The sequence below is a fragment of the Euprymna scolopes genome, chromosome 34 (assembly GCF_053919585.1).
Source record: "Euprymna scolopes isolate OS-2025 chromosome 34, ASM5391958v1, whole genome shotgun sequence".
Taxonomy (NCBI): domain Eukaryota; kingdom Metazoa; phylum Mollusca; class Cephalopoda; order Sepiida; family Sepiolidae; genus Euprymna; species Euprymna scolopes.
In genome coordinates, this window is record NC_136515.1 from 65,337,823 (window position 1) to 65,409,911 (window position 72,089).

Consider the following 72,089-nt stretch of genomic DNA (forward strand, 5'->3'; position numbering starts at 1 on the left):
GTGTGTATATATATATATACACGCGTCTGGAGTGTAGTAGCATACTATTGCATATATGAAGGGGTTACCACATTACAGAAGTAAAGAAAAATTCCATTATTTGTCTCTGTATGTATGTATGTGTGTGTGTATATATGCGCGGGTGTAGCAAAGTGTAGGCATTTATAAGTATATTGATATATTAATATATATAGGTGCATGTTGGGTTTAGATAACTTTCGTGATTTATGTTTATTCATATTTTGTTTGTTTATTTGTTTTTATTTTTATTTTATTTTTATTTATTTTTTGTTTATTTTTTTTACCTTGTTGTAATTTTAACTTTATTCCTGCGTTAGAGTTATTGCCTAGTTTCAGTACGTATGTTGTGAGTAAAATAAAAGCGTACAGCATAGAATCGCTTTTCAATATATGTATTAACGTGAGTGTGTGTGTGTGGCGGTGTCTGTGTATGTGTGTGGTGTGTGTGTGCTGCATGTATGTGTGTATGGATGTAGATTGAAAGGCACCGGTCAGTACTTAGTGACCATAGCTAATGTTCTTAATTTACAGACTCCAAGACAAAAAAACTAAATTCTCAACTACCTTATGTCATAAAAACCAAAAGTATGGTTGGATGCGGGAAAGGGAAATGAAAAAGATGTTTGTTCTCTTCAAAGACCTCACTTATCCTCTCACCATTTTTATGACTCCCACCTTGGTTGCATTCTAACTTGATAAACGATATAGGAAAATGTATTTGGTTGAAATATCACTTTCGACGGTAATTCTTGGCCTGAAGACGAAATCCCCCAACGTGGGTGATTACAGAAACATGTATGCACATATGCAGCCATTAATGTTTGTATAAATAAAATTAATATACCTGCTCTGTTCACTCATTGAGCACTATTTTGGTAGACACATGTTGTTTCATTGGATATACTTCTAGGAAACTAAACTCGACTGGCTATATATATATATATATATATATATATATATATATATATATATATATATATATATATATACAGTTTTATTATTTCCGCTTCGGGAGTATTTTCTTTAATCATTACAAGATTGTTTCTATAGACAGGATGAAAAAAATTATCCAGCCTATGTCATCAGACAATTTAAGCCAAAATAAATAATAAGAACATAATGTTGATGACATACTGATATTTATACACTATTTCCCATCAATCAGATATTCTTGAATCTAACTTTAATCCATAATTATAATTATATATTTACCTTAGTCTGGTTTTCCTAAATAAAATCACCCAACCTATATAAATTAAACCTCTAAGTGTTCCGAAAACTAAGTGAAAATCTCCATCTTATTATATTTCTTCTTCCCTAAACTTGACTCAAACACTATTACTACACAATAAATGCATAACTCTTTCTCTTTCATTTTATTACTCTTGATAAAAATAAATCTTTTGCTTTATAATTATGAATCTGTATATTAATTTGATGGACGCATCTTTAATAGGACGCATCTTCACTATTTTTGCCCCTTACCATTGCCATTGAGTTTTGTAAACACTTTGACCCATTTCTCACTTTGGCGACTTACCCTAGTCATCACTTGTTTTCCCTTTCAATGCTTTTTTTATGGCATGCAGAAACTATAAACTTCCGTTATTTTATGTTTTCCCTCTCTTCTTCTTATTTTGTCATCCCTCTCCTCTTTACTACTCTATCAGTTCTAACATACAACTTCTTGACATCCTACAATCTTATTTCTTTATTTCTCTCTTTTTATAATTCCAATTCTAATTTTAATTTTAATTTATGTAAATGTACTTTTTCTTTTCCACCCACCCCTTCTTCTCCTTCCTTTCACTCTCTCCTCCCACTCTCACGTCTTTCTCCATTACGTCAACTCGTGATTTCTAATATCCGTATGTAATCCAAACTCTGTTCTTATAATTTATTTTGACTTAAATTTTCTGGTGACATTGGCTGGATAATTTGTTTATCCTGTCTATAGAAGCAATCTTGTAATGATTTAAGCAATTACTCCCGAGGTTTAAATAATAAAACATATTTAAGTCTACCAATGTATCGAGCACTTTTCCCTGTTTTTTTTTTAACTGAATATACCTGTTATATATATATATATATATATATATATATATATATATATATATATATATATATATATAGTTCCTATCTTTACATCATCAACGCTCTGATCCCCATCTGGCATTGATTGAAATGCATGGCTCTCGTCTAGCGGAAGCTCCATGTTTTGATAGGCTTCTGCGCTTGACCTTTATTCCTGATCTTAAAGGGAACACGTACATCATATCTGTTTTTTTTTACACAGTGATCACCACTTATCAAGGCCCGGAAGCCACTCAGGGATAAAGGTTATTGCAAGTACATTACGTTGCCAAGGTCGCTGCTCCAGAAGATATCTCACTGCTGATTCTCTATCTATATAAAAGACAATTACGTCCAAGGATGGAGTACAGCTGCCACATCTGGACAGGAGCTGCTAAAAACAGCCTATCCTGCCTTGACAGAGTACAAAATAGGCTTTGTGGTTTAGTGGGAGATGCCCTTTTCTCTTCCCTGCAACCTCTCTCACACAGGAGAAACGTTGCGACCCTGTCTTTGTTTTATCGTTACTTCCATGGCAGGTGCTCGTCTGAGCTCCAATCTCTGGTCCCCCATCGCAAATCTTTCACGATAAACACCCGTCTCTCTGAAACCACTGCCAATTATTTATTTCACTCTTTATCTGTGCCAAAACTTAAACGTAGATACCATGAACAAAGCTTCTTTCTTAGAAGTGCACGCCTGTGGAACTCTCTTGCGTTTGCCTGTTTCTCACCTGACTACAACCTTGATGTCTTCAAGTCCAACGTTAACACATTCCTGGTGAATCGCTCACTTTAGTATGACACATTATCAAATCTCCAATACTAACGATTATTACGACACTATCCCATTGGTTACTATACACTGAATAACCCTTATCCCCGAATGGCTTTCGTGCCTTGAAAAGTGGTGACTACCTTGTAATATATATATATATATATATATATATATATATATATAATGTTTATTTACATATTTTTAAGCTTAAGCTATATAGGAAAGCCCAATCTACTGCAACTGTCCTAACTGTAATATCTGAACGTATAAGCATTTACTGAATGCGGCCTGTAACATATCAAGAATGGTATCCCTTGATATATAACAGGCTTTGGACAGGATATGATACAATGCCCTTCTTATGAAAATATTATATGGTATTACTGGACAAATACTTAACACACTCAAATCCTTCTTTAATAAGAGAAGAATCCATGTTGTCTTCGATGGTTTTACGGCAAAGCAATATTATATAAATGCGGTTGTACCTCAGTGGTCAATTCTTGGGCCTTTATTATTCCTGATATTCATAAAGTACCTCCCTGATAAACTTGTCTCTGAGATGGGTATATTTCCTGACGAGACCACGCTCTATAAAAGGTACGAGAATAAAACTAATAAACACATATCGAAGGCAATGTCGGAAACCTTAGATGAAAAGTTTTCGTCTATAGTGGAATTGGGACAAAAATGGATGGTAACGTTCAATGCTGCCAAGACTAAGAAACTTTTCTTTAATAATTAAATGAAACCTTCTCAACTACCAGTAGCTATGGCTAATGATACATTACCTGGAAATACTTCATTCAAACTCCTCGGTTTGACGTTCACAGAAAACATTAGTTGGTACAGATACACCGAGGCCATTGCTGAGGCTGCTGTGAGGAAGCCAAAATGTTACTTACGCCTGAGAGTATCCGCTACATCTACAGGGCCATCATTAGACCATGTAGGGAGTATTGTTTTCACATTTCGGCTGGTGCACAGGCTACTAGGCTTCAACCTCTGTCTCATCGCCGCAATGTTACATACCTTTACCTGTTTTACAAATAATGTAATTGTGTGTGCTCCAACGACCTAGAAGCACTTGTACCCACTCGATATTTATACCCCCGACAAACCAGAGAAGCAGCAAAATCCCACCCTTACACAGTAGAGATCTCTGAATGTCAGAAACCCTTTTACTCTAATAGATTAATCTCTAGCACTGCTATACTTGTTACTTCTTTTCCGGGTTGCTACTCTTTAACTGTGCAGATATGCAGAAGTTCAAGTGTAATGTAAACACATTTCTAGCTGATTTTTCCCAGATAGTAGCCCCTTACATCAAAGTGGTAATTTGCTAGTTTTTAGGGTGAAAATGCAAAAAAATGTGTGTTATACCTTTAGTGCTTCTTATCTGTAATGATTTTTAAAAAAATCATATTAGCTACAGTCTGAGACAGACTAAATTCTAAAGACCATTTAAATGAATCGTTGCATACTACGTTAATCTTAGGATTCAATTAAATTTCGTTATATAATAGATATAGTTGGAAGCGTGCCCGAGAAAAGAGTTTATAGTGAAGCAAATAGTGTACAATATCTGGACACCTATCTCCAGGATGAACATTTTTTGAATCCAGGGAAAATAAATTGAAGCTGACTGGACACAATGTCGGAATAAGTAGACTTTCTTACATATTAACATACTATACACATACCGTTATCCATTTAGTTTTGTCTAGACTAAAAATCGCTTAACTTTACTATATATGTCGATATGTTGCTAATAATGACAAATGTTGCTAATAATGACAAATGTTGTAAATAATGACAAATGTTTTAATAATAACAAATGTTGCTAATAATAAGAAATGTTGCTAATAATGTCAAATGTTACTAATAATGAAACATGTTTTAATAATAACAAATATTGCTAATAATAACAAATGTTGCTAATTATGTAAAATGTTGCGTATAATAACAAATGTCGCGTATTATAACAAATGTTGCTAATAATAACATTTTAATAATAACAAATTTTGTTGATGAGGACAAATGCTGCTAATAATAACAAATGCTGTTAATAATAACAACTGTTTTTAATAATAACAAATGTTGCTATTAATGCCAAATATTTCTAATTAAAATCAAATGTTACTAATAATAGCAAATGTTGTTAATAATGAAAATTGTTGCTTATAATAACAAATGTTAATAATAATTAACAATGTTGCTAATAATAAAAATGTTGCTTATAATGACAAATGTTGTTAATTATAACAAATGTTGCTAATAATAAAAATATTGCTAATAAAGACAAATGTTGCTAATAATAACAAATGTTGCTCATAATAACAAATGTTAATAATAATGGCAAATGTTGCTAATAATAACAAATTTTGCTTATAATGACAAATGCTGCTAATTATAAAAAAATGTTGCTAATAATAAAATATTATTAATAAAGACAAATGTTGATAATAATAACAAATGTTGCTAATCATAAAAATGTTGATAACAATAAAATATGTAGCTTATAATAACAAATGAGCCAAGATTAAAAAATGTTGCTAATAGTAACAAATGTTGCTAATAATGAAAAATATTTCTAATTAAAGACGGATGTTGCTAATAATAACAAAATGCTGCTCATAATGAAAATGTTGTTTATAATGACAATGTTGATAATAATTAAAAAATTGCTAATGATGTCAAATGTTGCTAATTATAACAAAAGTTGTTAATAATAACAAGTGTAGCTATTAAAGACAAATATTACTAATAATAACAAATGTTGCTAATAAACCAAATGTTGCTAATAAAGAAATGTCACTAATAATAACAAATCTTACTAATAATAACAAATGTTGCTAATAAACACAAATGTTGTTAATAATAACACATGTTGATAATAAACAAAAATGTTGCTAACAATAAAAATGTTGTTGATAATAAAAATGATGTTAATAAAGACAAATTTTGTTAATAATAGTAAATGTTGATAATAAACACAAATGTTGCTAATAATAAAAAAATGTTGCTAACAATAAAAATGTTGTTAATAAAGACACTTTTTGTTGATAATAATAAATGTTGCTAATAATAACAACTGAATATTAGATAGTAAAAGGAGAGCTTACATAATCAGTCAGAACAGTTATAACGGGCCAGATTTTATCCAAGTTACAAACCGATCTTTTGCCTTACAATGGCCTTCTTGGAAGCAACACTAGATGGTATCATATAAATTATCCTCATCCTTGTATTACAATTTTCGAAAAATAAAGATTTTATTTGTTTGCAGATTTTTAGACATGAGTTAGACGACTCCTATCAGGTTCTATTTATAACAAGTTAGGAAAGCATTTAATCAAAGGCATGAAAATTGTTAAACAATATGTTCTTACTATAGGCTTTAAAAATAAATGGACAGATTCAATTTGAAATTTATTTATCTTCAAAGTGCACTTTAATAAATTTTACAAAGTAAGGTATAAAAATTTAATTCAAATTGAATCAAAAAATTACCTGGGATTTATTTTATGTAATGTACATTCTGTTGCACTTTTTAAAAAATCATTGAACATTTTATATCTATATCATTAATTGCTAGATGAAAAATATTTTTTAAAAAGTACAACAAAATTTACATTACATAAAATAAATTCAAGGTAATTTTTTTATTCAATTTAAACTACATTTTTATACCTTACTTTGTAAAATTTATAAAAGTTCACTCTGAAGATAAATACATTTCAAATTGAATATTGCACCTTTATTTCCAAAGCCTATAGTAAAACATTTTGTTTAACAATTTTCATGCATTGGATGAAATGCTTTTCTAACTTGTATCTTATCTTTTTAAGATTATATTTTATTTAATTTATTAATTCGGATTTTTTTTTAAATGAGTGTGGTTTGCATGTATGTAACAAGTTGAACATTTTTTTTTCAATATTCTACTCAGTGGAAAAAGAAAAGTTATTTTTTAAGTATTAGCATCTGATTTAAAACATTAAAAAAAAGCAAAATACAGAAGCAATACACATGAAAAAATTGAAATAGCTTAACATATTTAAATATTGGTATCTATAGAAAGAGCTTGATGAGCTAAGAAATAATATTTTTTAATTTTTTAAATCCAATTAAAATTAAGGAAGGTATGACTATTTTTGTGTTTCGCATGTTTGGATAATTCCCCCTCTATAAGACCATATGCGTTTAGTCACATTTTTTACACTACCTTTTCAGTAAAAATGTCATATCTTTGTTACAACAGAAGATTAAGCAATGTAATTTATCATATAAGTGATATTTCGTGCTAGGAATTAGAATATGCTACTGAAAATCTCCAAAAATTAACAGTTTCTAAATAATCTGCAGTAAATTCACATAAATATGCTGCAATTCCTAACAATGATATGTATCCATTAAAAGAAAAGAAGTTAAAGAACTCAAAGCTGAATTGTAATGCATTATGTGTACAAACAACTAAAATCGAAATCTAGAACGGTGTAAAAATGAATATATTGCAATATTTCTTTGGTATTATTGTAGATTAATACCTTCCGTTAACCCCTTCCCATCTGATCACCTCTCCAAAATATGCTATTTCACCTTTGTAAGCATACGTGTGAATACCTTTAAAAAACTTTAATGAAAGATAAACAAGTTTTATTTTATAATTTAATGTAAAACGATTCACTATTTTGAGCCATTCTAGAGTTTTAGGGCAGTTAACCATTTTTTTTTATCAGAGATAAATCCTGTGCGTTTTTTTTTCTAAAGACGATTATGTTTAGTTTTAGAAGGTTTTTTTCTGCAATTAGGAGAGGGTGGGGAGGTTGCCACTCTGATTTGGGTTAATTATAGAGCTAAGGAAAATTATGTGTCAACACCCTGAAAACGTGATAGAGACAAAACAAAAACAATTTTAGAATTTAGAGTGAGGGTTAGTTTAACATGAACTTAATGTAAAATAATTCACCATTTCGAGACCATTCTAGCGTTTTAGGACAGTTGACTTAATTTATTTTTTTATGAATGATAAGGTGCACTTTTCTTTAAGAAAGAACTTTTTTAGATACTTATATGTAGCTTGCCAAGGAACTTTGTTTGGTGAGGAGTTTTCCACTTAGACTTAGCGTTATTGTAATAGCTAAAAAAGGTTTTAAGAGGAAGAGGATTGCCACTTGTACCTAGGGTTAGAGGTAGGATTAAGGGAGTTTTTTTTTTTTTTAAAGGCGTTTGGCCCCCATATTTACGGTTAGTGGCTCATAATTATTGGTGTTTGAAAATGTTGTGCCTTAGATTTTGGACATCAAATTACTTTTAAATAGGAAATTGATTTTTGTTTGTTTGTCGTAATTCTTAATGGGTGTGAAACTTTACAAGAATGACGGCAAATAGATAAAAATGAATTTCATTCAGAACTAGGGACGCCACTAACAGAAAACGTTATGTTTGGAAAACGTATTCAGCATTTTTGCCCACTTATTTAAATATCAAAAAAACATTTTTTTTTTGCTAAATCTTACAAATCCTTCACAAATTTTTGATAAATTTGGTTTTTACTTTCAATTACTTTTTTTGTCCGAGTGACGCATCATTTCGTAAAACTTTCCAGTTCAAGACGTTTTTTTTTATTTCTCTACCTGGACTTCAGGCCAAGATCACAGTGTAGTATTCTGATGTTACACTTCGCCTTTTCTGTCTTATGTTAGTGAATGAAAAATCCTTAATGACTGAGACAATTTTTATGTTTGTTTTTATCAAGATTGACATTTTTGGGGACGCTAGATTTTCCTCACATTGACTGAACTTGTGTCTAACTGTCCTCGTGGCGAGGCAAGTAAATAGGAACTGAGCACCTCTTATTAACATATTGATTTTTGTCCATTCGATTTTTAAAAAATATTGGGATAGGGTGAACCGTTCGCACGCGTGAAGCTAAAAAAATTATATTTCACATTTTTGTTTAAACACTGTTTAATTAACCGTTAAAAACTAATGTAATGGATAGAAGTGCACGCGTTACATATTTGTTTTTCAACTATATTTTTAAAATTTGACCAAAAATAACGCCGGATTGCTTAAAAATTATATATTCTGATAACCGAAGCTTCAACTAAATATGTAAGAACATTTGTCTTTTATTCATATTTTCATTTTTTTAAATGTTTAATTCGTTCTGAAATGATAAAAACAAAAAAAAACAGTTTGTTTACAGTAAAGTAACATCAGCGCTATATTACTGTCAGTAATACGATCTGTTTAATCCCTCCAACTCCACTCTCTCTATCTTACCCAATTGTGTGTGTGCTTTCGCCACCCCCTTCTCTTAAAGTATGCTAGTGAGGCTATTGTCTTTTACCTCCTCCCATTACTCTCGCTAATAATATACGACTATTGTCTACTCTCTCTCTCCCTGTAAGAGCGAAGTAGAGTTTTAAAATCCTCTTTCTCTCTATTTGAGTTTGTATTTCTCCTCACAACACAACTCATTTTGTGCAACCACCTCTTTGTAATACAGGTCTGAATAATAAGAAAATCTGAATTGTTTTTAACAACTTTTTTTTACAAAGTCGTCACTACTTATCAAGCCCCGGAAGCCACTCAAGGATAAGCGTTATTGTAAGTACAGTCCGTTGGTGTGGATATGTAAAGTGTCTACTTAAGGGGCGGTTCATCAGGATTTTTTTTTACGTTGGACTTGAAGACATCCAAGGTGTAGTCAGGTGGGAAGCAGGCAGACGGAACAGAGTTCCACAGGCGTGTATTTCTAAGAAAGAAGCTTTGTTCATGGAATCTACGTTTTGATTTAGGCATAGATAAAGAGTGGGGAAACTTTTTGACAGTGGATTCAGCTAGACGGGTGTTTTTTTGTAAAAGATCGGCGAGGGGACCAGAGATTGGAGTTCAGACGATCACCTTCCATAGAAATAATGATAAAACAAAGATAGGCTTGCAACGTCTCTTCTGTGGGAGAGAGGTTGCAGAGAAGAGAAAAGGGCATCCCCGACTAAGCCACGAAGTCTATTTTGTACTCTGTCAAGGTAGAATAAGCTGTTTTTAGCAGCTCCTGTCCAGATAAGTCAGCAGTACTCCATCCTTGGACGTGCGTGGCTATTATATAGAGAATTGCATCAGTAGATAGTAGATATCTTCTGGAGTGATAGAAGGACCCCACCATCTTTCCAGCGACGTTGGCAACAGACTTTATGTACGTGTTCCAATTCAGATCAGGAGTGAAGGTCAAGCCTAGAAGCTTGTCAAACCATGGGGCTTCTCCTAGACGAGTACCATCCATTTCAATTGATGCCAGATGGGGATCAGAGCGTTGATGATGTAAAGATAGGAGTTTGGTTTTAGATGCATTAAAGGTAATACGCCACGTCTTCCCCCACTGAACCACTCGAAAATCAGAGAGAGCTTTGTCATTTACGGCCTTTGATGTGTTGCTGTAGAGGGTCGTGTCATCAGCATAGATGTCAACGAATTATTTAAGTATGTGTTTAGGGAGATCATTGATGTAAATCAGGAAGAGAGTTGGGCCCAGGATGGACCCTTGACGGACTCCAGCATTAATACTGCAGGTCTTTGAGTTTTGTCCAATTATTCTTATGAGCCTATCAGAGAGAAATGATTTAATGATAGAGAGAATATTTCCAGTTATACCGTAGCTTTTTTAGATTACATTTTTAAAAACTTCTTTCCGAATAGAAAATCTTTAAAATTTAATTATGAACATATTTCATATAGGTTTCATTAAAAAAATGTTCAGTACATAACGGGAAAAATAAAGATTAAACTTTCTAAAAGGTCTGTATATAACTTGTTACGGCCAATAATATTCCTCGCCAGCGAAAGTCTTTGTTCTTGTTATTCTATTATTATTATTATTATTATTATTATTAGTAGTAGTAGTAGTAGTAGTAGTAGTAGTAGTAGTAGTAGTAGTAGTGTTTAAAACATTTTTTTGCCCTGCTTTTTCGCGCGTGGACTAATACGTCATCTCCCTTGAAGGGTGTTTGTTTTTTTGCTTTCATGTGATTAGATCCTATCCTAATTAATATATTTTTTAAAGATATAGTGTATGGGAATGGTTTTCTTTTATTCTCCGTAACACGGATCCACCGTTACAATTGTAAATAAATCAGTCATAAGAAAAGGTTTCTTTATATTTTCAGTGTTACTTAGGTTTCATTTTAAAGACCGTGCTATCGTCGGAATCAATCGGCTGTTTATTTTTTGCACAATTTATTATGAAAAATAAATTGTATTGTTATTTTATCTCAGTATGAAACAAATTCAATGAACAATTTATTGAAAAATAAAAATAATTTCAATGATAACTTAATTGAAAATAAATAATTTACATCATAAATTAAATGAAAATAAATAATGTTCATCATAAATTAAATGGGCATGAATAATTTCCGTCATAAATGAATTGGAAATAAGTAATTGCCATCATAAATTAATTGATAATAAATAATTTCCATCATAAATTAATTTTTTTGAAATTATTTCCATCATAAATTACAGGAAAATAAATTATTTCCATCATAAATGAAATGAAAATAAATAATTTAAATCATAAATTAAATGAAAATAAATAATTTCCATCATAAATTAAATGAAAATGAATTATTTCTATCATCAATTATATGAAAATAAATTATTTTCTATCATAAATTAATTGAAAATACATAATTTACATCATAAATTTAATGAAAATGAATAATTTCCGTGATAAATTAAATAACAGTAAATACTTTATATCATAAATTAATTGAAAATAAATAATTTCCATCATCAATTAAATTAAAATAAATTATTAGCATACTAAATTAAATGAAACAAAATAATTTCCATAATAAATTAATTGAAAATCAAAAATGTACATCATAAATTAAATGAAAAAAATATTTCTATCATAAATTAAATGAAAATAAATAATTTCCATAATAAATAAATGAAAATAAATGATTTTCACCATCAATTAAATAACAATAAATTATTTTCATCACGAATTGAATGAAAAGAAATAATTTCCATCATAAATTAAATGAAAATGAATAATTTCTATCATAAATTACTTGAAACTAAATACTTACTATCATAAATTACGTGAAAATAAATTATTTTCTATCATAAATTAATTGAAAATAAATAATTGCAATCATGAATTACATGAAGAACTTAAACAATTTCAATCGAAAATGTAACTGAAGTCGAAACAGCATTATTAAATAATTGCTGTAATTCTTTTTACAAACATTTTAGATCGTTAAAATTCAATCCAGGAAAAAGTAAAATCATAAAATAAGTTTCATTAATAAATATTATTCCTTGAATAAGAAAAAATCATAGCAAATTATTTTTATTTATTTATATAATTTTTCTTCTGTCTCTGACTTATTATTTTTTGTTGAAATTAAGATTAAAACAGGAACTTTTATAATAAAACAATGATACCAAATAAATGTATTCTTAATGTTATTTTTCATTCGTATGAAAGCGTGAAAGCGTTTCGGCACTATCGGGCGTTTTCCCTGAACCAAATGCACGAGTCAAACGATAAAACAGCCTTAAAAATCCATAAATACCGACTTGAAAGAACAAACAACTTACATTATAGTGAAAACATTTTTATTGTAAATAATATTAATAAACAACAGCAAATTAGAATGGCTGATCAGAAGTATACATATATATATACAGTTGTGCCCGATATTATTCATACCCCCCTTGAAAATTGAGTTTATTAGGTGTAACTTTGTTAGAATTTATTGTTTACGTCCATATTGATACATATTCTTAATAAACCTCTTCTGATCATTTTCGTCATTTTAGAATCTCGGGATACTTGTAATAAAAGAAATATACAGCTATTTATAAAATCTGCAATGTTCAAAAATAATCATACCCCCTTATTTTTTCAGTATTAATCGAGTTTCTGACTGTTTGTTTCTTGTTTGATTCTTATTTTGAATGCTTTTATACAACCTTTGATTAATTTCATTTCGTTTTTTGCATTTTTCAGAAATTAAAATGATATCAACTGAAAACCAATAAAAGAATAAAAATTATTAGAATGAGGAAGAAAAAAGAGCTTAGTAATGATCTTAGGACTAAAATTGTGAATTCACATAAGGATGGTTTAGGTTAAAAGTCAATTTCCAAGAAATTTGAGGTCCCTACAGCAACAGTACAGAGCATCATCAAAAAATTCCAGAGCCACCACACAACAAACAACTTGATTGGTAGAGGAAGGAAAAGGAAACTGTCTGCTAGAGCCACCAGGAATATTGTAAGAAGTGTTAATGCAAATCCAACCACCACTACTAAGGACATTTTAGAAAATATGGAGTCTTCTGGCATAAAAATATCAAGGCAAACATTGCAAAGGACTCTGCATGAAAATGGTCTGAAAGGAAGAAGACCAAGAAGGACTCTATTGCACACCGGAAAACACCTTGCAGCACGTCTAAAGTTTACTAGGAACCATGTGAATTCTCCAGAGTCCGTTTTCTCAAGTATTTTGTGGACTGACGAAACAAAAATTGAATTGTTTGGCCATATGGATGCTTCTTACGTTTGGAGGAAGAAAGGAGAAGCTTACAACCCAAAGAACACCATACCCACGGTGAAACATGGTGGTGGTAGCCTAATGTTTTGGGGCTCCTTTTCGGCTAGTGATCCAGGTAGTTTCGTCAAGATAGATGGAACCATGAAGAAGGAGCAATATTTGGAGATACTCCAGAAAAACATTAGACAGGATGCGGAGAAGCTCCATTTAGGACCAAACTGGGTCCTTCAACAGGATAATGATCCAAAACATACTGCCAAAATAGTCAAGAAACGGTTTGAGGATAATCAAATTAATGTTTTGGAATGGCCTAGCCAGAGTCCCGACCTGAACCCTATCGAAAACCTCTGGCACATATTGAAAACTGAGGTTAAAAAGCGGAAACCTAGAAATTTGAGGGATTTGGAGAACTACCGCATTGAAGAATGGTCAAAAATCAGTGTTGATGCTTGTAAAAACCTTGTTGATAAATATCCAAAACGGTTACAGGCAGTTATTAAGAATAAAGGGCATGCTATTGACTATTAGTAAGAGAGGTATGAATAATTTTGAACTAGTGCCATTATTGTTTTTCTTTGTATACTGTTTCAAACTTGCATAATTTATTTATTTGTTGAGTTTAAATTAAATGCTTATGCTTGATTTATTGTTTGAAATCCCTTTAATATTGTCTACCTTCTGGTTTGAGCAATAATCTTATAGAAATCTCAAAGATCCGAGGGGTATGAATAATATCGGGCACAAGTGTATATATATATATATATATATATATATATATATATTTACTTGGAAGTCAATGCATATCAAGTCCTGTAGCCTACTCGAGAATAAGGTTAATGAATCTAAGGTGGTATAGTAGTAATTCTTAATGGTGTAAATTGGGTAGAATAGAACAGAGCCTCGCAACGTCTCACAACAGAAAAAATAGGCTCCCAACAGATGCTCGCAACGTCTCTTTTTTGTAAACGGTTGCAGGAAAGAGAAAATGACATTACCGACTAGGTTTAGAAGCCGATTAAGAGCTCTATCAAGTCTAAATAGGGCGCGCTGCGTAACTCCTGCCTTTATGTGCCAACCTGACTTCATAGTTGACAGAACCTGGCTCTTATAAAGAGCATTGCATGAGTTGTAATTTAAATGCTGTGTAGGTTTAACTTTTTTATACAGCTGTATAACTTTATATATTGCATAGCTATATGGATACCTTATAATGCAATAGACGTTAGGTTCCCAAAACCTTTTGCCAATCGTTCCACTACTCTAGCGAACAAGTGATTGGTCCCGTATTGTTTCTCACATTGAATTGGTTTGCGACTAAAGTATCTGATGTCTCCTCGTTGCATGTTTTTCGTTCTGCAAGTGCTTTCTTCTGCTCGTTGAACATACAAAACCTGCATCCAATTCCCAGTGATGCATGAAAAGCCCTTGTTCAGTTATATTCAGCGTGGAAGACGGAAGTCCTTCTCATGGCTCGCTGATCCAGGAGACGTACTCAGGTCTAAATCCAAGGTCAAATTTTATCAATATCACTGGTTACTTCCCCAAACTCTGACCTCCCTCACTGATAATACGGACAAGGGAAGAATTCAGCCAATATAGGTCAATGCAATCACGTGTTTATAAAAGCAACAACCTTTAAATAATACCAAATAGAAACGAACAATACTTTTCTCTAAGTAATCCATTCTATTTTTTTTTAATTGGGATGAAACATAATCTACTACCTGATGTACCCGGCTCTGCCCGGTATCCAACGTAACGTTAAATTCCTGTAAAATTAAAAAAAAAAGAAAACGAAAATAAACCCCCCCCAAAAACTACCACATGCGCATGCGACTATTATGTATTTTTCTAAACAATTACCTTCTTGTAATTAAAAAAAATAGATATAGGGGCTGGGATCGGAACCAAAACTTACAAACAGTGAGCCAAGTTCGATAAACATTAAACCAGTGTTTTCACATCTACTGTCTTGTGAAAGATTCATGCATACGCAGTCATAGGCCGGTCGACAAACAGATACGATTATCCTCACGTACTTTTTTTTCAATATTGACTCCTTAGCAGCCCTATTTTTCCGGAATGGAAAGTAAGCAAAAGGTGTATCACATGTCTGAATACTATATGTAACAAATTCCAAAGATATAGATAAAATATATATAAAGTATATAGGTTGAGAATTATCCTCACACACACATTCTCACTTTGATAGATATAACACATCGGTTTCCTAATTTATGGATCACGGTGACTAGTTGGTAAATAGGTTGGACTTCAAACTTGGGTGTGCCTAGTTTTATTACAGTTCATTTCTCGGAAAAATAGGTTTCATAACACCGGCACCAAACCCTGTGATTGGTGGGTTGGTTGGTTGTTTTGTATTACGGCATATCAACCCTTTTCAGATTATTTAATGCCGAATACAAAGATTTTGAAGAACATTTTTTAATAGAATATATTTGTTGATTTCAAGTCGTTTTTATTTAATCCATAGTTGGGACCCTAACAGGTATTCCGGGTCAGAGTGGATCGTGGAGCTATGGCTATTAAAGGGTGGATCTACACATTACAAAGCCCGCAATCTGGAACCTCACCACTGGATATAATTTAAGGTCATATCAGGACCACCAAACCCTGTGGCCAAGCTCCATAAAAGGAGATAAAATAAAATGAAAGAATAGTATTTATAAATTTTAAAGCTATATATATATATACATATATATACATATATATATACATATATATATGTATATATAAGTATATATATATATATATATATATATATATATACATATAAGTTAGAAAAAAATACAGGATATAAAAAATTACTTTGTAAAATGTATAAAAGTGCACTTTGAAGATAAATAATTTGCAAATTGAATCTTGTCCATTTATTTTTAAAGCCCATAATAAAAACATTTTGTTTAACAATTTTCATGCCTTGGGTGAAATGCTTTTCTAACTTGTACGGTATATTTTAAGATTATATTTTATATCATTTATTAATTTGGATTTATAAAAAATGAATGCGGTTTTGCATGTATTTATAAAAATTGTAATACTCTCTATTTCTCCTCACACCAACACTCATTGCTGCAACCCCCTCTTGGTATTATTACAGGTCTGAATATTCTCTCTGTTTTATTTTGTATTTCTCCTCACACCATAACTTTTTTTGCAACTCCCTCTTTGTCGTGCATGTGTGAACAATGAAAAAATCGGATTTTATTTTAACGAAAACTTTAAAACAACTTTTAAAATTCAATTTTTTTAAACTTAATTTCAGAATAGAAAATCTTTACTATTTAATAAGGAACATATTGATTATAGGTTTCATTAAAAATATTCAGTAAATAACGAGAAAAATAGAGATGAAAATTTCAAAAGGTCTGTATAACTGGTTACGCTTAATAGTAGTTTTCGCCAGCGAAGGTCTTTGTTATTGTTATTTTATTATTATTATTTAAAACATTTTGTGTCCTGCTCTTTCGCGCGAGGACTAATATATATATATATATATATTTATTTATATATATATATATATATATATATATATATATATATATATATATATATATACGGTAGCATGAAAGATCGACATTGACGATAACGGAATGTACAAAATTGATAATACTGTTATTATCATCGAAATCTGTGGAATCACTCGATCTTTCAAACACATCATTTGATTGCCTGTTGAACATATAAAATTATTTTATATAATAATTTGAATTAACTTTTAAAATGCAAATGTCAAGTATTATAATGCAATTGTGTTCTAAAAATACACACACACACACACACATATATATATGTGTGTGTGTGTGTGTGTGTGTGTGTATTTAAATTTCCGAAAAGAAACGCTTTAAGAACAGTGGTACTCTGTTATTTCCATGTGAGTAAAACTGTTCAGTGATACGGGAGATTAACTGAATTACTGAGAAAATAATGGTCCACGAAGGACTATTTTTTTTATAGTTTTAAATATTTTAAATAAACTTCACACACACACACACACACACGCAGACACACACACAAACATATGTATATATATATATATAGTCTATTTAAAACTAATAATTTATGTTTACAATATAGTCGTCTTCCGTTTAAACGCCACCAGATACTGGCCCTACTAATCCAATGGCTCGTTAACATATTTTAATAAACATCTTTTTAATCTTATTATCGAGTGGCTATTAGTTTGGTTAAATTGTAATCCAATAGTTTATTTTTAAGAAAACGTAATAATAAACACTTAAAAAAGAGTGCGTTCTAATTAATTAATATATTTCATCCAATATGTTAAAAAAAGTAATTTGTCCAATTTTGCAGTTGGATTACTCGGTCGACACTGGCGACCTAAATAACGCGTCGAACTCATATTAACCAAACACCCCCCGACACACACACCTTTCCATGCATACACATAAACACGCGAAAAGTGCGCGTTTTTTGTACACCTTAAGATATAAACAGTTTGTTTTCCTTCTTTTATTTCTTTCATAACTTTATTACTAAATATATTCTGTCGTCTCAAATTGTTAATTAAATTTTAGATTCCAACAAAGGCGTTCATATATCTCTTGCTGGGAGCGGAGACATTATGATAATGAATCTTATTAGCGCCGTGAAAGAAACGAAGAGACGAGAATTGCACAAACAATAACAAGTGGGACAAAGGAAAAACAAATCCAGTCTAAAGTCAGACGATATCTAAACTAACATGAGAGCCATACGTCTGTCTGTCTGTTTTTGGCGTTTGGAAAGTAAATGCCGCGTACGAACAGCTGTATTCTTTCACCAATCTCATATTTTTGCTTGACTGGAATGATCATCTAATTCTTAATGCAATAATCTAAGACTCTGTTGTAAATGTTTACTCATTCATGTTGATTATTATTAATATTTTCGTTATTATTATCTACATTATTATCCGTATTCGATTCGGCCGTTATCATGCTGTGCACCACTATAAAAGAAAGTGGAACATTCCGAATAAAACTTGTTACCCCTTTTAAGGCAACGCTAATAATAAACATGATTTGTTCTCCTTAGCCTTAGGGACAAGATCAAAGTGTAGTGTCTATTCCTTAGATGCGACATTTCAATTATTTCTTTTTCTTCCTCCTCCTCCTCCTCCTCCTCTTCTTCTTCTACTTCTTTTTCTTCTTCTTCTTCTTATTATTATTATTATTATTATTATTATTATTATTATTATTATTATCGCATGGGACTCCGGATATATTGAGAGGTTTGTAAGAAGTGTGCTTGAAAAGTGTTTGAGAAGGTGCCTGATGAAGTGAGAACAAGTGAGGATGGCAATGTAGAGGTATGGTGGGACAAAAGTGTCATAACGGCCAAACAATTGGAACATAAACGCCCATATTTGGTCGTCATTGACTAGGACTCACAAAGCTGGTAAATTGTAGACTTCTCAGTACCCTGGGACACGAACGTGAGAGAGAAGGAGAACGAGAAGTGGATCAATTATGCTCCATTGGTGTTGGTGTTATTATTATTATTATTATTATTATTATTATTATTATTATTATTATTATTATTATTATTATTCAGAAGATGTTTCCATACAGACTATCACCAACGAATTCTCTTGGTGCCATTTTCTGCGTTTTTACAATGTACTTTGCTGCGGTAATTTTTCTTTCTGTGTTCTGCATTATGTATCTTTATAAATCTATTTTCCTGTTATTTATACAGTCTTCTACACAAACCAGTTCTCTTCCGTTGTCTTTCCTTCTCACAAGGAATCGGTCAGTATCGTCTTTTAAGTATAGTGCATTAGGCATTGTTTTGAGTTTCCTGTATTTTTTTTATCGTGATAACGTAGATCTTTTTTTTGGTTCAGCCAGAGTATCTTACTAGTTAAAATGTCCGTGTCTTTATACGTTTTATTATTTATCTATTATATAGTTTAATTTCTATGAGGTTTTGTTTGTCATTCTAAATTTTTCCTTTTCAATTTTCTCTTACATTTTTTTAATATTTGGTGGTGTTTGCTTCGAGAATGTGTAAACATCTGTAGCACGTGGTTAAATATCCCATGATTAGCAGTGTGCACGTTGTCATTCCGAATTCGTATGGGACATCCTGGCTTTAGGTTATGATTCTGTTAATTATGTTTGATGATAGCCGTGTATAAGCATCTAGTTGGCTGGTATCTATCTATCTAGATATCTTTCTATCTAGCTAGTTAGCTAGCTTGCGAACTAACTAGCTAGCTATCTAGCTAGCTAGCTAGCAAGGAGTGGACGGGAGAGATCTGAATCGTCATGTTTTGACAAGTCATCAAACTTTGTCCAACTCAATGATCGGTCAGATTGCCCCACAAAGTACCTGAATGGGTAAGGAACTGACGTATCACATGCCATGTGGTCCGGTTTGCGCAACCTTAGTGTTGAGTTGGGTTAAAGATTCCGAGAAACACGGATAGACTAAACGTGTTTCTCCTCAGAGTGGGGATATAGAAAATCCCACAAGCCACAAGTGCATCGATCACTTCCTTCTGCTGTGACGAATACTTGGAATTAAATAAAATATATAAAATCCTACAACGTCTTGGCCTATGTCGTGTAAAGCATTTTCCTTAAAACAGGTCCGACACCCCAAGATGGTTGAAGAATCCCCTATAAGCGACCAGCAGCAGAAACCGGCATGTCATCATGTGCATACGTATATATGTTCAGACACGCAAGCACCAACACAACTAGACTAGTCAGGGGGCGTAAAGGCATACATATAGGCACGAGGACAAATGTATGTTATACAAAACCAACCTACAAAGATGCATACATTTATATCCGCCGTTAAATAAGACGTATATATAAAATGATGTCGATAACAACGCACAACTCAGCTACACAACAATTAACGTCATTCGTTTCTTTCTCGGTTTTTGCAAAAAGTTTCAAGTCACTGATGTACATTAACAGGTTCACTTTTGCATCTCTGTTAGAAAACTTGTATCCGGCTTGGTATTTCCTTAGTATATTGTTAAGTGGCCTCATGACTATGATGAATCACAGTGTTGGTAGGAATCACCTTGGACGACATTTCTTTGTATTTTACCTTCAGTTATTTAGTGTCCATCAGCTGTCATTTAAAGTGTTTATTATTGATTGCATTTTCAATTTAATTATTAATCTTACTTGGTTTTGTGTACATCCCCAGGCATTCTATTATCCATGATTACGGGATAATGTATGTTTTCTTGTAGTCGATCCATCCCATGGCTATGTTCTGTTTTCTACGTTTTACCTCCTTCTGGATATTTTGGCTTACGAATAGTAGGTCAGGTGTCCCTTTTTTAGCATCCTTTCTGCGATTGAAGGGAGTGATAAATTGTCCCGTCATGTGTATTGTTAAACATGTTTATAGGCTTGTATTGTTGCGATTAGTTTCTTTTTCTGCATATTTTTGGACCAGTTGGTTTCTACAATTATTCAGTCTTCATGTACGTCTGCTTCGTGGATAAACGTTTTCAGGTTTTAAATTAGTCTTTGATATAGTATTGTAAATTTGAACCAGAATTTAGACCCAACATTGGCGGAGGAATCTGGTAGAGTTTTCAATGGTCCAATCGTTGATTTTTGAGCCCTTGACAGCCAAATCTCCGTACTCCTTATGTCAAATATCGAGTCTGTAGACTGAAAATTGACAGAGTAGTTTGGTAGTTAAATGTACACACACAGATAGACACACAGAAAATTTCACTGTAATAAATATATAGATTGTGAGCAAATGGTTTATCTAGTGAGTATGTTAATGCAAACCGAGAAATTTATTGTCATCTCATGTCATCAATTACCTATGCTTTGTCCCACAAATTTAATTTTTAACGAGTGAAAACGTGGACAATTTAAATACTTTCCCGGTTAACTGCTGTGCTTATGTAAGTTGAGCATTCACTATTATATTAGCTTTGACGACCGCTTATAAAATAAACATAAAATATTTTTACCGTTGTTTTCGATTGAATTAAACTTGTTAGAGATCATTTCTTTGCTTGAACTATCTTTTTTTCTTCTAAAGATAATGAATTTAGAAATATCGTTAGATCAATGAATCTAGTCAGGTTAGCTGTAAAAAAGGTAGGAAATAATTATTGCAAGTGCAATGAAATATGTCGCGATTAACTTGCTGCACTTGTGCCTTTTAAATATAAATATCACCGACCATCTCAACAACCAGTAAAAAGTTTCCTCTGCATTTTAGAGGTCCGCAAATGCCGACAGGATTATAATTTATTAACTTTTTTTATTCCGGATTTTTTTTTTATATGAAATTGCCTCCAAACTACTTTTTTCCCCGACTACACTAACATGCGGAACTTTAAATGAATAACTTTTTAAATCATTACAATATATATATATATATATATATATATATATATATATATATATATATATATATGTATATATATATATATATGTATATATATGTATATATATATATATATATATTGGGTACAATATGATAATCAACCGAAAAAATAAATATGAAATTGTACTAAATTTTGATTTATCTACTGACATACGTATTTGCTACATTTAAAGATCTATGCATATAATAATAAAATAGACGTGTCTTTCTTTCACTCTGTCCTTCTTTATGTATGAGTGACTTTGTTTCGGTCTCTCATTCGCTTTCTCTCTCTTACATCTTGTCTTTGCATTTATTTATGGACATCGCTAGAGACAAGCCAGGAAGTCCTGTGATGTAACCAGCTAAAAAAGAACTGATTCAATGTAGAAAAATAGCCAACGATTAGTTTTATATGAATAGATTCTTGACTAGACCACAGCAGTTCTGTCCAATTTGTCAGAAACATTGTTCATCTAATGCGATGATTACATGGGCAAAGTTAAGTATATGAGATTTACGAAACTGCTGAGAGAAAATTAAAATGTCGTCATGCTTCCGTTTCTGTGACTACTTATTATGAATCTACACTGATATACGCCGCATTCTTCCCATCTGTGTTTATCTCTCAATTATGTGAACACTTTATCCCTTCATGTACCTTTTTCTTTTTAATTTTCTAATTATATCACCGCTTTATTATTGTTTCCGATGGAGCAGAGCCTAAATCACTCTCTGTCTTTCTCTATTTCGGGGTTGGCTGGGAAAGATTAACCACATATTTGCTTATGTTACATTTAAACTTCTGCCTATCAGTACAGCCAGGGAAGCAGGCAGCAGGAAGAGAATTCCAAAGTCTAGCTGTTCGAGGGAAGAATCTATTAGAATATAAAACCCTGTCATTTAGAGACATCAAGGAGTTATATCTTATAGCTAAGCTGGTTTGTTGGGAATATGTACGTCGAGGGGGTACACGGGAAACGGATTCATAAAACAGGTACAGTGATGCAACATTGCGGCGATGGGACAGGTATATATATATATATATATATATATATATATATATATATATATATATTTGTGTGTGTATGTGTGTGTGAGTATATAATATATATATATATAGGTATATATGTATATATATATATATATATAGGTAAATAGATAGAAAGACAGATAGATCGATCGATAGATAGATATAGATATAGTAAGTTATGAAAATATATATGGCCATTAAGCTACACAGAGTATTCCGCGTTTCATTCTCGTGAGAATTCGTCACGAGAATGAAACGCGGAATACTCTCTGCAGCTTAATGACTATATATTTTTCATAGCTTACTACCTAGATCTACATATGTATTGAGCACTTTTGAAGTAAATACTGAAGAATTTATATACTGAAAAAGCTACGCACGAATAGCCTTGTCTATCTTTCTGTGTGCGCAGTGATCTCTATAAAACTCCTCTTTCCACTACTGATCTACATACTTAAAACTATATATACAGACCTGTAGAATATATCCGATTTTAATTTCGGCCAATAAAAATAGCTGAAAAAGGTCAAAATCCAAAAAAATATCATTTGGATAGCGCAAGTCGACGAAACGTGTTACTTCTGTGTAAGTGCAAATATACATTAATACATTTAACAACGTTTATTTGAGGTTTTACGATTGGACAACGCCGGGCGACCTGTTAGTATATCTTATAAAACCCTTGATTTGCTTGAACTGAATGTGTTCATCAGATATCAATTGAGTATTAAAACACAAAAAATGTGTTGCACATTGGCAGGTTCACTTAACTATGTCTTACTTGTAAAAGGCTCAGACCTTGCTTTCTACCTCGCTCTCTGCTTCTGTTTCTGTTTCTGACTCTCTCTCTCTCTCTCTCTCTCTCTATATATATATATATATATATATATATATATATATATATATATATATATATATATATATATATATAAATAAATAAAAGTTACAATAAGTTTACTAAGGTAATCAAAATGGTAAACTTTAAATATATTATAAATATTAAAGAGTTAATATTTACAAGTAAAATAAACTCAGCCAGATATAAAAAGCTCAATAAAACCGAAAAGGAAATAGAGCTTATAATACCCTTCACCGGACCATCCATTCATGTGAAATCTTTTTATTATTTTTCTTTTGCCTCCTGTTCCCCTTACCTCACCCTTTTTTTAACCAAGTAAGATATTTGACTTACTTGTAGTTTCATTAAATACTTTTATATGCAAAATCCGATCCTGCATTTTGCTAATTCCTGCCCTCTGATGAGAAGGAGAGTATTTCATCGAAACTCCGCGGATTAAGGACTATCCACTTATCTTGTGCTTCCTTTTTTAAAATTAAATATGTTTTTAACTCTTTTTCAAGATGTATTTTAACATATTTTATTAATCATTTGTTCATATATATATATATATATATATATATATATATATATATATATACATATAGGAATAAAAAGGAAAAACCTAAAAAAGTAAAAACAAAATAAAATCAACGTTTCGTCCCTATTTCAGGGGATATCATCAGGATTTCTAGGCGAGGATGTACAGGAAGACGGTCATATATCACATGCGGAACAGGAGAAGTTCAGTTCTCTTTCTGTTCTGGAGGGTCTCCGTCTTCCTGTACATCCTCGTCTAGAAATCCTGATGATGTCCCATGAAATAGGGACGAAACGTTGATTTTATTTTTGTTTTTACTCTTTTAGGTTTTTCCTTTTTATTCACATAACGTCTAAAGCATCGTTTATATCTTGCTTTATTTTATTCATATATATATATATATATATTAATCTATTTTAACTAGTCTATTATCACTTATTTGTTATCGTAGTTTTCTTTTTTCTCTCACTATCTATTTTTAAATATGTCTATCCTATTATATGCAATAGTATACCTTTTTAATTGTATTAAAATGGGCAAAACTGATAGTCCGTTTATTTAGAATACATGTTTCCCACTTTGATGACTGAAGATAGTTAAATTTGTGTCATTAAATATTAATCTTTATTATGCCATATCCATTCCGTTACTGGTAACTGTTTAAACCCATTTAAAACGGGCAAAATTATAGCCCGTTGACGTAGAATGAAAGCTTTGACCGAATTGATCGTTAAATATAGGAAAATATGTGCTCGTTTTTTTTAAGATACAAACCTCTATTACTCTATAACAGTGCTTTTCAATCAGGATTCGATGGAAACTTAGGGTTCCCCCTGTATTACCCGGGGGCTGCAAAATTTCCAAATTTTAACAAGGAATAAATAAACAGAATGTTAAATTTAATTTGGAAAATCTATTTTATTATTAAATGCATAATTTTAAAACGTATATTGTTTAAATATACTAAATTTGCATAATTAAACTCGCTACAGTTAAAAAATAAATTCGTCTTACCACTATTAGGGTTAATTATATATATTCCTATTATACAGACAGCATCAAAAGAAAGGCAGTAAAAATCATAAGAGTGTTTTCATTTTTTTTTTTTTTAATTATTGCATAGGGGTTCTGTCAGCAAATAGAAAGTTTCCATTCAGTTCCCCTCCAGAAAAACGGTTGAAATGCACCGATCTATGACCATGCATCGGATGGATAGCACAGTACCCTATATCGTTGCATTATCATGACAAAAGGCCACGGTAAATTTAAGCCAGATCATCGCACTCGTTTCCGATAAAAAAAAATAGAATCATGCAGACTAACAGACAAACAGCTACAGTAAAAATAATATATAGAATCTCCCTGTTTATAGCTCACTTTTCTGATGAACATACGCCCATCTCTCTATTACCCCTCATTGCTTCTTTTATTAGTTCTGCGCCTATATTTACCCTACTCATTCACCGATGTTTTTTTTTCTTCAAAATCCCATTTGCCTTTTCTCTTTTCTCTTTCCCTTTATCTTAAAAAGTTTTCCCTTTTCCCATTATCGTCCCCTTGTCTCTCATAAACCCACACCAATATTCATTCTTACCTCATCAACGCTGAACTCAATGTCAACCGCCGTCAATCCTACAGGCACCTTAATTAGAAATATCACACCTCGAAACTATAGCTCAACTGACAACAATTACTTCAACATGAAAACATATTTCTTATTTGAAAATTGACATTAGTAACCGTTAAACCCATGTTTCATTTATTATCCTCGCACGCCCATATATTCCACGCTGCGCCATAATCATACCGTACATCCGTTTTGCCGGATATATATATATATATATATATATATATATATATATATATATATATATATATATATATATATATATATATATATATATATATATATTGCATTCATTAAAGCTCTCATTATTATCCGTGTCCTTAGTTATTTTAACAATCAGCCTTTTATTTCGACGCCCCCGTTCGTCACGACAAAAACCGTCGCAGGAATTTTTCTTTCCCCGTTCCCAAATGGGTGTCGAAACTATCCCATCGGTAACGTGGGCAGGTGCGAATCTCCATTAAAAATTCAACCGACATCATTCTGCGTGTCTTTCTCTGTCTCAATTTCCACATCGGGTGACAAGCGAAGTACAAGTTGCCGGACAAAACTGTAACACAAATGGAATGGGTTCTCAGTTGGACAGGCACATATGTAAACATATATATATATATATATATATATATATATATATATATATAGAGAGAGAGAGAGAGAGAGAGGGGGGGAGAGAGAGAAGGTGAGAAAGAGAGATAATATCCGAAATAGAAACCACTACATAATTAAACGTCCACATTTTATTGATTTGAACAGTTCGTTTACTCGTTTGCTTATTAAGATAATATTGGCCTCACAGCAGGAAACGGTCTAGTACGCATAAAACCTGTCGAGATGTTTATCCCGAAACAGTACATATTCTCTCCTGATGAATTAACATGATCTGCAAACCAGAGTATAATACCCAACAATTAAAAAGAACCTACAATTTTTTTAAGAATGGAACAACTACAATAATAAGGTGACCAATCTATCTATATTTTTATCATGAATACTCGACACTTAATGGAAGCTGAAAGGCATATACCTGACATTTGAACACAGTCATTTTAAGAAAACCCACTGAACAGAGGCATCGTCGAGCCTTTTTTTTTGTTTCTTTCCATTTTAAATCCATTTATATATATATATATATATATATATATATATATATATATATATATATAGTTAAAAACATTAAGGTAGTTAAAAAACATGTTAGAAACACTTTGAAGAAGAGATAAAAACATATTTAATTTGAAAAGGAAACACTAAATAAGTGGATCGTCCTTAATCCGCGGAGTTTCGAAGAAATACTTTCCTTCTCATCAAAGGGTAGGATTTAGCAAAATGCAGGATCGGATTTTGTTTGCAAAAGTATTTGATTAAACTACAAGTAAGTCAAAGATCTTACTTGATAACAAAAAGTGAAGCAGAAAAAAGTAATTTCCCATGAGTGGATAGTCTGATGAAGGGTAAAGTATCCAATGACGGTAACATCCAAAAATGCAAATCCAAGTTAGTTTAATTTCCATTCGCACAAGTAAATTCCAAGGGAATCGCGTGATTGGAAGAGGGTCCAAAATTATCCAAAAGGCAGAAATCCGCATATATATATATATATATATATATATATATATATATATATATATATATATATATATATATATATATATATATATATTTATATATATATGCTAGCATGCAAGAGGTTCGGGTTTCAAATCCTGAGCGCGGATATGTCTAACTGATTAGCTGAAATGTGGGCGAAACTCGAGTCTTGGACTTCCGGTTTGTTGGCTTTCTTGGCTATTGTGGGCTGCGACATTGATTTGCTTGTGGAAAATCATTATATATATATATATATATATATATATATATATATATATATATATATATATATATCAGTGAGCATATGTGTGAGTGTTTGTATATGAAACAATTTCTAACAAACTACTTTGTCAAATTTTGGTCTATACACGAGACGATTGATATATGTGAGATTCGGAACTGTGAAACAAATTCGACTTTGTTGTTAGTCGGTAAACATAGCTGCTTAGTTGATACAATTGTAAACATTTTGCGAAATTTTCAGGACATATGTACAAATAATAAATTCATGATTTTACCCGTGTTAATTTCTAAACATCGTAAATGCATGTGAACTTAGTGTTGGTACTAGCAAATTATCTGGAGAATTAAATGCTTTTGTGTCGATTCTTGTTAATGCAACTCATGTCTCTGTTTTATTAACTTTTGAACTGCCTACTATGTATTGAGTCCAATATAATAAACAATAGACAATTATCTTCATCACAATAAATATGAAATAGGCATGAATGAAAATATTATATTTAGACGTATTTTACGACTCGCCACGCCCGACGTGTTTCTACTTAATTAATAATAAATAATAAATAAGAATGAGCTAAAAAAAAAACTCATTTTAAATGCGCCCATTTAATTTGCACGCGGTTATATCTAAGTACATTACTTGGGAGATCCAAGGTAAATCCTATTCAGGCTAAGTTGCGATTACGTCATCGAATTACGTCGAATCAAATGTATGTTTGAGTAACTGATTACCTTAAAAGGATAATTTTGAATAGTTGAGTGGTTTGCCCTAGTGTAATCCAGAAACAAACTGATATTTGTTTTTACTCTACCCCAGAAATTAGCGAGTATGATAGCTAGTATACATTAAGGCGATGGTTAAATGTCCTCAGCTGCAGATGACGGTATCAAAGCAGAGTTTCAAACGATAGCTACCTAGACATAAAGCGCTGGCAATACATGCGTTAAAATATACGAGTTGATCACGCTACAATTTCGGGGAGAGAAACCAAAGAATCTGAAAAAGCCTGTTCCTGTTCGAAGCCATACAAATGAGATGCGTCCGACTATGTAGGAATCTATGTGAATGCTGCCTCGAGACTCTGCCTCTGCGTCGCTATCTATAAGACCAAGTAAAGAAAAATAAGTAAATAAATATCTATTAATAAGGAAAAATGCTTGTAAGCATAATTCCTATTATTTCAAAAGGCGTATTAATTATAGAGATTGATTTGACAATGATCCGTGGAATATCGAGGGATTTCCGCTTTGTCTTCTTATTACACATCTCTAATTAACGGACTCATACAACCATTCCATTTCACCCACACAAAGTTTAAGATTATGTATAGTGTCACTGATAGAACGAGGAAAAGAACCCAGATACTCGTGTTGGTCAAAAATAGAACATCTCGCAATCTTTTGTAAACACTGAATCACATGTGTTCTGGATTGCAACCTTCATGGCTGCAAGGGTAGTACATTTTCTTTGCGGAGCTTCCTCTTCATCTGTTCCCACAAGGCTTCAATAACGTACAAATCCAGCGAGTTCGCTGGCCATTCAAGAACAGGGATCGATCATTCTCGGTACGAGGAAAACGTGGTCTTGGCAGTGTGTGCCGGTGCAAATTCATGTTGAAAAATGATGTCTGTAGCACTCCTGTCAAACTGGTTATCAAACACTGACACTAAATTAGCTTCCAGGATATCTTGGTACGTTTGCGTTTACAGTTTCTGTGAGGAAGCATAAATTACCAACAACTTTACCACTTATACAGCCCCAACAACTTCACCACTTATACAGCAAGACTACGGGAACTTCAAAAACTTCTTACATTTTTGGTTATACCGTTCCGTGGTTCTTCTCCAAACACGTGTCCCTTGGTCGCCGAAGGAGATACAAAATCGAGACATCTGAAAACATCACACAATGCCATTCGTTCGCAATCCAGATTTGATGAGCCGTTGCCCATGGCAACTTCTTCAACCTCTTCTTCTTGTTAATGAGCAGTTTGGTGACTACTATACGATTTCGGTATCACAGTTGCCGGAACATTTGGTAGGTTGTGCTTCTCGAAACGTCGGTATCAGAAGCCTGTTTCCACACTACAGTGATGTGACTTGTTGATTGGAATCGACTATTCTTTGCCACCTTGTCCAGTGCCCGGTCTTGTCTTTCGGTGGTGCATTTCTTGGGATTGTTGTTGGAAACATCCTCAGCACCTTTCTGGAGCACTTTGGTCACCATCGATCTTGCACATTCGACTTTGATTGCAATTTTCATGTGCGTCTTTCCTTCTGCCCGCAAATCAAAGATACGCTGCTTCTCAAACAAAGATATGCATTTAAAGCGACCCATACTTATACCGTATTATAAAATCACTTCCAAAATATCTTTTAAATAATATGCGCAAAAAAATTTTACTTAAAAATTACTCAATGACAAAATGTTCTATTAAATTGAAACGTTGACTTTTCTAATGTGACAATAACATACTCATTGTCTGCCATATGCATCTTCTCAAATCATGAAAAATAGTTGCAAATGTTATTTAAATATAAGATATCTCGCCCGTACAAATTACAAGCTGAAAATTATCCCAAACGGAATCAATTTACATATGTTCTATTATATTTACCAGCACGAGTATATTTGACACACTTAGACCCAGTGAATCAAACTGGAACCACATCACTTTATATAAATTTATATGAGATATCAACGGATACATAGAGAGTCAAAACAATGAAAAGAAAATGCCGTTGTCCTAGTACTACTTATAAATTGATCAACGCTTAATTACTGTATTCTATAGTAGATGTTATCTCACTACATATTTGGCCAACTAATCGACTGGCCTGCTTTGGATAAGATTGCCACCGCTATTTCCACACAATGCTCACCTGGAACCGTAAAATCTTAACGTCTCTATCCACTGCGGATTAGAGGTGTTGCTTTTTAGGGGGGGGCGCAAAACGTAGTGTGACAACAACTATTAAAAACAGTAAACACTTGGGATACAATTACAAGACTATTCATTCATATCTTGTCGCCATTAATTACTTGAAGAAGTCCAGAGAATGAGGTGGTCGAAACTTGGGGAAACAACATCAACTATGAAGATGAGGATAACAGTCCACAAGCAACCCCTCGATAAAAAAAAAACGAATACACAAGTTGGGAAATGTATTTGCTAGTTATATAGTAATATATACTTTAGAACACCGGGAAAGGTGGGGGCTGCGATATGATTTTTTGCAGGTTAGGATGTGAAATACGATGCTTTTCCGGCCCCTGGTTACGGTATTTGCCGCGTCTTACGTTATTATTTATAATATTATTTGATTATATACATGTGTATTATATACTGCACTGTATTTTAATGCTGTATCCCGGGGATCTACTGTCCTAGGCCTTTCATCCCGATTATTTAGGCTGAGTTCTTTTTCTAAAGAAATTGACGATCAGATATTGTTAAATTTGTGCTCATTTTTGCGCTAAAACTAATATCTCTGTCAACGTCTAAGGCATTGGATGTAGAACATAATAGGTAGCTACACCTTAGCATAACAAAAGTTTATAAGAATTTTAAGCATGATCAGCCCAGTAGTGTAATAAAACACCTTCTAGAGTAACTGTGATACTGTGGTGTTTTATCCCTATTAATCCCTAACTCTGTATCGAACTGCTACCACAATTCTTACTTTTTTGCATTGTATCAGTAGAAAAATTCATACAAAAGATCAGTCTACTACTTTCGGAAAAAAATCTTAAATAAATTTGGTAGTCTGATTATAAATTCATAGTTATTTCTGTTAAAATCTGAACGTGTGTCGAATAGCTACCACAATACTTGGTTCACCGCATGTTAATTTATTAAACATCCATATGAACTTTAAGCCAGCTAAGTTCAGTAGTTTCTGAGAAAATGTTGAACAGACTAACATACAAATAGACCAAGTAAATGCAATAAAATATAGAAATCGTGTTCTGTACCCACGTGACGCCGTGTATGTCATCTAGTTACATTAATTAAAGAAAACTGCTGAAATTAATAATTCTTGTAGAGGTTCTCTTTAAGTATCGGGTTGACTGATGCTTTGCTTGGAAATATATTGCATCTTTAATTTTAGAAGAAATAAGGAAATCACACTAATAGCCCTTCCTATTGCTGCTATAGAGTACAAAGTTATTGATGCCAAGTATTTTTAAAAGAATTTTATTCGTGGCATTCTACCAGAGGTTATTAAACAGTGTCATGCTATTAAATTTCTGGAGAGATAGAGAAGAGGCTGAGAATGTTAAAATGGACGAGATTTATTGCGCAGACAGATTGCAGCTATCTTAGTGTAAAGAGCTTTAAAAATTCAAAGTGAATCGTCCAACGATGATAAACGTGTTTCCATGAGTGACAGGAACCATAAAGTTTCTCAAAGACAGGTATGCGACTTTTTTTTACGAATCGTTTGTTTTTTTTTTTTTTTTTTTTTGCTTTTTTCTTTCATTAGTTTGGATTTTGGAACATTTTATCTGTATTTGTCGTATTTTTTTAAAAGAATTATTCCTAATCAGTTAAAAGATTCATCAACTAGAGTAAAAAATAATATTTAGACAGTAACCGCGAAAACAATAAAATTAGCAACTGCTTAAATATGGTTAGCTTCGTCGCAAGAATTCATGAAAGTTTCCAAGTATTAAAAAAGGTGAACCACTGACATTTGATGGATTGAGCATGTCAAACATTTCCTTTAATGTACATGAATGTAAAACACGCTAGTCTTTGCATTAATATTCTTGCATTGAGCAAACTTACACGGATAATTTTAATTAAAATAAATAACGATCATTTCAGGAATTATCAAGCATGAGGTTAAAGTTAAAATCAAATGCACTATAGAAAGATGTCATCACGTACACTTCTCTAAAAAGAAGTCATAAATTGTAAGCTTTGAGTACGTAAAGGGGGTCTGGTATTGTTATGTAGGTTCGTCTTTCAGAGGGAGCACTTGCTTGGATTTGTAACCGACAGTCTCAATGCTGTTCTGGTCTCCTCTAATACGTATAAAATATTCCGTTATTATATTTTCAATTTCTAAAGAATCGAGCACTCTGCTAAAGTTGTCTATGACTAATCATATATATATATATATATATATATATATATATATATATATATATATATAACTATATATATAAGTTTTTATGGTTACATAATGTTATAATACTTTTAAAGAACATCAAACGTAGTGGCATAATTAATTACTGAAGTTGTTTTTATAGTTTAAACATAAACCATTAAAAAGAAACTTTCAAAAGGACCAAAATACACTTCTAAAGTATATTTCTCCTAAGTCTATATTTTCAAGATATGCGTTGACAGCGGCGGAGAAATAATCGTTTAAAACCGTGGTTATCTTTCTCTCTCTCTCTCTCTCTCTCTCTCTCTCTCTCTCTATATATATATATATATATATATATATATATATATATATATATATATATATATATATATATATATATATATATATATATATTTTACACAGTGATCACCACTTATCAAGGCCCGGAAGCCACTCAGGGATAAGGGTTATTGCAAGTACAGTACGTTAGTGTTGAAATTTGATGAAGTGTTTACTTAAGGGGGCGGTTCATTAGGAATTTGTTAACGTTGGACTTGAAGACATCCAAGTGGTAGTCCGGTGGGAGGCAGCCAGACGAAACGGAGTTCCACAGGCGTGCAGTTCTAAGAAATAAGCTTTGTTCATGGAATCCTCGTTTTGATTTAGGCACAGATATAGAGTGGGGGAAAAATTTTCACAGTGGAAAAGACGGGTGTTTTTCGTGAAAGATTTGCGAGGGGGGACCAGGGATTAAGTTCAGACGAGCACCTGCCATGGAAATTATGATAAAACAAGGATAGGCTCGCAACGTCTCTTCTGTGGGAGAGAAGTTGCAGGGTAGAGAAAAGGGCATCCCCCACTAAGCTACGAAGTCTATTTTGTACTCTGTCAAGGCAGGACAGGGAGTTTTTAGCAGCTCCTGCCCACATATGGCAACAGTGTTCAATCCTTGGACGTACTTGGCTCTTATATAGATAGAGAATTGCATCTGTAGTGAGATATCTTCTGGAGCGGTAGAAGGATCCCACCATCTTTCCAGCGACCTGTGCAACAGACTTGACGTACGTGTTCCATTTCAGATCAGGAGTAAATGTCAAACCCGGGAGTGTGTCCAAACACGGGGCCTCACCCAGACGAGAGCCATCCATCCGAATTGATGCCAGATCGGGATCAGAGCGTTGATGATTTAGGGATAGGAGTTTGGTTTTGAATGCATTAAAGGTAACCAGCCACGTCTTCTCCCACTGAACCACGCGCTCGAGATCAGAGGAAAGAGAATCAGAGAGAACTTTGTCATTTACAACCTTTGATTTGTTGCCGTAGATGGTCGTGTCATCAGCATAGATGTCAACGACTGATTTAAGTATGTGTTTAGGGAGGTCATTGATGTAGATCAGGAAGAGAGTTGGGCTCAGGATTGACCCCTGAGGGACTCCAGCATTTATATTGCAGGCCTCCAATTTATATACACATATATATATATATATATATATATATATATATATATATATATATATATATATATATATATAATGTTTGTAAAACATATATAGCAAGAATACTACAAAAAGTGCCCGCGTTTCATGTTCGTAGGCGTGCGTCAAGCTATTGCAGGTAATTTGTTGCTACATTCTGTTTGGGTTTATTTACGCGGGTTAGCTTATTAGCATATAGTGTTACTTACGCATCCGTTTATCATAGCCAGCAGTCGAATAAAGAGGATGAGACAAAACAATTTTTATTCATTTAGTACTTCCCCTGCTGAAATTTAAAAAAATGGAAAAAGTATAAATCTGTCGTGTTCAATCAGACGTGGTTGAATAATAACTTGTTACCAATATGTTCAAACATATATATATATATATATATATATATATATATATTGCCCCCTTTTGAAGTAAATATTTCGTGTAATCCTAGAATTATATTTCGTATATTAATTTATGTGATTAAATGAAGGGGTCATATATATATATATATATATATATATATATATATATATATATATATATATATATAACTACTTCATTTACTCACATAAAATAAATATACGAAAGTATAGATTTATGCGTAAACTTGAAGTATTTTAGTCAAAATGCTCAATACGTAGGTAGAGCTAGTTAGTAATTTTTAAAATATACATGGCGATTAAGCTACACTGAATATTCGGCGTTTCATCCACTAAAGGATTCGTCAGGCTTATGCGCGGATTCTGTGGTTGTTTCTCGTTTTTATATATGTTGAGGGCTTTAGTTAGCCAATCAGCTTTCTAGTATCCACCGCGCCCCTTCCTATTAGCCAATGGGCATACATTTTATCGAACAAAGGATCTGTTTTAGAACTAGGTTAGTGGTTTAAGATAGACGATTTTTCTCCTTTCTTTGTTTATATATATATATATATATATATATATATATATATATATATATATATGAATATACATATGTGTACACACATACATGCACATATATATATATACGTATATATACATATATGTGTGATCGTTTATGTATATTCATGTTTATTTCATTTATTTATTTGTTTGTTTTCTATTGTTTTGTTAGTTTTAAAGCTACTTTTGTATCGCCATCCTGGAGTTAGTTTTATTTTCTGAACACAGTTGTTTTCTATTTCTCGTCTACAGTTTAATAGATTTGGGGCTTCTTTAAAGTACAGGATAGCACATTTTTCATGGAGGCATAATTTACATGGGCTGTGCATTCAAAAATAAAAAAACACCGTATAAAAACAACACTAGCGAATAAATACTGGGAACTCAAAGAAAGCTGGCATTCGCCGGTAGTCGAATGGAAAATAATAAGAGAAGCCACCACGTGCAGACATTTAGACGGCCCGTGTAAATTATGCCTTTAGTAAAAACTGCTATCCTGTACTTTAAAGAACCTCAAAATCTATTAAACTGCGGATAAACGATAAAATACATGCGCTTGGCTGATAGGAAGGGGCGCGGTGAATACTAGAGAGCTGATTGGCTAACTAAAACCTCATATATAAAAACGAGAAACAACCACAGAATTCGCGCATAACCTTGACGAATCCTATAGTGGATGAAACGCCGAATATTCAGTGTAGCTTAATCGCCATATATATTTTATAAATTACTCTCTCTCTTTATATATATATATATATATATATATATATATATATATATATATATATATATATATATATGAATATATTAGCTTTACCTACTCGGATTTGCCAGGTAAAGTGTATATTGCAGTACGAAAGTTTAGTCACATATTATTTACGATACATAAAATTTTACATTTTATTTTCTTCTGAAAATTGATGATATTTTGGATATTTGGAAGTATAAACATAGATACTTTCCTCTATGCAATCAAAACTGGAAATAAACCCTCGTCTTTTAAAGGGAAACAACTCACAGGTTTAATAAAAACATATTTCTGTTTTAAACGTGTGTTGTACTAATGATTAAAAATCAATTAAATGTATATTAAATTTTAAAAAAATAAATGAATACATCAAGTTCATATAATATTTCTAATAAGAATACTGGTAAAAATGTAATATTTATTTCGATTAAAGTTGTACGTTTAATTATTAAGACAACTTTTCTTTAATGTAAAACTTAAATGGGGAAATCTCTACAATGTTGGTTTGTTTTGAATGACTAATACATATTGAAATCACGCAGGAATAACATATATTTGAGTCCGTTTTCACTATTAAAATCTTTTTGTAAAAATATGTACGTGTTGTATATATAAACCCCACTGTAAACAAATAAACACATGAGATTACAAATTCATTATAGTATGAATATATATATATATATATATATATATATATATATATATATATATATATATATATATATATATATAATGAGTTTTCCCGAGAAACACCCGTCTGGCTGAAACTAATGTTAACAATTTTCCCCACTCTATATCTGTGCCTAAATCGAAACGTAGATTCCATGAGCAAAGCTTCTTTCTTAGAACTGCACGCCAGTGGAACTCTCTGTCGCTTGCCTGTTTCCCACCTGACTACAACTTGGACGTCTTCAAGTCCAACATAAACAAACTCCTTACAAACCGGCCCCTTAAGCAAGACACTGTATCAAACCACCCAATGTTAATGATTACTACAATACTATCTCATTGATTACTGTACACGCAATAACCTTATCCCTGAGTGTCCTTCGGGCCTTGATAAGTGGTGACCTACATGTAAAAAAATAATAAAATCTATACCGAATTGTCCTCGTTTAATTTTCGTAAGGATTCCTCAGACTATTACAAAAAACTTTGTGTTACTGCGTTTTTTAACTTATTCGGGTAGTTGTGAGTTTGCTAGTTAGCCAAATTGGATATCAGACCATATTTTTTGTTATTCTCGAACGCATTCTTGGCAGTCAATAGTCGTGGGTTTATTTGACAGAGGTTAATTTGACTTATATTTAACTAAATTTTTATAGGGGCATTGTTCGTTACATTAAAAAGTGAGTATGTTTTACATTGAATGTTTTCCGTATGTCCGCTTACATTGTTATGCCAACTACTCTACCCCCTTATTTATCTAACTCTTTTCTAAACCTCCATCGAATGTTTTGCCTCCGTTCTTAGTTTTACAAGGGATACAAACAAAATCAGTTTTCCCTTTTCAATAACTAATATATATATATATATATATATATATGCATATATATAATATAAAGCTGAAGTGTGTGTGCGTGTGTGTCTAGTCACGAATAGGCTCCTCTAAGATTGACTATTTAAAAAAAAAAACTGATCACATATAATGATAGAAGATGTATCGATACACAGGAATTGGAATGTTTGATCTGGAAGAACAGTTGTTCATTAAAATAGTGGGGTGTGCCTACGCGCCTGGTCCACAAAGTATGGAAATAAAAAATTTAAAAATTAAAAAAAAAAACGTTTACAAATGTTTTTGATATAGATGTACATAATAATACTTCAATAAGCATGTTTTAACTTAAATAGGGATGGTATAATAAAATTGTAGGGGCTGCGTTCGCGCCTGGCCTCCAAAGGATAGAAATAGGCACACACTTTAATAAAGACTTTTCATATCTATCTGCGTAAGTATAGTTTGATAATTATGTTTCAGGTTGAAGAAATATAGTATAATAAAATTATGGGGTGTTCGCTCGCGCCTGACCTCCATAGAATGAAAATATGTCACAAAGTTTAACAAGTTTTTTTTTTTTATATAGATCCACAGAATATTGTGATAAGTATTTTAGTTCGAACACGTATGGTATAATAAATTATGGGGTAATCTATTTTTTTTCCTTTCATATTTTGCTTTGGTTTTGATACCCCCAAATTCGAAGCTATCACTTTAAAACCCTTCCTTTTTATAACCTATCATACTTAATTAAATCAGTGTCCATTTTCTGTAGGCTGTGTTTGAACCCACCTTACAACGAGTACTTGCTAGTATATATAAAGATATATATATATATATATATATATATATACATATATATATATATATATATATATATATCGATAAATTGAGTGTAGTCTAGGAGTATTTTCATCGAAATCATTTAAACCGTTTATTTTTCAATCGAATCGATCTTTTGTCTAATCTGGCTCGGACCCTCCAGTGGTACCCCGAAACGATGATTCACATACATCTGCATTTTTTTTACATGGGAATCCACACTTATCAAGGTCCGGAGGCCATTCGGGATAAGGGTTATTGCTTGTACAGTAATCAATGGGATAATATTGTAGTAATCCTTACTAATGGAGATTGTACATTATTGATTACTACAGGGGCTGTTTGTCAGTAATTTCTTTATGCTGGACTTGAAGACATCCAGGTTGTAGTCAGGTAGAAAACAGGCAAACGGAAGAGAGTTCCACATGCCAGCACTTCTGAGAATTAAGCTTTGTTCGTGTAATCAACGTTTTGATTTAGTCTCAGATAAAGAGTGGGGAAGATTATTGATATAAGTTTCAGCTAGCCGGGTATTTTTCGTGAAAAATTGGCGAGGGGGGACCAAGGATTGGACCTCGGACGAGAATTTGCCATGGAAATAACGATAAAACAAAGACAGGCTCGCAACGTTTCTTCTGTTGGAGAGAAATTCCAGGGAAAGAAAAAGGACTTCCTCCATTAGGCTACGAAATTTATTTCGTACTCTGTCAAGGCAGAATAGGCTGTTTTTAGCAGCTCCTGCCCAGATATGGCAGCAGTACTCCATATCTGGACGTACTTGTCTTTTATATAGATAGAGAATTCCATCACAAGTGAGATATCTATTGGAGCGGTAGAAGGGTCCCACCATTTTTTCCAGCGAATTTGGCAACAGATTAGGTGTACGTGCTCCATTTCAGATCAGGAGTAAAGGTCAATCCCAGAAGTTTGTTAAAAACGTGAGCCTTCCCAAGACGATAGCCATCCATTTACATTGGTGCCAGATGGGGATCAGAGTGTCAATGATGTAAAGATAGAAGCTTGGTTGTAGATGCATTAAAATTAACCAGCCACCACTTCCTCCAATGTACCACACGCTCAAGATCAGAGGAGAGAGAATCAGAGAGAACTTTGTCGTTTACGGCCTTTGATGTGTTGCCATAGATGGGCTTGTCATCAGCATATATGTCAACGAATGATTTAAGTATGTGTTTTGGGGGATCATTAATGTAGATCAGGAAGAGAGTTGGGTCTAGGCTGAACCCTTGAGGGACACCAGCATTAATACTGTGGGCTTCTGATTTTTTCTAATCGGCCACTACTCTTATGAGCCTATTGGAGAGAAATGATTTCATGATCGAGAAAACATTTCCAGTTATACCGTAGCTGGAAATCTTGTGAAGTAACCCTTTATGCCATACCTTATCGAATGCCTTTTATATGTCAAGACCAATTTGCCTAGAAAGGAAGCTTTGTCGAGAGATTCACTAATCCTATGAGATATAACCGTTAGCACAGGTCAGCTGGAGTTCTAGCAGAACGGAAAGCATATTGCATTCCACTTAGAAGAGTATTTCTGCTAAGATGGTTAACTAAATTTTTATGTAATATAGATTCCAGCAACTTACTTATGACACACAGGAGACTTATTGGTATGCTGATGAAGTTTTCCAGGGTGTTGGGAAGCAATACTCCTTAAAACAACGCTTAAACAGTTTTGTAAGTAATAAGGGTCAAGTTCTGGTTGAAGCTTTTTCAACACTATAATTACAATGCCGTCAGTGGCATTTGCTTTACTGGAATCAGGGTTATTGATTATCTTGTTTACATCACTCACATATCTTCTTATGTTGCATAGTGTGTTGTCTGTTATAGGGGGAAATACGAGGAGTTGATGGCCTTGGTCGCATAGGGTAGAATTTGCTGAAAAGTTCTTGGCAAATAGTTTACCTTTGTGATTTAATTCGCAATAAATTGTAGTAAACATTATACTTTACTAAAAATATTGTCGAGTTTATAAATTTATATATATATATATATATGTATATATATATATATATATATATAATGGGTTGGATTGAAGTTTAACCTGTGAATGTAGAGTATCATGGTTTAATTTTGCTATGAACAGAACCATTCATTTCAAACATAATTATTCTCGATACTATATTGTGTGTCATTCTGTTTGTGCAGTGATAAAACTTCTCAAATGCACTTATGATGCAACGCTGTGTAACAGTATTATCATTGGTCAAAATCGTTTTCTGTTTTATCATTTAATGAGTGCTTTTACATGCTTATCGCAGCCCTTACGTTAAATTACATCTATATTATATCACTCTCAGATAGATGAAGTCAATTAGTGCGACAGTAAAAAAAAAATGTGCCAGCCGTTTTGAAGATAATACCCATGCAAATAAAAAGCACATAGACACGCCCACAGAAAAAAATGATTTTTTTTTATAAATAGATATCTTGGTTATGACTTCCAAAAGACATCACATATTGAGATCCACAATTTGGACCGAGGCAATCTGAAGTTGCTTTTTATTTTCTTTTGCTGCCAGTTCCAAATTTGTCTTGAGTGGTTATGCTTGATAGAGAATGTTTACTCCCACAGAAACCTGACTGTAGATATAGACTTCCTTATCAAAAATGCACCAAACAATGAGATTATTTTTATCACTCTTTCCTTTGAATATCTCCATTACACTTTTTAAATAAAAGAAAACAAATTTTCTTCAAAATAATTTAATTAAACACCATGAATAAATACTTGAATATATAAATATTTTAATTTGAAGCAAAAATACTCTCTCTTTCTATCTCTCTCTTTCTCTCTCTCGTCTCTCTCTCTTTCTCTCCCTCTCTCTCTCTCTAAAATTATTAGATTCGGTATAAAATTTACTCAAAGGAACCGTATAACAAAACATTCAAACGAACATGAATGACTATATATTATAAGATATAAAGAACTTAAATATCAAGATCTACGTTTCCAAATTGCTGGAATCGGTAGAAAATACGCGCAAAACTGTTATTATACTTTAAAAAAAAAATTTTGGACTACTTAATAGATATTAAAATATTATTTGAAATCATTTGAAAATATATTTCATTTTTTTTTTAACAAATACTCACCTCAAAGGTATCTTATACTGTTTATTAGAAACACGTGCTGCTTATGCGGCACGAGAACTTTAGCGCAAAGATATTTCTCGCTTAAAGCTTAAAACGCACGGTTAAGCATTCGGGGAAAAATTCCGATGGAACGCTGATTACGGTAACTCCTCAAGATGAAAGGTGTTTTTAATTAAGGCTCTACGAAATATATGTTTTTTAACTCGGGATTTTAATGAAAATTTGCTCATATGGTAATAACTAACTTAAAGTCCTTCCCCAGGAGGCGGTCTATGATAATTATACACACTTGGATCTTTCCAGGAGTGCATTACTATTAGGGCTAAAGCACTTTAAAGCAATGAAAATCACATTTCTGTAATAAAAATTTGGTAAAAACAGATGAAACTGCTGATGTTATGGATTCGGTAAAAAACTATAATTTTGTGCAGTATAGCGATCGGTTAGGTCTCTTGATAGCAAAAGAAATGCAGAACAGGTGTAGTCAACTTTTATATACATTCACAGAGAATGCATTTCTGTTATTTTTTATCGAATTATATATAATTGTTTAATAGTAATAGTAGTAGTAGATCTACTACTACTACTAATAATAATAATCTCTCTCTCTCTCTCTCTCTCTCTATATATATATATATATATATATATATATATATATATATATATATATATATATATTAATAAGATGATTCGCTTCCATCATCATCATGCTGACCATACCATAATATATAAATTGAATATTCCAAATCGCACCAACCGTTATTATTATGAATTCCCTTAGTAAAAAATGGAATATTCTAAATTGCCCAATAAACAATTGTTAGGATAGATACGTTATCGCCAGCCAATGTGAAGTCTGTGCAGACCAGAATCCGAATACATTATTTATTTTATGCCAGTGCCTCGTGAGTGCATGCCAGTATACTAATAAGTGAGTTATGGGCAGTGTATGTTGGGAGCAGGTCAAATTACTAAGTTTATTATCACCAGTTAGTGAGCGGTAAGTTCAGATCACAACAATAATAAATTATTTATCGCCAGCTAATGTCTAGTAGTACAAATCACAGTATTAATACGTTATATCTCGGCATTCGTTCCTGGTAAGTGCAGGTCACAATATTAATAACTTATTTATAGCAAGCCAGTATATAGTGGATGCCGGTCACAATGGGAATCAGTTAGTTATCGCTAGTCAGATTACACTAGATGAAATCTTAATACTAATAAGTTATTTATCGCCAGCTAGTGTTTCTTTGGTGCAGATCATAATGCTAATAAGGTAGTCATCGACAATCAGTTATGAAAAGGAAGGGTTGTAAATTTGGGTTGAATTTGGGGGTATCAAAACCAAAGCAAAATATGAAATTAAAAATAAAATAGATAAACCCCATAATTTATTATACCATACCTGTTCACACTGACAAACTTATCACAATATTCTGTGGATCTATATTAAAAAAAAAACATTGCTAAACTTTGTGACATATTTCCATTGTATGGAGGTTTGGTGCGAACGAACATCCCATAATTTTATCATACCATATTTCTCCAAACTGAAAGATAATTATCAAAGTATATTTACGCGGATAGATATGAAAAGTCATTATTAAAGTGTGTGCCTATTCCCATTCTATGGAGGCCACGCGCGAACACAGACCCCCACCATTTTATTATACCATCCTTATTTAAGTTGAAACATAATCGCATGTACATCTATATCAAAAACACTTGTAAATGATTTTTTTTTATTTTTTTATTTTTTATTTCCATACTTTGTGGGCCAGGCGCGAACGCAGACCACACAATTTTAATGAACCACCGTTCTGCCAGATCAAACATACCCATTTCTGTGGGTCGATACATCTTCTATCATTATATGTAATCAGTTTTTTTTTAAATAGTCAACCATATACGAGCCTATTCGTGACTAGACACACACACATACTCACACATACATGCAGCTTTATATTATATTATATTATATATATATATATGTATGTATATATATATATATATATATATATATATATATATATATATATTATGCTTGTGAAAGAGTCACACAATAACACACTAAAGAAAAAAAAAGACAGACATATTAGAAGATTTGGGTTAAAGAAACAAGTTTGTTAAATCATAAACATTTATTTTGAGAATGTTTACTACTTAAACAGAAGGTCGCGTTTTTGTTGTTGATTTTTACGCCTTCAATTTGCTGTAATTTCCTGATAGATCTCATTAATACTTATTATGGAAAATTAGTGTGAGTGTGGCAAACAAACTAACATGGTGTATAGCGAAAAAATGGATTTACAATGTTATTCGTTCAAGAGTAAAAATGTGAAATGCTCACTCAATGTGAGCATTTCACATTTTTACTCTTGAAAAAGCCGCACTAAACGGGCGCAATGTCATCGAGTTTTTAGGTTTTTCCACCTCCATTTTTATTATATCGTTGGATTTTTTTTTGTTGTTGTTTCATCCTATTTTGATCATAACTAATACTATAATATTGCGGAGCTGCTTCCAGGCTGATCATGAGTTCGTCTTTTTAAAATACAATAAGAACATAGTTTTATAGTTGAGCTGTCCTCTTAAAATAGCGGACTCTTCCAAACTTCCAGCATCATTAACACTGTGTGGTCTCAACGCCCACCTGTCACTCATTTACACTTATCCTCAAGTGCTTTTCTCATTTTTATAAGTGGTGAATCTTAAAGCGGTAAAACTACTTTTTCAAACTGAAACGTTACAGATTCAAGATGGCCTAATATAATAAAGAAAATGTTCAAATCCGCTTGTTACATAATAAGTACACAGACGAAGGACACTGATATCTCTAAATTAAATCGTAATAAAGCGAGAAACGGCTATTTCAAATCAAATCGTCACTAACAAAAAGTGTGTATTTAAAACTTTTTTTAAAGAGATTAACGGTTGCATTTTTTAAACGTTACCATAACAGAACAATAAAACAGTGATCCCAATCTTTTGCGTTGGAGCTGCTAGAAACGGTTTATCCTGCCTTGATAGAGTTAAAAATAGACTTTGTAGCCTCGTAGGGAGTGTCCTTTTCTCTGCCCTGCTACTTCTATCTCACATAAGAGATGTTGCGAGTTTGTCTGTGCTTTATCGTTATTTTCATGGCAAGTGCTCGACTGAGCTCCAATCTTTGCCTCTCTCGCCAAACTTTCACAAGGAGCACCCCTCTACCAGAAAAAAAACCCATCAATATCCCCCCCACACTTTATCTGTGCCTAAACCTAAACGTAGATTCCATGAACAAAGCTTCTTTCTTAGAACTGCGCGCCTATGAAACTGTCTTCCGTTTTCTTGCTTTTCAGCTGACTATAGTATGGTTATCTTCAAGTCTAACGTAAACAAGTATTTGATGAGCCGTTCCATATAAGTAAAAAAAAATTACCTAATTTTCATTACTAACGATTACTATATTGTCCAATTCTCTACTGTACACTCCGTAACCCTTATTCTCGAGTGGCCTCAAGGCCTTGATAAGTGGTGATGCCTATGTAAAAAAAAGGACACATCCTGCTTAGAAATCTTGTTTTTTGTGTGTTTGTTTGATTGTTTTTTTTTAAATTCAGTGACGCGAATTAATAGATTTTTAAAGCAACTTCCTAATATTATATATTACTAACAGACCGCCCGGCATTACCCGGTCGCAAAATACGTTCAAATATGATATTTTGATTAATGTAGATTTTGTATTTATTGTTATATTATATTGGAACCAATATATAGTAATGATTTTCAAAGTGTAAAAAAATGACTCCTGACCCACTGCCGAGAATCGAAACCAAAAACGTTTAGATTACGATTTACCTTTTCCTTTGACGTTGATGCCTGAACTATGACGACATGTTTGCTGCAAGGCTAAAACTTAAAACATGAACCAATAGCTATTACGTTGCGCATGCATATGCGGAATTCCGTCGTTCGACTTTCACCTAGCAATTTCTATTTCTTTAATTTTCGCACGTGTGCACCGAATATGTCCGGCTATAACCAAAATAAAAAGTTTAGCTAGGGGTCCAATACACTATATATGAAGTTTCCTGTCTGTAGACAAAAAACAAAAACTTTCCAAGGAGTTTGGTAGGCACATTTTTTAACAAATATATATATATATATATATATATATATATATATATATATATATATAAAATAAAACAAATTTATAAGAGAATAGATTTTTTTTTTAAAGTCTTACGTGAACAAGGTACTGTAATCGTTATTTAAAAAATTAAGACTACTTCCACTATTAATGTTAATCAAGGTTTTGATTCACCGACCACATATAACTCATTAACCATTATCCACGAGTATCCTTCGAGACGTTATAAGCGAGGATTCACTTGAAAAATAATATATTCATTGGCAGACCGACAGACGTATGTTTTTTGGGACGCGAATCAATAGATTCTTAAAAGACAAATTTTGAACATTATATATTATTTCATTTTTTTGGAATCCTTCAAGGCCCGTGGCGCATAAATAGAGGTGTTGAGTCTCTACATTTAGAGATGGGCATTGTCTGAAGATACCAGTTTCAATCCTACCCCAATGCAGGCCAGAGGATTAGTTGAATAAAAACGTGGTGAGACAACGGCAACTATGGAAGGCAGTAATTACTAGAGATACAGTTACGAGATTCGGTATTCATATCCTGTCGTTATTAGACACCAGAATAAGGACGGAGGAATTGTCGGTCGAAACGTAGTGAAGCAACTACTATGAAGATGCAGAAATTCCGAACAGCTTTGAATTATCTGAAGATATTTTTTTTGTTTTGCAAAAACGATCACCTATTATTAAGTCCACAGGCTATTCGAGAATACGTGAAATTGTGTTGGACGTTGGGTTTCGTAATAATTGGCATTACTTGTAGAGTAATCTATCAATTGAATTCCATAAGTAAAATTATTTCCGAGGACTGTCTGTCCGTGAAACTCAATAACGCGGGGTTACTTTTCATTTCCCTATAGCATTGTTTTTTTTTCTCCAGTCTTACGTGGACAAGTTTCCGTATTTTTTCTGTTCAGTATGAAAAATTAAGACGCTGAAAGTGGACTCGGTTCATCTTAATATGGACTGGAAGTGATTAAACATGAAACTAAATACGAAACCATATAGAAATAAGTTATTTATAACAACTATTTTAGTTTTAACACTTCTTGTGCAATCATGAAACAATAAAAAACAAACTTTTAATTTTTTATTTCTACATTTCTATGAGTAGTTTAATTATAATATGTTGCTGACAAGTTTTATCACAGAATGTTGTTATAAATAATTCATAAAAGTTTTTTTTTTAAACACCTCTTGTGTTATAAAAAAATCGGGTTGCTTATTCAATTAAAGTTAACCACTTTGTTTTATGACAAAATATTTCAAATTATTTCCATACGGATATATTTTGAATATTTAGAAAATCATTTATAAAAAGTAAAATGTGAAAGATACTTTTTTAAAAATAAAATATCTCTATATAAATATATGTTAAATAATTAAAAAAAAATGATAATTACAGAAATGGAAAAAAGTATATATATTATTGTATTATTTCAGGAAAAAATAAGTGATTCCATATGGTTTCGTGTTTCGCTTAATGCTAAGTAGCTTCCATTCCAAATGTAGGTTTAACCTGATACACTTCTGGCGTCTTAACTTTGCGTACTAAATTTCTGGACATAAGTATCGTCCTTTTAAATAAATAAACACAACCCTAGTTCCACTATTAATGACAAGCTGGCAGTCCGGCGTTGGCCGGTCGTGCCATAACCTTAACCATGACATTTTAATTTATACAGATTATGTATGCATTATTATAGAAGCAAATATCTATTGATTATATATTACGAGGAATAATCCGCCCAGTGTACGCAAATTAAAAAATAAATAATAATGATAATATCGTTCATTAAATTCTATCTGTGATTGTTTAGACTATCAACTCAGTAGATATTTGGACTTGACAATGAATGCCCTGGAATGGTCACTTCTGGTTTATGTTTAGTTTTAAAATATGCACAAACGAAGAAATGATTTTCTGCGATTTTAAATTTTTCCACTTCATTTAACGTAAATTGAATTGCTTAATAAGAAAAATGAAATGCATCCGGGTTCGAACATGGACTCATTCGATCTGTAGTAGAATATTCTTCCACTAAGCTATATCCACAGACTAAAATACATCTGCTATTTTTTTAAGTAGTGATTTACTGAGATTTTATTATCTACCTTGGCGGTGTAACGTAAAATACTCTCTTGAAATATATTCTTTTTTATTTTTAAGAGAGGAAACCTAATTTTAAGATCGGATTGTTTCGATTTTCAATATTATCGGATAAAATTCCGTACAACACTTATCTAAGAACACTCTCAGAAATATACACTGGCTTTGTGCGAGATTTGCATAAGATTGGCTCAGCCGTTACAGAACCTATGGGGAAGGCACACACACACACACAGTTTCTTTTATATTATAGATAGATAGATAGATAGATAGATAGATAGATAACGTTCATCATTGTTTTGTCTAAGGAATCATCTGTAATTCATTAACCGTTATCATCGAGTGGCAATCTTTACGTTTTAAGCGATGACTCACTTGTAGAATAAAATAGTCACTGGCAGACTGACTGATATAGACTTTTTATAGAAATGCTAATATTTCTCAAATTCGGTTATTATTTACACCGCGTAAAAACTAGATTATCCTAAAACCGGATTTATCTCCCTTTACTTATTTTTATTGTAAATATCACTTTTCGCTGTTTATCTGTTCAATAATTTCTTTCATTTTTCTCTTGAACACCTGCTTTTAAGTTTTTTTTTTAATTTTCAATATACTCGTATTTCTGTGTCATCCTATTTTCTTGCACATAGCATATATTAGTACGTAAATTCCGTAATTATTTTTTCTTACAATTGTCCACTCGTGGAACGCGATACCTCGGGTCTGCTTTTAATCTCACTGTAACATGGCGTGTTTCGTCTTACATGAATAAGGGTCATGTAGCCGTCGTTTTTTTTAATAAACAAACACTTTGAAAGCCTCATTGTCGTTTTTGCATACGAATAAAGTGTTGTATCTGTTCTGATAATGCACTTCACCTTTTTTGTCCTCGGTAGGTGGAGAAGAATTTATTTATGACTGGGTCAATTTATTTTTATTTTTGTTCCTATCCAGCGTGTCTAATTTGGCGGTGCTGGATTTCTCCCATATTAAAAAAATCGACCTTTTGTCTGCCCTCATGGGGAGGAAAGTAAATAAGAACACTACTCTAGCTTCACCTAATGACAATCGCCGTATTGTCTTAACGACCACGTGTAACTGTTGTGTTCGAGTGACACACGATAAGTCACTTGCAAAATAAAATAGTCAATATCGAACGGACCGACAAAGGCGTTTTAGAGATGATATGTCGCTACTGTATATATTTCTCCAAACAAATTTTGCAGATTTAAAAAAAAAAATAAAGCGGAAAGGAAGCGAATCATTGAAAAAAAAAAGTCATGTTGGTAGATTTGAGTTGCAAACCTACAGTCATGATAAAGGCATTTTTATCTGCATTTTTCTGAGTTAAAATAACATTTTTTTTAATCATTAAAAAAATATGATTGCTTCATGTTTTGCTTGGAATATTCATGTTTGATTTGTGTGTGTGTGTGTGTGCGTGTGCGTGCATGTGCGTGTGTGTGCGTGTGTGTGTGTGTGTGTGTGTGTGTGTGTGTGTGTGTGTGTGATATTCAGGAGAAAAACAGCAAAAAATTTCGAAAAACAGAAATGTGTGTCGCTTTGAATCGTATTCAACAAAGTAGGTTTCAAGAGTAACAAAATGATAAAATTTCTGTTATTCAATCGTCGTTCTTGAACTTGTACAGATGTATTCCTTCGTTTTTTATTCCTTCGTTTTTTATTTCTTCGTTTTGTATACCTTCATTTTTATTCCTTCCGTTTTTTATTCGTTTTTTTTTCTCTCAATTCTTTCTGTCTCTTTCTACTTTATCTTCCTTTAATTCTATTTCTTTCTCCGCCTTCGCACTCCCTCGGTCTTTCTCTCTGCATCCCTCTCTATCTATCTCTCTTTCAATAATTTTATGTGAGTAAATGAAGTAGTTTTATATGTATATATATATATGTATATATATATATATCTTGACTTGCGAGGTTGAAAATCGGTATCTACCAAACTATTCCATCAATACTTGGTTTAAAGACTAGAAAATTGAGATATAAGGAATTCGGACCGTTGGAACAATTTTATTTTTATCCAGTATAAATAGCTGCTAGGGGTTAATAATTACAAAATAATGTTATAATGTCAACAGTAGCTTTCCTTTAGTGCAATGTAGAATAAAATGTATTTTGGACTAAGTTAATGCGAGAGGCATGTGAAGCTTAGTTCCAGTGCACTGCGATGGATCCCTGACTAGAGCATGCAATCAATCGATGTGATTAAGAAACATTATGGGAGTGTTAACTATTAAATATTGAAATATTAGATACTTAAATTTAGAACAAGTATATACATATAATATTACGGAAATAGATCGAGTGCAGTGATTTTTAGTGTATTTCATTTCTACATAAACAAAAATATGGTAAGGAAATTTGAGTTAATGTGATTCGTATCTGGGATTCGAAAGTGATGAGCGTTTTATCGAAATACGTCTAATAATTATCGAAAATCGATAATCGAAAATCGATAATCGAAAAAGTTCGATTTAAGAAGGAAGTATAATTTTGACCAAAGTTAACGCTTTTTTACAACCTAACATTAGAAGTGCATTTGGGAATTTTTATCAGCCCACAAGCAGAAACATCCAGCGCATAAATTCAAGAGTAGGTTCTTTTAATGTAAAATGGACGTCTTCGAAATCAATGTTTCTTTTTAGAGCAAAATTAAACCATGATACTTGTCGTTTGCATTATAAACTTAAAATGAAGCTTTTATTTACAAATCATTTTATAAGATCAAGCGTATATGTTCTACAGTGCAATGTAGACGAGAATGTATTATGAACTATGCCATGTAAAGCTTCCTCCCGGTACACTAAGGAGGACCCCTTATAAGAATTGGAAATTAATCGATTTGATTTTTAAAAAATGGTCAATTTCATGGATTTAGATGATAACAAATGCATGGGCCTGTGAAACATTTCTTGGCGATTGTTCAATTCAAGAAAACGTCTGATTATGTTTTTTTTTGGTTTAATTTAGTCTAATATTTTATTTATTAGCCTCTTCTCTATATATTCGCTTTATTTTTCATTTTGTCCTTCTCGTATCGTTTTTCATTTCACTCTTCTTTTCCAACATCTGTTTTTTTTGTTTGTTTTTTTTGTTTTTTAATTTTTTTAGATTTTAGTTCAAGATTCATTAAGTTTCTCCTAGGTATTTCCTTCACTTTTCTCCACTCTCTATACAAGTTGTATCATATATCATGATCTTTGTCTTCTCGTTATTTTTTCCTGCATCCTTCCAAATTTTGTAGCCTTTTTCCTTCTTATTCAGTATTATTATTCTTTTTCTCTTTCTTTAATTTTCTCTGAGAATTTTCTTAATTTTTCCTATCCATTTTACGCGCATTTATCATCAACGTCTACTCTTTTTTTCTTTTTCTATCCTTATTCTTTGTTTTGTCTGTATTTTTTAAATTGTTTGTTTTCTTTTCCTTCTCTGTCTCTAACCCCGCCTTCCCTTTTCTTCTATACGTGTTCCACTTGCTGTTCTCAAAGTAATGACCCTTGACTCAGTAACTTGAATTGATCTAATCAGTCGGCAGTGTTTGCAGACATACTCGACTCGAGGGAGGCGATTTCTTCTCTAACCTGATTTCTAGAAGTGAGGGAGCTGCATAATTACAATTTTGGAGAAATTGTGAATGCCATAACTTGAGGGATTCAATCCATCCCGGGGTATCTATGATTGCAACGAAAATAACCCAATCCCCTATTTACTCTGGACCATAGCCAGAAACACACATGTCTTCGCCAATGCATGAATCAAAATTACACACCAGCTCTATTTTATCCACGCAAAAGAATTCTTTGCACCCGGTCTTTTTAGAGCGTTGTTCGTCGCATACGGCTCGGCATTTGCATTCCTGCGTCTTTTATGCTCATATGATCTATATGATACTGTAAAGCCAAGTCATCGATATTATATTTCTCTTTGTCTGTCTTATATAAAGTTTTACAAGTTTACACATGGAACCGACACGTTGTATGCAGTATACGTCGCAAAGATAATAACTTGAATCATTTTATTTTTTAACGATATTTATTTTCAAGTAATTTCCCTTATAAGAAGTTATTCCGAATGAACACGTCTTTTCTTACTCCGTTACCCTGTCGACCATTACACACGTCTCAAACGTGATCTCGAAGGTGTAATAGAATGTGATCGCCACTCTTTGCACCCGGTCTTTTTTTAGCCTTTTTCGTCGCATACGGCTCGGCATTTGCATCCCTGCGTCTGTTATAAAATAGATAAAACGGAATAAATTATCTTATATCGATCTATCTATCTATATCGATCTAGCTATCTATTTATCTAACTGGAGAGGTAGACAAGAGATGGTTATGATGATGTTTTCATAAAACCTCTCAAAATATGACAAAGCTAGATCATAGGCAAGTTTACCGGAAGGTCTGGTCAGCTGATCGGATCTACGTGTGAGTCACGCGATCAGGTTGGCAGGAGATCATCGAGGAGTTGGAATTTGGCATTGAAGCACAGCGATTGGGCTTTACGGTTGTCTCTCTTGGGAGGGAGTGACGTGTCTCTCAATGTAGACTGTTAAGACCACAAGCAAAGACACTCACTTTCAATTTTCATCTGCGCGACATCCTGGTAAGTGAAATAAAGAAAAGTTAATATGAAAACCAATCATCGTCTTGGATTCATTGTGTTTCATCCAAAAGGTTCCAGCCCTCTCCAAGAACAAGATGAAGTCAGAATGGACCGGTTCAGTAAGCAAAGGAAAAAAGGTATGGCCAAGATACACCTAGGACACACACACGCGCGCATATGAAGATTATACAACTACGAAATAAAAAACGGGTCTATGAAGTGAAGAACCACTAATAGACATTTAGAAACACATTTTGGACACGTCACACGTCACAAATAAACACGGAATCTATACACCCGTTTACATTGGTGCCGTTCATGTTAGATAACGTAACATGATTCACCCCTGTAACCTTGTCATTTCCAATGTTTTCGGGGACTACTGAACCGATCTTGTGAACATTATTTATAGACTTTTGTTGTGACGAGGATTTTTGGGATCTGTCCGATGCACGGTTAATGATTGATATAGATAATTAAGGATTAGCTATCCAAATATAAGGTTTATTTTAGAAGTTTTCTCGGAAATTACTCGTTCGATGTATTTTAAATTTTTGCGTCTCTCTTTGTAATGATAAAGAGGCAGCGAAATATTGGTATGCGTTCAATGCATAGTAAAATATTAATAAAGGTTAATAGAAATGAACATTGACTCAAAAGATTAGCCTAGGCATAAACATATTTAAGCAGCAATTTTGTATAAAATATTCCTTTTAATTCAAGTCTATAAATTTTCTTTTTTTAACCGGGTTAAAATATCTATATTTATCCCCCCTCTCTCTCTCTCTTTATATATATATATATATATATATATATATATATATATATATATATATATATATATATATATGTATATAGTTATCGACATACATTCCTGTTTCGTTGTATTACAACTCATCAGTACCGCTAGATTAGCACCTCTCCCAAACCAAGGATCGAACCTAGAACCATCGCGTTGACAGTCAGCAGTTCAACCGATAGCCACGGTAACGGCCCCCGTAAATTATCTTGCCAAATGTATATTTAAACAAACATTTGTCCACCACTTTTACAGTGCTCTAACCGCTTGTTTATAAACAGTGTTATATTAGTTATGGAATTCATGTATGATCATGACACTTGTGAGGCAAAGAAAATAGGGTTCTTTTTACATAACAGAAACATTTCAATGAAAGTATATTAAAATGAAAAATCACGGATGGATCACTCAACCATGAAACAAAAATCCGCCCTTTTTGTGTAAAGTTACCTATTTATGCCGTATAATCGTTCAAAAATCGAAAATTAAACATGATTTTCGTACGAATCGAACGCCGAGGAAAGTCATTTAGCAGCAAAAACGCACATAAATCTACCAATGAGAAATATAAGAATGGAAACCCCATATAAGAATAATTCAACCAAGCTATATAAACTTAAAATTTAAAAAAAAAAAAATTATTAAACCTGAAGCAAAAATATAAAACCTAAAAAAATAAAATAAAATAAGACTAATATTAAAACAGATTAGTAAATGTGTCAACAAATTTAACGTTCTCACACAACTATTTTGTATCTAGAAATGTAAACAAAATATAAAAAAGAAGGAAGGAAGGAAGGAAAAAGAACGGAGAGAGAGAAGTAGTAGTATTAGTAGTAGTTGTGGTAGTCGTAGCTTTACTACAATTGTCAACGGTTTAAAGTCGTTTAGTTGTAAGAAAATAGTGACAATAGAGTTGTAATAAAGGATATTTGCAAAACGCCCCCACTCTTCCCATGTTTAATAAAGATTTCGAAATAATAACCTTAATATTTCAGTGCGCGGGTCAAAATTTGGGTACAGGTTCGTCCCTGCCTTCCTACTATCACATTTTTTTTTTGCTTAACATACACATCCAAACACCCGGGCAACGCCGAGCTAAAATGGTAGTATACACACACACACACACACACACACACACATATATATATACATATATATATGTATATATATATATATATATATTCTAAAGTCAAACAACTTCACATCTCATTAAATCCATGGATCCCACAAAAGCGGAAATCGAAGACTTCGCTCACATCACTTGGACAGATCGGAAATCGGGATTCGAAAATCTAATCCTTTGCATGCGAGGCGAGCATCCTGCTACTGGATCAACCGCACCACGCACCATAAAATCTATGAGCTGCTGTTGCTCAAGTTGCAATGTGCTCGCCTCGTATTCAAGAGATTCAAGTTTCGGATCCCAAATTTCGGTGTGTTCGCCTGATGTATCCAAATGAGGGCGAAACTCGAGATTTGGACTTCCGGTTCATTGGCTTACATGGCTTACGTTCCGACATTGTTCGACTGTGAAGTAATTATATGATATATCACATTGTGAAACATGTAATATATATATATATATATATATATATATATATATTTATATATATATATATATATATATATATATATATATATATATATATATAAATGGAAGGTCTGGTTTATTCAAGACCAATAAACTAGAAATTTGCAATCCCGTTTTCTGTGAAATTTAATAACAGTGAATCTTCATTAAATAATTCTGTTTTTAAATATTAAAAAGTAAATATTACCTTATTACAACAAAAACTTTTATTCGTCGGGGCAACTTTCCGATTTCAGTCGATTAGCGGAAAAAACTTCCGGTTTACCATTTTGAAATAACGAAAAATAACGATTCTGACTACAACACACGTTTTTTAAATTGTTAAAATAGTAACAAAGCAATGAATATTAAATACGAGTTTAACTTTGACACACATTTTTATCGTTAAAATAGTAACACAGACATTAATATTAAATTAAAAAAATATGTTTCGTAATGCGGAACTATTTTTGCCATATCATTTCCGGTAGAAATGAGAGGTCGACGAGTTGATGATTTCTTAATTACAATAATTCATTATCTGTTTAATCGATACGTATAAAAAAAACATTCCTTATTTTTTTTTAATTAAAATTTATTGTCGCGGTCCTTAGGATAAAATTATACAATTTTTAAATGACGAAAAATAATTATTCTTACTACACGTGCTTATAAAAAAAACAACTTTTTTTAACAATCGTTAAAAGCGTAAAACACCAATTGATACATTTAAGAAATAAAGCATCAGTAAAAAAAATGTTGTTTTATTTCGATACAACTTATTTTTACAAACTTCAAAGTACACTTTTTTCCGAGATGTTTTTATGAAGGTTTTTCCTTTATTAAAACCGTGGTACACATTAGTGTTGTGCTTTTAACCAACAATTGTTGTTACATATAAAAAATAAAGCATAATTAAAAATTGTTTTTTTTTTCTTTTTTTTCACCAAAACTTATTTTGAGTTTGTTATATTGTACACATAGATTCGAAAACTTTGTCAAAAACAAATATATAACAAATAAATGTTATCAAAGGCAATATAAGTTACTTTTCTACCCAAGTGGATATTTTTAGTGATTTTATTTAATGTACCATGTTTATTCAGTTCGAAAAACATACAGTGTTTACCAATGTCTTGGAAAATTAAAAATGGTCCCGAAGTCTCTGCTGAACACGCAATGTTTGGGAAAATTATGTAAAAATAAAAAAAATATACAAAATACTGTTTGTAACTAGTGCAATATATGTTATTGTGAAATACTCTGACATGTATTCGGTTGGTTTTTAACAGTATCTGGTAAAGATTTTTTTTAATTTTTACCTCATTTTCCCAAACTTACCATGTTTAGCAGAGAGTTCGGCGCCATTTTGAATTTTATAACGCATAGGTAAATACTGGATGTTTTTCGAGCTGAATTAAGCATTTTAGATTAAATAAAAACACAGAAAAATATTCAGTTTGGTTGAAAATTAACTTATATTGCCTCTGATAATATTTATTTGTTATATATTTCTTTTTTATAACTTTTTTCGAAAATATGTGTAAAGTAATACAAGCCCCTTATTTTAACAAACTTTTTCCCCGAGTTATTTTCATATGAATGATATTCCTTCATTAAAACCGTGTTTTAAACTAACATTTATTTGAAAAAAATAATAATAAATTTTTACTTTAGATACCCCTCCACAATTTTTAACATGAGTGGGTAGGCGTTGTTTATTCTGCAAGCTGTTCTTGATATGGGGAGGATGGGGGTATTTATTCCAAAAGCCGTATTTTACATGAGGCGTTTAGGGACGTTTTTTCTGCAAGCCATTCTTAACATGGGAATATTGAGGGTGTTTATTCCTCAAGCTGTTCTTAATATGGGGAGATTGTCAGTTTACATTCTAAAAGCCGTCCTTAGTATTCGAAGGTTGGGGTGTTTAATTATAGCCGCCAGTGAATTATAGTTCATAGCACAGGTCTTTATATCTCGAAAACTACTTGCCTCTGCAAATTGTAACCATGCAGGTCTTATTCAGCATCGTCGGAAATCGGTGAGGGGCACCTAATATAACAAAATACAAAAAAAAATACAGAGACCGTGAAATTTACGTTCGTTAAAAGCGTAAAACAGAAATTGTTATATTTAAGAAATAAAGCATCAGTAAAAAAATGTTTAGTTTTTGTGTTTTTCGATAAAACTATTTCTAACAAACGTTAAAGTATGTTTTTTCCAGGCTGTTTTTATATAAGAAAATATGAATTCGTTTCCTTTATTTAACCGTTGTAAACAATAGCGCTGTGCTTTAAACTAAACATGTATTTTAAAAAATAAGGTAAATTTTTACTTTAGGTACACCTCCATAATTTTTAACATGAGTAGGTAGGCATTATTTATTCTGATAGCCGCTCTTATTGGGAGATTAGGGGTGTTTATTCCGAGTCATCAGTTATTTATTCTGCATAGCACAGGTCTTTATATCTTGAAATCAACTTTCCTCTGCAAACTTTAAATAAGATTTTCTTAATCAGGATCGCCGAAAACGTTTAAAAGTAATTTTAAAACAAATAGTATAGGTGGACCTCAAAGGCAGGATCAATTACTTTTCTACCTATATGGATATTTTTTGTGTTTTTTTGTCTTTGTTTTTTTTTTTTTTGGTTATTCGAAAAAGTGGCGAAAAACAAATGTATAACAAATACTACCAAAGGCAAAAAAGTTACTTTTCTACCAAACTGGCTCATCCAGTTGGGTAGAAAAGTAACTTATCTTGTCTTAGATAACATTGGTTATATATTTATTTTTCGTGAACTTTCTCAGGCGTTTGGTAATACAAACCCGTTTGATTTAATCCAACGTTTAGTCGACTCGAAAACCAGTGTTTATCAGTGTCTTTAAAAATGCAAATGGTGGCGGACCATGTTGATTACGTTGTTTTGGAAAATGAGTTAAAACTAATAAACTATACAATACACTGTAAAAAATCCATCAAATATGTTAGCCTATGTCACGGTCACATATATTCGGTGGATTTCTTACACGGTTATGTATAGTTTTTTTTTAGTCCTTTTTACTTATTATCCCAAACTTAACATATTCATCAGAGTCTACAACCATTTGTCTTTTCAAATACATTGATAAAAACTGTGTGCTTTTCCGAGCTGATTTAACCGTTTACATTAAATAAAAACAAACAATTTATCCAGTTATGTAGAAATGTACTTAGCTTACCTTTGCTTACATTTATTTGTTTTTGGACAACTTTTCGAATCTGCGTATAGTACCACCTCTCACCAAAATATTAATTCAAAAGTAAGATTTTCATTACAAAAAAACACAAAAAAATCGATTAAATTTTCCAGCATTCTAGCAAGGTTGGGCTTAATCCATTGACTGGTGGTCGAGCCCAAGCCATGATTGGTGGAAACTCCCAAGGATCCTGGTCAAATTCTGCAAGAGTACCGTTTTTTTTCTTTCCATTTTTGTATTTTTTCTTGTTTTTTTTTTTTTTTACACTTTTGGAGGGGATTGCTGTAATAACAATATAAGAAACATGTATTTTCTCTTTTTATTAGATTTTTCCATTACACCAAATTTTACAACAGCAACGCGTGGCAGGGTACAGCTAATATATATACACACACACATATATATATATATACATACATATACACGTATATATATATATATTATTCACATAAAATAATAGAAAGTCGATATGATATTTTATGTATCGATTTCAGTATTAATATCTACAATGATCTGTGCACACGTAGAGGTCTTTTACATAGGAATGCCCACTTATCAAGGAACAAAGGCAAGGCAAAGATAAGGAATATATAGTGTGCAGTAGTCAATTGAACAATATAGTAATCGTTAGTAATGGAAATTTGGTAAATTTGTTTAAAAGTTTAACGGCCTATCAAGATCTTGTTTACGTTGGATTTGAAGACAACCACATTGTAGGCAGCTGGAAAGCAGGAAAACGGAAGAGAGTTCCACGGGGGTTTAGTTCTAAGAGAGATATACTTTTTTTCATGGAATATACGTTTAGGTTTAGTCACCAATAAAGAGTAGATATTTATTTCTGAAAATATATGGCAAGTAAACTACACAGACTTTTCAATAAGGAATCATGCGATTAAAATTTTCGCCTGCCACTTCTCTGCCGGAGTGAAATGCTGACACTGTAGCTTAATTGCCATATTCTTTTATGACTTACATTATTTGTATGCGTGCGCGTATGAAATCTATAATATTTTACGATCCTCACTGATTATTAATTTGTGCTTTCTTCTTTTTATATCAATCGATACCAAAAGTGGCAAATCGATCTTCTAATTCGTTCTCTGTTTTTCTTAATCGATTTTCTCCTCTCTGCTTTCGGATCTTTGCCGCGGATGATCAATAAAAAAAATATGTCTGCTTACAAAATGATCAGCAAGATATGAACTGCTGCCTCCTTACCTTAAACCATGCCAACTCCTTACAAATCGACTTCGCACTTTTTTCACCAAAAAAAAAGTAAAAAACAAAATATACGAAAGAAGAAAATGTAAAATGCAATGCAACATATAAAGGTCGGGTGCGTGGGCAGAATATTCGAGTTTGAAACGAACACATTTCAGGGGAAAACATTATTACACACTGATACGAAAGATTCACATATTTTAACTTATCAAAACCAAAACGTTGAAAAGCTACGAAGAGCAGAGTTGTATCATAAAAACAATCGATTTTTAGACATAGTACCGCTATTTTCAATTCACTTTTCCTAGGAATTTAATGACGCATTTGTGATTATGATGCACATCCATGACAGGGGTTGTTTTCTTAGTCACATGCCGTCAATATTTGCAACAGAGAGATGAAACATTCAGGTAATGAATGCATAAGTTCAGTCATCATAACAATGCGATTTGCAATATTCTTTCACCTCTCTGGCCGGAATAAAAACTCCTGTATATTCGTATCACAGGATTCACACCTTAATAACTTAGTTTGTGGTTATAAAATTGTGGAAACACTTGCACCGTTTGTTCTGTGACAAAACGTAGACTATATTTACTTTTATGAAGTTTAATGCAGAGAGAGTTGAACCGTGACAGAAAGGTTTTAGTTGCTATTAAAAATCCTTCGGTTTTCGTGAAAGATTAATAGGTAAATGCTGTCAATTAGTATATAGTCCCTGAATTGCGTGTTCTTAAAAGTATTTAAAATAAGGAGTCGTAATGTGTTTAACATAATTAATATGAGCGGGTTCAGAAATATCAGTAGCAGAGGAGGATGGCTAGCTTGTTAATAGATAGGCAGCACCAGTAGCCTAAAAAGGTGCATATGCAAATTAGGTGTGTCACGAGAAGAAAATGAAAAAAGGAAAACAACTTACACAATGTGGTCAGGAGTTAGGTAAGTGTTAGGATTAGGGTTAGTGTTAGGGTTTAGGGTTAGGGTTTACGGTTAGGGTTAGTGTTAGTGTTTAGGGTTAGGGTTAGGGTAAGGGTTAGGGTTTAGGGTTAGGGTTAGGTTAACGGTGAGGGTTAGGGTAAGGGTTAGGGTTTTGGGTTAGGCTCAGTGTTAGGGTTAGGCTTAGGCTTAGTGTTAGGGTTAGTGAAAGGGTTAGGGTTAGTGTAAGGGTTAGGGTTAGGATTAGTGTAAGGGTCAGAGTTAGGGATATTGTCAGGTTTAGGGTTAGGGTTAGAGTTAGGGTTAGTTTAAGGGTTAGAGTTAGTGATAGGGTAAGCGTTAGTGTTTGTGTAAGGATTAATGTTAGGGTTCGGGATAGGGTTGGTGGTAGATTTAGGGTTAGGGTCAGGGTGAGTTGTAGGGTAAAGGCTGGGGGTACGGTTAGCGTTGGTGTTAGGGTAAGGGTAAGGATTAGGGTTAGTGTGAGGGTTAGGGTTAGGGTTAGGGTTAGGGGGAGGGTAATAGTGTGTGTTAGGGTAAGGGTTAGGGTTAGGGTAAGTGTTAGGGTTAGAGTTTGGGTTCGGGTTAGCGTTGGGGTTAGGGTTAGTGTCAAGGTTAGTGTTAGGGTAAGTGTAAGGGTAAGGATTAGGGTTAGTGTTAGGGGGAGGGTTAGTGTTAGGGTATGGGTATGGGTATATATATATATATATATATATTATTATTCCTGCTAATTGTTTACTTCCTACTTAATGTTACGTTTATCTGTTGCCCACTCTTTTTTGTCTCTCTTTCTTTCATTCTCTCTCTACACACACACATATATATATACATATATATGTGTGTATGTATATATGTAGACATATATGTGTGTGTATCTGTGCACATATATATATATGCATGTGTGTGCGTGTGCAGCTTGTCATATTTTAATAACCTACCAGGTATATATATATTATATTATTATTATTCCTGCTAATTGTTTACTTCCTACTTAATGTTACGGTTAGTGTTAGGGTTAAGGTTAGGGTTAATGTTAGGGTTAGGGTAAGGTATAAGGCTAGTGTCAGTGTTAGTGTTGGGGTTAGGGTAAGGGGGAGGGTCAGTGTAAGTGTTAGGGCTAGGTTTAGGGTCAGTGTTAGGGTTAGGGTTATGGATAGGGTTAGTGTTGGGATTAGTTATTGGGATTGGGATAGTGTTAGGGTTAATGTTAAGTTGAGGGTAAGGGTTAATGTTAGGGTTAGTGTTAGGGTGAGTGTTAGCATTAGGGTTAAGTTTAGGGTGAAGGTTAGTGTTAGGGTTAGTGTTTGGGTCAGGGTTTCTGTTAGGGTTATAGTTAGGCTTAAGGTTAGGGTATGGGTATGGGTTAGGGTTAATGTTAGGGTAAGGGATAGGTTTAGTGTTAGGGTTAGGTTTACTTTTAGGTTTAGGGTTAGGGTTAGGTTTAGTGTTATGGTCGGGGTTAGTGTAAAGGTTAGGGTTAGGTTTAGGGTTAGTGTTAGTGTTAGGTTTAGGATAAGGGGTAAGGTTTGTGTTAGGGTTAGTGTTACTGTTATGGTTAGTGTTAGGGTTGGGTTTAGGGTTAGGGTTAGGGTTTACGGTTAGGTATCAGGGTTAATCTTTAAGTTTAGGGTTCGGGTTTATTGTTAGGTTAGTGTTAGGGTTAAGGTTAGGGTTAGGGTTACTCTAAGGGTTTGGGTTGGGTTTAGGGTTAGTGTTAGTGTTAGGGTTAGTTTAGGGTGAGGGTGAGGTTTAGGGTTACGGTAAGTGTTAGGGTTTGGTTTAGGGTTTGGGTTAAGGTTAGTGTTAGGGTTTCTTCAGATACTTCTTATATGTTATATCTCCCTCCTTTGTTATTAATGCATAATTTAAATTTTACAGTTTATAGGGATGTTTTCATAGTGGAGATGTAAGAAAAATATTTTGCATCAAGTCTCCTTGCTGTTGTTTCACAACATTTGAAAGCATAGCAGCAATTATTTGTCTCCCCTACATCAAGGTCAGTGTTTTTTTAAACATATATACGTACAAACATATATATATATATATATATATATATATATATATAGTCGAAGATTTACAGTTAATCTGATTTGATTACAAGTAGAACTACCACTAGGTATCTACGTTTATCTGTTGCCCACTCTTTTTTGTCTCTCTTTCTTTCATTCTCTCTCTACACACACACATATATATATACATATATATGTGTGTATGTATATATGTAGACATATATGTGTGTGTATCTGTGCACATATATATATGCATGTGTGTGCGTGTGCAGCTTGTCATATTTTAATAACCTACCAGGTATATATATATATATATGTGTGTGTGTGTGTGTCTGTGTGTGTGTGTATAGACATGGAAGCTAATATTAAATTAGCAAAGTCAACTAAAAACTAGCGCATTCCTTCTTAAAATCATCAACTGTTCATGTGAAGTTTTCTATTCAGTTTAACATCCATAAATCGTTTTTCGCCTCCAACGTTAAATGTCGGCAACAGATTTGCTTTACATACACGCAACATTGCGATTTGGCTGCACAATATTGATTACCGTCTAAGTATGTCATATACGCGTCTGTACTCACCTTTTTCATGTATATAGGACAGGTGTCTGCCCTCTCATCCGATCGATGGGCGATTATATAGATTTAGTAGTTTTTTGCACTTGTTTTGTCACTAGATTAAATTGTCTGGATATAATTGCTTAAATACATACAAAGCTGCGATTAGCATCCAATATTATCCTTTAAAGTAATAAATACAGCCCAACTGGCATAATATAACACCGAGTACCCGCCTATGGGCCTGCAGCCCAGGGCTCAAGCCTCGTCGAAGACACCCCAGAGACTTGTAACATTGAATAGGTTCTCGCGTTATTATTATTAAGTAATAGAAACATATAACATTTTCTCTTCTGTATACAACCTTGCGGAGATGGGACAGAGGTAGGATCTTGGCTGATAATGCGGGACTCTTAGATTAGAGACTCGTTTTTGACCGTGTCTTGGAGTAACTTAATAATAGTAGATGTACCAGACCAGATGTCGTAACATTACGTCTTGCATGCGCGAACTGTGGCTTTTAAATTATATATGATATTTTCTGATCTCAGTAATTTTCGAGAACGGTAGAATAAGCCTACTTTCTTTGTCGCAGCGTTGACGATGTCCACAATGCACTTGTACAAATTTATATTGCCTGTCTGTGTAAAGTCAAGGAGTTTGAAGGATGTACACTCAGGGGTGTATTTGTTATGGGAACAGGTGATTGCGAAGGTATTTGTAGTTTTAAAAAGTTGAAAAAAGTGTAAACTTATTTTATAAACAATTGTCTGATCTCTTTAATGGTTTCTTTTGTTTTAGCTAGTTTTGCTTCTTAGTCTAGTGATCTTCATTAATTCGCTCTGTTGATAACGCATTGTAATACAATTTCTTATCCTAGTAGCTTATTTTCTATGAACTGCAAATTTGGAATTATTATTCCTGCTAATTGTTTACTTCCTACTTAATGTAGGTTTACACACATTTACACACGCGTTTACATGTAGATACTTGGGATCCAACACATAGCTGATTATCTCTCTCAAGCAAATATTAATCGACTCATTATCTTCGTAACAACGACATTTATTTCCGGGTACTTTCCCGAATAAAACGCGATCGTGCTCCGTCTTTCTGATTTTAGGCCTCTCGAACACCGGTTCGAAGTGCTCTCGGGCATCTCGCTTCTTTTTATAGTATTTTCCTTTTTCCTTACCTTGAATCATTTCGCACACGGTTCGGTATTTGTATACAGCGTCCATACTCTGTAACCGTGGAAGTCTCAAGATTAAGTACAATAAACACCACCAGTCTTTGCAGTAAACATCTTGTTAGTTGGGTTACATCGCGTGGTTTCACGCGTTGTTCGAAGCGACTACCACAAAATAGGCTAATCGACTAATCCCTGAAAATGGTGTGTAACCCTCCTCTTCACTTCGCTTCAGTAGCTTATAAAAAGGGACGCAACCAAGTGCATCCTTTATTTAATTGATTGGCGTATATTGTTCTTTTTCCGTCATCTCTGATAGCAGAAGTGTATACATAGAACCATGATGCAACAGACACAGACGTTGGTTAGCAACCAGTATTAAGTGAGTTTTCTTGAGGTTGAAGGTTGATTCAGTACTACGACAAGAACTCAGAAAAACATCATAATAAACGCTTCTACCTAGTCATGATTGATGGAACGGGAATGTTTAGTAAGAAATTCCGTTTAAATTCCTTAGTTCGCCTACAATATTCACACATCTGTACAGGTCGATTCATAGAAAATGGTTATTCATGGCTCTTGCTTTAAAACCAAGTGCCACAAGGTTAGAACCAAGGATAAGTTGTGTAATCCTAAGAAAAGAGTAGCATAATCCCTTACGTCTCTGTTGAATAGCTAACAGAAAAAAGGAGGCTTCATGTTGCCGCATGGTGTCATTGTGCCCAATTAGAGCACACCAACAGTTTTGGTGGGTATATGAACAGGAAAGACCACGTACAATTTATATCATGCCTCAGTCCCCTTGCCGTGTCTTCAAGTTGTTTCTATCCCGATGTTCATCGCATCTGGAAAAAAAGTTATCTCAATGAAAACCTAACCCTAACCCTAAACCTGACATTAACCTTACCCCTATACCTAACCTTTACCCTAATGCTAAAATTAACCCTAACCCTGACCCTAACCCTAACAATAAACTAATCACAACCTAACCTAATCCTAACTCTAACACTAAACCTAACCTAAAACCTAACAATGACCGCACCCTAACTCTACCCCTACCCCTAACACAAAACCTAATATTACACTTAACCCTACACCTAACCCGAAACCTAACCCTTACCCAAACCCTAACCCAAACCCTAGCCCTAACCCTACCCTAACCTCAACCATACCCTTACCCTTACTCAAAAGGAAAAGAGCAGCATAATCCCTTATGTCTCTGTTGAATAGCTAACAGAAAAAAAGGAGGCTTCATGATGCCGCATTGTGTCATTGTGCCCAATTAGAGCACACCAACAGTGTTGGTGGGTTTATGAAGAGGAAACCGAACGTAGCATTTATATCCGGCCCTCAGCCCCAGGCCGTGTTTCAAAATGTTTGTATCACGATGTTCATCGCATCTGGAAAAAAGTTCTCACAATGCACCCTAACCCTAACACTAAACCTGACATTAACCTTAACCCTAAATATAACCCTTACCTAAAGCAAAATTAACCCTAACCCTAACCCTAAACTAACCCTAACCCTAGCCCTAACTCTAACACTAACCCTAACCTTAAACTTAACAATGCCCGTAACCCTAACTCTAACCCTAACCCTAACGCTAACAATAGCAATAAAACTAACCAAACACTAACCCTAACCCTAACCGGTAATCTCCAAAAATACCGTTAGGGCTTACAACATGACCGCCAGAAGAGTCACGTGATCCGGTTGATCCAAAACATGAATCGTGCAAATGGAAAACGCAGCCTTGAAGGCAAACTTTGACAAACAATCACAATTTGTTTGTATTTAATTTTTTGTTGATATAATGTTGTTATAAAAATAGGCAAACTTTGAGAAACAATCATAGGTTGTTTTTAGTTAAAACAGTGTTTATAAAAAGTATTTTATTCAGAACAAACAAGTGGTCGACTAGGTGTATCAGAATTTTAGGCGGAATTTTTGACACCCCCAACAAAAAACTGCGAATAAAATATATAAAACTCGTAATTTCTGTTTTTAAAGTGGGTTGTCTATTTTCTTTATGAAATATACTTTCAAAATAAACTATTACAGTCGTTTAAAGCATAATAGAAGTATTATTTTTTATTTTTTAAAAACAATGTTTACAAAATGTCTACGAACGTGCGTAGACATTTTGTAAACATTTAAAACACAAACAAACTGTGATCGTTTCTCAACAAAAAATTAAATGACCGTTCTAAATAAATTATTTATTATTATGATATTGAAAAACTGTTTTTGTACTTAATTATTATGCTTGTTTGTCAAAGTTTGTTTTAAATTTGCGTTTTCCGGTTTCGTAATACGGCGATTCATGTTTTTGATCAACCGGATCACGTGACTCTTCTGGCGGCCATGTTGTAAGCCCTAACGGTATTTTTGGAGATTACCCCCTAACCCTGACCTGTGTGAGTGCGTGTATTGTTAGCCAATTAAAATACTGAGATGTTTACATCGTGTGTTGTATGGAACAAAAACGCATACAATTTTGCAGGCTTTTATAAGATTTTAATAATATTCTCTGTTTCAAAAATTATGAGAATCGCTAAAGAAAATAACTCATATTTCAAACCGATAAAATATTCTCAAATTTGCCTACATATGTACATATAGTGTCCTGCAGGCCAGCTTAAGATTTGCTGATTTATTTGTCTCCTCTGTCTCCTTGCCAGACTACTAATATATATATATTTATATATATATATATATATATATATATATATATATATATATATATATATATATGTATATATATATGCATTATATTAAAAGAATGCAAGCATGAAAAGTAATATGGTTAAGATTAAACATGGAAAAGAAAAGGACAAGGTATTTTAGTAAAAAAAAATATAATAAATGTATAAATTAAAATATTGCAGCATTAAGAATCAGTAATATAATGTTTAATTGAATTTTTTTTAAATTCTTAAAACTGCTATATTTTAAGTTTATAAGTTATTTTATTTTTTTTCTAGAATATTTTTCCTTTCCTTGTCCATGTTAATGCTTAACCATATTACTGCCCATGCTCGCATTTTACTGCTTTAATCTTTAATTTTTCCAGGCTTTCATTAAATTCACTTTTTCTTTTTAATTTCGGTCTTATTTTTTTTTGGCCTACATAAACATAACATACACATATGTAAAACAATGTACGGCACTCGTCTGCTTTCAATGTCTCTGTATAATTTGTTACTTCTATTTTTGCAATAGCTGTGAATTAGTAGCAACACAAATCGCTTAAGCGACGTGGTTGCTATGGAAGCCAGTCATAAAAAAAACCTCGCTCACCTCCTTTCGAATTTTTACGATTTTGAACAGCACTTACTTACCGAATATTAAGAAAATTTGCTTCGCAATATGACAGAGAAGGTGATCTCTAAGATGTAATAATTGTTTGAAATGTGCTCGAAAAATGAGTAAGCGGCGGAGCTTTAAAGCAGGTGTAAATGACTAAAACTCCCACTTATCCCTGTTTGAAGTATATATATATATATATATATATATATATATATATATGTATATATATATATATATCTTAGCAGGAAAAGCCGATATTGCCCGGTATTGAATTATGATCAAAGAACCTTTCACACCCCAATGTTTATTTTATCAATGAACTCGATGGAAACGCTTGTTTGTCAATCAAATTTATTGATTACAATCTCTACTATGGGGCTTATTGTGAAGGATTGGCGAGGGGGACCAGATATTGGAGTTCAGACGAGCACCTGCCATGGAAATAAAGATAAAACAAGGATAGGCTCGCAACGTCTCTTCTGTGGGAGAGAGGTTACAGGCTAGAGAAAAGGGCATCCCCCACTAAGCCACGATGTCCATTTTGTACTCTGTCAAGGCATGGTAGGCTGTTTTTAGCAGCTCCTGCCCCGATATGGCAGCAGTATTCCATCCTTGGACGTACTTGGCTTTTATATAGATAGAGAATTGCATCAGTAGTGAGAGGGTGGAAGGTTCATATCCCTCTCAGTGGTGACTTATTCCAAAACATATAACTACGAAATTGTAACAAGCTGATTGTGCTCTAATTAACTTAGTCTATCTGAAACAATTGCGTTAATCCTCAATCGAACAAATTTTGAAACCCACTCCGTTTACGACTGGCCGCTTCTTTTCACCGTTTAATTTTTGGCTAAACTTTTGAAAGCCGACCGGTGAGAGCGACTCCAGGAATTCCCCAGGGAGTTAACGATGTCAGCTCAAAGCCAATTGATGACTCATTAAAGTAATTTAAATATAATTCATGTTAATTCAATCGCTGATTGCATCCAAATTTATTTCAGGGAGCTTTTTTTTATTTAAATCTCTTATCATTGTTTTTATCTGGTTTTTATTTTTGTTGTCGTCACTGAAATGGCCGTTTAGTGAAACGGTGTACAAGATATCGATTGCAGACAAATGACTGATCTGCTGTTGTTTTCTTTAATTTTAACTTTCTGATTAACATCTGTTTTGTTTTGTTTTTTAACCCAAGCGATGATCCACTAAAAACAATTTCCAAGAATTGAAAATATGCAACCAATGCTAAATAGGCAACCATATTATTCAGTGAAACTGTGAAAGGGTCAGTGGAACCGGGGAAAGCCAATAATGTAATAAATGACTCATGTTATGTATAGGTCCTTTGTCAGAGACTTGTTCTTCTAGATCGCATACGTTGATATTTTTTGTCCAACTCATCATCATAACATCGTATGAATCCGAAAATCCTATTGTTGGCATTGGTTTTCTCCTATACATTTCTAGTCAGAATTACTTTTTTTTTTTAAATACATATATAAAGTACTTACGGGATAGTATACGAGAAGGTTGCCAACGTTCTTAACGAAAGTGGTTATTGTGAAGCGAACTAGATTCGAACTCGTAACCCCGAGCTTGTAAGTCTGTGTTGTAAACAACTTGACCACCCTCAACTTCCAATCCCGTTGCTGAAAGAAAGAAAATTACGTATACTGTAAAACCCGCGATACTGCATTAAAAATCAGTAACGATATACAGTACAGTATATAATATACATGTATATAATCAAATAACATTATAAATAACCCCGTAATGCGGGGCAAATACAGTAAACAGGGGCCGGAAAACATCGTAATACACATCGTACCCTGAGAACACCGTATCCTAGAACTTCCGTATCCCGGGATTTGTATGTATGTTTTCGAGTTCGAGATGACCATTACCAAACTAGAAAAAAAGTTTCTCGAGTTCGAAATCACGCGAAAAAGATGTCAAACTCAATACTCACGCTTAGTGAAAAAAATTGAATAACTAGCTGCCCCCCCACCGCCGAAGTGAATAACGTTGCTGCCTATTATCGAGAAGTGAACATTCAATTTGTTCTGGAGTTTTCAATTTTATGTCGTTTTTCCACTTTAAAATATCATTGTTTGTTCTACTCAGTCATAGACGTACTCAGAGTTACGTCCGTATTTTTAAATTGACGGATATTTGATTTATAAAAAATGTAAATGGTTATAATGATTATGATGAAGATTATTAAAATTATAACGGACTAGTATGGTAACTGGATGTTGTTCGGGATGTATTGATGATGAACGAATTTTTCACACTCCCATATTTTTATAGTACGCGAAATCGATGAAATAATCCATTTTTTCAATCAAATCGATTTTCCCGATTAGATGGTAACCGATCGCAATGTATCCAGAGGAAGCTTATAGTCCTCCTGCTATGAATTATTTAACTATACATTGTAGCCTTCATTGCACTATAGAAAACTTGCTCTGGATTTTATAAAATTATTTTTCTATATAATGCCTTGTTTAGAATACAAACAGCCAGGTGGCATGCTTCAATTATGTTCTAAATAGAAATATATATTTCAAATGCGCCCCTGTCATGTAAAAGGCCATATTTTTAATTTAATATGTAGACCCGTTGGGATTGTGTGGTTATACATCTTCTCAAATTCCCTTGTGATATTAGGCTGTAATCAAGTTTTAAACACCCGTCCCCCTGAGATTACCGAAGTTAAGCAACGATTAGGCTAAACCAGTACCAGATGGGTGACCATTTGGGACTTCCACGTGCTGAATATGCTCTTCGCTTATCTCGGCATTGTTTCCAGTCGATCTGAAATTATTCTGAAGCAGTGCCGATTCAGGAGAGGTGTGCTTGGAGATTGCGAAACTCTTGCCACAAAATAACACACGCAGCTGCCCCTATAAGGGGTATTCTTTGTCTTTGGACACTGAAAGGAACTATCGATGTTAGTTTGTATAAGGTGTTAACTTCGGTTCAAATAGCATGTTCCATTGTTCATCGGCTCATTTCAATTATCGATTATCGATACTCATCGAAGACATTTCCATACAACACATATTTAAGAACACTGTAAAGTACACGATGATCCTTCCTGTGAAATTTCCTAAAAATCAGCCCAGCCATTTTCGAGTCCCTAGGGAACGAACTAACAGACACACAGGCACACAGACAAAGTTACTTTTCATATAAAAGTAGATACTATATGAGAAAGTGCACGCATAAACTGCCCTTATATGCAATTAACAATTTTAATCCCCCCTAATTCTAACTTCACAGTTGACACTTTATATTTAGTGGCTTTTAGCCTTAATAATTGATAGCTCATAGAAAAAAGTAAACACTTATTATTAAGATTAGAATGTAGTGCGCTATACTAGCAAGTGCACGCATATTTATACCGAATGATTTATGCCAAGTAAAGTTGCATTAATAATTCATGAATCGGACTGATTACTAGGTTTTGATCATGATTAAGGCGAAAGTACGCTAAATAGGTGGTTGGCTATTTCAGGAATTATTAATAAAACTTAAAAAGAAAATTACCTAGGTATGAACCTCCTCCCCCAATCCGGGCGAGGGACTACGATATTAGTAAACGAGGTAAACGGGGGAGGCTAGATTACCGATCCCTTCTCCTGGCCTTAATAGTTCTGAGAATAATTATAATAATGTAACCGTCCAACAAGAAATCGTTGATAAAAATGTGTTGACGGCGACAGATTTCTTCTTTTTTTTGCATACTTCATACTTGAAAGTCTCGTTTGACATAATGTTCAAAGCAATATATTTGTGTTATATATGATATATGTTTTTCCATGTGTGTTATGTAAAAGCTGTATAATTTTAGAACCGCCCTTCTTTGGAGAGCACCGAAGGCCGATTACTAGTGTGTGTGTGTGTGTGTGTGTGTGTGTGTGTGTGTGTGTGTGTGTGCGTATGTGTGTGTTAATGTGTATGGGTGTGTTTGTATGTATATGTATATATATATATATATGTATATATATGCATATATATGTATATGTATATATATGTATATATATGTATATGTATATATGTATATATATGTACATAAGTATATATATATATATATATACATATATATATACGTATATATATATATATATTTATATAAAATGGGTAAAGAAATTCCAATGAAAGAAAGATGTATACTACTGCCTCATTTATATATATATATATATATATATATATATATATATATATATATATATATATATATTTATATATTCGTTTATTTATACATATAATTTAAAAGTCACTTGTGCGTGGGAGATTCCTCTTCATTATTTTCCAAGCGGCTGGACCTATCTTGTGTAAATTTTATACAAAGGGAATTTATGTCTGGCAGTTTTTTTAACAGAAATTCATCTACTAAGTATGGAAAATCGAAAAAATCCTATCCTGAAAAAAAGCCTTCCTTATGGATAAAACATATTTTTACAGGGAACTTGTTTACGTTACTCGGGCAAGGGGGATGATTAAATCTCAACAAATCATTTATTCTTAAAAGAAAGGTTAATGAGTATATATTAGTCAATGTGATTATAGCGTAGTAAACTGAAATAGTAAGAATTTTGTAAATTGAATTATTAGGGAGACGGTTTTTTTTCTTTTTTACGTTGGATCTGAAGACAGCCAGATTGTAGTCACCTGGAAAGCAGGCAATCGGAAGAGAGTTCTACAGGCGTGCAGTTATAAGACATAAGCTTTGCTCATGGAATCTACATTTAGGTTTAGGCACAGATAAAGAGTGTGGGAAATTATTGATAGTGGGTTCGGTCAGACGAGTGTTTTTCGGAAAGTTTTGCGAGGGGGGCATAAATTGAAGCTAAGCTGAGCACCTGATCTGAAAATAACGATAAAGCAGAAACAGGCTCGCAACGTCTCTTCTTTGGGAAAGAAGTGGGAGGGAAGAGAAAATGAAATCATCTACTAACTACGAAGTCTATTTTTAACTCTATAAAGGCAT